The 71853-nt window shown below is 35.2% G+C and overlaps 5 protein-coding genes and 1 long non-coding RNA gene across 7 annotated transcripts; 3 read left to right on the forward strand and 3 right to left on the reverse strand.

Moving 5' to 3' along the window:
• Positions 1–21193: 21193 nt before the first annotated feature.
• On the reverse strand, positions 21194–23354 carry LOC140178870 (uncharacterized). Its single transcript, XR_011871846.1, has 3 exons — positions 23244–23354; positions 21767–23056; positions 21194–21575 (listed from the first exon to the last, which is right to left on the reverse strand). It is a non-coding gene; the product is annotated as an uncharacterized lncRNA (long non-coding RNA).
• A 928-nt stretch (positions 23355–24282) lies between these two features.
• LOC112743705 (uncharacterized) lies at positions 24283–29923 on the forward strand. Of its 2 annotated transcripts, none has more exons than XM_025793010.3 (3): positions 24283–24528; positions 27408–28078; positions 29463–29923. In XM_025793010.3, the coding sequence occupies exons 1-3, from the start codon at positions 24408–24410 to the stop codon at positions 29649–29651; spliced, it is 981 nt and encodes a 326-aa protein (XP_025648795.1). In that variant the 5' UTR covers positions 24283–24407; the 3' UTR covers positions 29652–29923. The 2 variants fall into 2 exon arrangements, with proteins under 2 accessions (XP_025648795.1, XP_025648796.1); XM_025793011.3 differs by having other exon boundaries at positions 24328–24528; positions 29483–29923.
• Positions 29924–50889: 20966 nt separating this feature from the next.
• Positions 50890–54550, forward strand: LOC112743706 (pectinesterase/pectinesterase inhibitor PPE8B). The gene is made up of 3 exons (XM_025793013.3): positions 50890–51480; positions 51890–52420; positions 53673–54550. The coding sequence occupies exons 1-3, from the start codon at positions 51147–51149 to the stop codon at positions 54368–54370; spliced, it is 1563 nt and encodes a 520-aa protein (XP_025648798.1). The 5' UTR covers positions 50890–51146; the 3' UTR covers positions 54371–54550.
• Positions 54551–58764: 4214 nt separating this feature from the next.
• On the reverse strand, positions 58765–61078 carry LOC140178671 (uncharacterized). The gene is made up of 4 exons (XM_072215886.1): positions 60275–61078; positions 59935–60002; positions 59565–59842; positions 58765–59156 (listed from the first exon to the last, which is right to left on the reverse strand). The coding sequence occupies exons 1-4, from the start codon at positions 61076–61078 to the stop codon at positions 58765–58767; spliced, it is 1542 nt and encodes a 513-aa protein (XP_072071987.1).
• A 563-nt stretch (positions 61079–61641) lies between these two features.
• LOC112742932 (uncharacterized) lies at positions 61642–63492 on the reverse strand. Its single transcript, XM_025792174.1, has one exon. It carries the CDS (start codon positions 63490–63492, stop codon positions 61642–61644), a length of 1851 nt encoding a protein of 616 aa, XP_025647959.1.
• Positions 63493–68271: 4779 nt separating this feature from the next.
• LOC112740518 (tetraketide alpha-pyrone reductase 1-like) lies at positions 68272–69643 on the forward strand. Its single transcript, XM_025789189.2, has 3 exons — positions 68272–68559; positions 68815–69359; positions 69437–69643. Exons 1-3 carry the CDS (start codon positions 68272–68274, stop codon positions 69591–69593), a joined length of 990 nt encoding a protein of 329 aa, XP_025644974.2. The 3' UTR covers positions 69594–69643.
• Positions 69644–71853: the final 2210 nt, after the last annotated feature.

Consider the following 71853-nt stretch of genomic DNA (forward strand, 5'->3'; position numbering starts at 1 on the left):
TTAATCCCATTTCTCTCTCCCCGTTCTCCTCTCTCTTTTTCTCCTTCTTGCAATCACCTCCAGCAACCCTGTAGGCCAACCTCCGTTGGCGCCAGGCACCACCAATAATATATATCTTCCAAAAACTACGTGGACGCGTGAAACATAGCTGCTTTTAATGTTGCTTTGTTTGTGTTTTGTTGGCGCCAGGAACCACTAATAATATATATCTTCCAAAAACTACGTGGACGCCTGAAATATAGCTGCTTCTAATGTTGCTTTGTTTAGGTTTTGTCGCCACTGCTGTCACTGTTATTCTTTATGTTGCTAGAGCTGTCTCCTCCTTTTTTTAAGTAAGTTACCTTTCTCTTTTTTCTTATTTTATTTTCTTTTTTTCTTTCTTTAAAAACAGAAATTTAAGCCTTCAGTCCTACTATTTAGTTACTGTCATTTTCATTGTGTCGTCTGTACTGCTATCATACTGAAAAAGTTCTCTGCGTACTGCTACTACTGTCTCTATATTTTGTGATATATTATTTCTCTTGATTTAATACTGATCGATTTATTATTTGTTTGTTTATTTATTTATTGTTGATTTTGGTTGTTATATTAAAGTGGAAAACACATGGGTTTAATTTAAATTTTTATTTTTATTATATCTTGTTTTGACTAACCAATAATATATATGTTGAAGAATGATGAAGAGAGAAAGAAATTTCTATTTGATTATGTTGTGAAATTGCGATATATGGTTAATTAGTTTTGTTCAGAGTAATTAGGATTTAAATTAGATTAGGTCAAGTTGGTTAAATAAGTTAGTTTATAACTATTTAGATTAGTTAGATAAATTAGTTTAGAATTTATTTTAAGGTTGAAGTTAGAGTAATTTGGATTTATTTCAAGAATGATTGTTAATTTTTTTATGTTATTTTTTTTAAGATATATATTTTTTATTGTATAAAAAGAACTCTACACCTAGAGTACATTATACTCTGCTGGAGTACATTATGTTAAGGTAAAGAAATTTTTTCAATTGAGATGTTAAAAAAACATTATCTAATGAGTAAAGAAGAGACGAGATGTTAAACAAATATTATCTAATGAGTAAAGGAAAGAAAAAAAAAAACAATTAAGAGAGAAAGAAGTTCTAAGGCACTAGTTACTGCTATTCACAGAGAATGTAGTTTAAAAAAATGATGTCGCCAATATTTCTTCTCCTACAATATCATGCTATTATCCGCTCCTATTGTAGTGTACCCATAATATCATAATATGCAGATAAATAATATTTTTATTTTAAAATAAATTCTCCAATAATATTTTTTCAATAATATTAGTACACAACTCCTTGATCTACACTCATTCAACACTAAATAAAATTTCTAAAATAATGACACTTATTTAAAACTAGAGGGAGTGTGACAAACGATGACTAATTTCCTCGTTTAATTTTATATACTCAGTAAAATTTTTCATTTGCACTTATAATATTGCAGAAAAAAAAAAAATTCTTGCCTATCACACTAGTTATTTGACTAATATGTTTCTTATGTTGGTCTATAAATTAAACTGCTTTTGCTGTAAATTCAATCATTTTATTACTTTAATAATATTATGATAAATAAGATGTAAAATATATATATTTCTATGAAAAAATATTAAGAATCAATAATTTTTATTAATATTAACCAATACTTTTATTTAATATTTTATTTTTACATCGTTAAGATTTAAGTTTTAAAATTTATAGTTTAAAATTATTTAATATTTATAATTTAGTATATATTAATCAAGTATTAACGGATAAAATTTATTGTCACGTAATGTTATTTTTTTATATATAAATATTATAATAAACAAGTATTTATTATAATCAAAACATAAAATATATACAATTTTTTTTAACACGATAGACTTAGCTTTTAAATATGTTTGTCTTATACTAAAGGTGGACTTTTGAATTAATATCAAGCTGTTGCCTCTGGAATGATGTTGAAATGATGCTTTTTGAATGAGGCCTATGGATACCTGTGCTCACGATCATCCAATGTTGGAGAAAAAGAAAAAAGCAGCGAAGAATCCTTGTTCAAGATAATACCTGATTATCGATACAAGGAAACAATAATTAATAAAATAAAAATAAGTAAAGAAATAAGATAATATATATATATGTCACACTAATTTTGTCAGGATAATTAGAGTCGGATATTGTTGTAGAATATATATTAAATATTGAATAAATTATCATTTGTACTCATAAAAAATTCGAATGTTAATAAATATATCTATCAATTAAAAAATTAAAATTCTACTCATAAAAAATAGGCTCGATAAAAATATTCAAATTCTAATTTTTTGTTAAATTTTTAATCAAATTTTTAATTTATCCTCTCTTCATTTTTTACCTCAAGTTTCAAAAACAAAAAATTTCTATCCACCCACATTGCGGCTCAATTTTTTTGATATAGAAGGTTTGTGCGTGTCTTCCCCGAATATGGAGTCATGGAGTTCCAGACCAATCTGTGGGTCAGCCTTTTTGATAGTGTCAGGTCCAAGAACTCGGACCATGCGACTTGTTTGAGTTTCAGATTTGGCTCAACAAATCGGTAGGTCCGATTTGGAGACGATGAAATTTTGGATTTTCGGAAGGTGGTAATCGTACCCTTCGAGTTGTTAGTAGTGGGTATTTTTTTTATTAATTGGATTATGAAATTGGAGGGTGCGATTTTAGTATTTTATAATTTTTTTGGATGAACTAAACCTAATCGCAGGGTCCGAGTTGTTTGTGACTTTAAATAAAAGTATGCGAATGCTGGATCAGAGCAAATCGCATCTTCTTCTCCTTCTTCTTTCTTCTGGTTTCTTGTTTCTCTATTTCTTACTTGCTTGGCATGATAGCTAAAAATCTGGTACTCAAGTTTATGATCTTGTTTATGTGATTGAGAGAAATGAGTGACAGAGTTTTATTGAAGGTGTATTATTTTGAGCAGATTTTGTTACAAACATCTGAAGGAGTAACATTTGTTTGTGAAAATTCGTTAGATGTTATGATTCCTTTCACAATCTCATTTGAAGAGTTCAAAGGTGTGATCTGTGAAAATATTCATTCCGACAGGGCAAGAAGAATATCCTGTATTCTATATAGATATCTTATACAAGTGTTTGGTGGATTCGTCCAGTTTCAAACTAAATATGTAACGGACGAAGCAAGCATGCAAGAGATGTTTTCAATGTATATTGAAAATCGAAGTCAACTCCCGTTCATCGAGTTGTATGTTGAGTTTGAGCAATCTGAGGCCGACCGGAATATTCTACGGGAAGATTACAATAGTGACAGTGAAGAAGAGTTTGAAAGCAACTACGAAGTTGTTGGTCCAGATGGAGATGAAGATCAAGGTGACGGACCTATGGCTCCGGATGTGTTAGATGTGGCAAATGCACTGGCAAACGAAGTGTCGTTTGAAGAGCCATCATTCATGCGAGTTTTGGATTTGGAAGCCATGCATGTTCCAGAGTTTCCGAATTATATCAGTGCAGGTACGTAATTCTCTGTATTTATAAAAAGGATTAGAATTTTTTAATAATTTATCTTGATAGTTGGACCAACTATCTAAGTGAAGTGTGAAAATGTACTCGATTAGTATTTATTTTTGTCTACCTGTTTGTGTATTTATGTTTAAGATAGTAAATTTTTTAGGGAGTTATTGAATTAGTTGAATATAAATTAGAATTTATTGGTAATATATAAATAGTTTGGATTTATATCATAATTGATGCAGTAAAAATTGATTTACCTTTATTTTCGACGATTAAATATTTGTGTATTAAATTTTTTGGTATGGCTGTCCTGGTGGCAGAAATTCCTTTTGTCGCAGATGGTGAATTTGCCGTTGGGATGGAATTCACTTTCAGAGAAGCTGTTATTAAGGCGATAAAAGAGTATACCATACGAAAAAGCGTAGACTACCGGGTGTATGAGTCTGAGCCGTTGACATTTTATGTGAAGTGTACACAGTATGGGTCAGGGTGTGATTGGCTTATCCGGGTTAGCATGATCAGCGAAAAGTATTGTTGGGTTATAAGGAGGTATAATGGCAGTCACACATGTACCAGAGCCACAATTTCTTAGGATCATTCGAAGCTGGATTCGACCACAATTGCAGAAGCAATAAAGCCGTTGGTTGAGGCTAACCTCGCCTTAAAGGTAAAATCGGTTATAGTAGAGGTGCAATCAAAGTTCAACTACACCGTTAGTTATCGAAAAGCATGGTTGGCTAAGCAAAAGGCAGTAGAAAAAATATTTAGAGGTTGGGAAGCATCGTACGAAGCCTTGCCTATATGGTTTGAGGCCATGTGTCATAAGAAGCCATCAGCTGTTGTTCATTTTGAGACTATGCCTGCATATCAAGGCGATGATTTGGTGACTGATATTCGGGTATTGCATCGTGTCTTTTGGAGTTATTACCCCTGCATTAGAGCATTCAGACATTGTAAGCCAGTTGTCCAGGTGGATGGGACTCACTTGTACGGAAAATACAAGGGTTGTCTACTAGTGGCAGTTTCACAGGATGGCAATAACAATATCGTCCCAATTGCGTTTGCTATTGTGGAGGGAGAGACTTTTGATGCGTGACACTTTTTCCTTAGTAACCTTCGTCAGCATGTTGTCACTCGAGATGGTGTGAGACTGATATCCGACCGTCATGAATCCATAAATGCAGCTGCGGAAAGGAGTAACGGGGCTTGGTCACCTCCTAGAGCTTTTCATATGTTTTGCATCAGGCATATAGAGTCTAATTTTCTGAGAAAATTCAAGGCGCCGTAATTGCAGAAACTGGTCGTCAATATAGATAACGCTCAGTAAAGCTAATTAATTTAGTAACAGAGTTACCTTCAGTAAGTGTGTAGACCTATTTTTTCATTTGTTTCTTTTTATCCTGCAGGATATTCGAGGACGGTGCGGGAGTACGAAGTGCGTTACCAGCGGTTACGAGAATGGGGCGAGGCCTACACTAACTGGTTAAACCGAATCTCTCGCGAACAGTACGCGTTGGCTTTCGATGGTGGATATCGATGGGGTCATATGACGACGAATCTAGTGGAATGCATCAATTCATCAGCAACATAATGTGGCACTTCACATACCTCTGTATACTTATTTCATCAGTCAACTGAAAATTTTCTTTTGGATTCCGCAGCCACCTCAGTTTTATGCAGAATCCTCTACAGTCTGACTTACGCGACGCAACTCCAAATTGATGCAAATACTCCGCCTCCAAGGCTTCGAAGTTACTCATTGTCATCCCTGTGACTGGAAGACCATCCGTCAGAAGACCAAGAATTAGAGCCACATCTTCAAGAGTCACGGCACATTCACCAATAGGAAGGTGAAACGTATGTGTATCTGGGTGCCATTCGATTAGAGCATTCAACAGTGCTTTCTAACATTGTACTACACCAATCTGAGATGCAGGATAAAATCCAGTAACTCGTAAATGCTCCTCCACCCTATCGTTGTACCAATCCGGAGGAACTGGATAGTCACATGTCAACATTCTTAATTTCTACAAAAAACATAACAAATTATTAGTCAACTCATTCATTAACTATTACTAACATACCATTAAAAGGCAAGAATTTTTTAACTACCGCAACTCATTAACAAAATTTGCACAACTAACTCAACAACACATATTACTTAAAACAACACAACTGTCATAAATTATTTGACTAAATCCAACTAAAACAAATAATTATAACTTCTAAAATGAAATGAATTATTAATCCTTAAAATTTTTCAAAACTAACTATTAATAACATTAACTAACACATACATTCCTAATCAATTCTCAAGAATGTTACAATATTAGAGATGCTGTTTATTTATTTGCGGTAGAAAATTTTTTTCTAATATATAACATTATAATTTGTAATATTAATTATCTATTAACTATTACTTAAGTAAAATTAAACACATATTTCTAAATTTTAAAAAATACTAATAATCATTCTCATTATCTTCCTAAATTCATTTTCTAATAACAATAATAATTAACTTCCTAACAATGATAATTATAATTAACAAAAATAAACTAACGTACTTTTAAAAATTAATACTAACCATTCAGTTTTTATTCCTAAATTCAATTACTCACAACCACAATCATATTTAATTTCCTAACAACTATAACTAAAAATTTTAAAAAGATTTCAAAAAAAATAAACGTTGTATAAAAAAATTAATAATAATTCGATTTACATTTTATAATTAATTTTTTAAATATTAATAATTCACTTCCTAACACTAATAATTATAATAAAAAATATTAAACAAATTTTAAAAAAAATATTGCGTTTGTTTTACATAAATATAACATCATCTTATTTACATTTTCAGATTCAATGTCTAACAACAATAATAATAATTAACCCCCTAACAATAATATTTTTTATAAAAAAAATAGTGAAAAAATTTCAGAAAAAAATTAAAAACGTTGAAGAATAGTCCTAACCATTCTATGTATATTTCTAAGTTTAGATCCTAACAACAATAAGAACAACTAAATTTCTAACAATAATAATTATAATTATAAAAATTAAAAAAATTTTAAACAAACTTACATAATTAGAATGACTGAGATAGTGTATAATATGAAGCTCAGGGCGATCAACATCTTTAATTTTATGTTTCTTTGACATTTTCTTTTTTTTTTTCCACCATGCACACCCACTAGCAGCAGAGGAATGAAGAAGAAGAATGGAGTTTTGAGGTTGAGAGTGAATGCTGAAAGTGATAACTCGGATGGTGAGAGTCCTTATTGCATGGTCAATGTTGGTATTCAGGGCACCGTTTGGGGAGTGAGCTTTGCGTAACGCATGTCCAGCTTGCCACAAAACGGACCGTCCGTTTTAGTAGCTACTTCTCAGACCGTCCGTGTTGCAACTTGGATGTCGCACGGTCCGATTTCCTTCAGCACCTGACACCACACTAATGTGCAGCCCCCTCCTTCCCATAACTGGGTGCAACACCAGCCAGGCTTCCATATACAAATTAAAAATTGCCCACATTGCACCTTAACCAATAAAACAATTTGCCCCAACAAATTCCATTACATCAAAACTGGGGCATGTTTGATTTCAGTTTGCAAAATTTAAGTTTGGAGGATTATATTAAACACTTCTAAAATAAATTAAAGCTTACATTGTACCCTCCACACACATTACTGTATCCATTTCTCAATCATTGCATTAACATCACAACAAAAATTAATTCCATAGTGATGGCGGGAAAATCAATTCGCTCAACTTTCGGTAAGTATACCGAGTCGCATCAAGTAGTAAAACTCACAAGAGTGAGGTCGATCCCATAGAGATTGATAGATCAAGCAACTTTAGTGAGATGATATGTCTAGTCAAGCGAATATTGAAGAGAGTTTGGTGAAATTTAATTTACCGAATGTAAATAGCAAGAAATTTAAAGTGCTGAAAGTGTAAATTGCTAAATGTAAATTGCTTGAAACATAAATGGCAAGAAACTTAAAGGATTGAAAATTAAAGAGCAAGAAAGTAAAGGCAAGAATATAAATAACAATGAATGTAAATTGCATGAAATGTAAAGGGGTTTTGGGAGCTGAGAATTAAAGGAAGCAATAAATTTAAAGAAATTAAAGTGAAGAACAATAATTAAAGAGTCTCATTAGGGATTGGAGATATCATAATCCATCATGAATCAATGGGTCTCAACTTCATTCTCAATCATATGAAGTAGATCTATGACGGATTGTAATTGATTGGGTCCCAATTTCTTGGCAACCCAATCTCTCTAATCACAATCAATCTTGCCAATTCCTTTATCTAATTGTCATAAGAAGAGTTTGAGCACATTCTCTTATCTATAAGCCACACAAATTCTCAAGATCTCAATTCCTCCCAAATGGTGTTGATCAAGAGAATTGTGAGGGATAGAGCTTCAATTCTAATCTCTATGATTCCCCTTCTGAAGCTCACATAGAGATTCAATTGATTCAAACCCCCTTCCGGAGTGAGTGAATCACAATAAACATAGAAGATACCACTTAGCTACAACAAGCAGATTAAGGAGAAGAAGAATTTTATTCAATCATGTGAATTACAATAGAGCTCCTCCCCCTAATGATTGGGGTTTAGTTCGTCATCGCTCTAAGAACAATTGAAGGGAATTGAAATTGCATGAAAGTAAATCAAACTCAATATAAATTCAAACATAAAATTGCAGAAAGGAAGAAGTGTAAGAAATTGAAATGGCATAAAAATAAACTAAATTCAATACAAACGAAAATGTAAAAGTGTAGAAAAGAAAAATGTATCTAAACTATGCTACGCTCTCTGGAATCTCTAATCCTCTAGAATACAAGAGAGCTCTGGAGTCTCTAATCCTCCAGCCTTCGAGAGCTTATTTTCAACTTCAAAACTCTTCATATATAAACTCTTCTTCTCATCTTCAAAATGGGTCTTGCAAGTACTTGGAAGTGGGATTTTTGGCCTTTGTTGAAGTAAGCTTGGAGTGACTTTTTGTGACGTTGACATTGGCGTTAGCTTACTAACGTTTATACACTTGCATGGGTGCCATTGAGATTGAGGTTAGCATTGGCATTGGCACCACTGTTAGTGTACTAACGGTGGCACTAACGTTGCCTTTAAATCTATTTTTGGGCGTTGGCACTGGCGTTGGGCACCAACGTTCTTCCAATCACGCGTACGCGTCGCCTATGCGTACGCGTTGCCGCCGATTTTTCCAATGCATTCCTCTTGAAATTATCGAAGATGTTGGTGTGCAACATTTGTGGCAACGTTGGCACACCAACGTTGGCACTCTTTTTGCTTGCAACGTTGGTGAGCCAACTTTGGGCCACCAACGTTGCTTGTTAAGCCTTGGCTCGTTGGTGAGCAAAGTTGGTGAGCCAACTTTGGCCACCAACGTTGCACCTCCCTTGTAGCAACGTTGTTAGCAACGTTGGTGAGCCAAGTTTGGGCCACCAACATTGCTTTTCATGCTTGGAACGTTAGTGAGCAATGTTGGTGAGCCAACTTTGGCCACCAACGTTGCCTCATCTGCTTCTTCTTTGTCCTTCTCTTGCTTCTTCTTACCTATCATCAACCAAACAAAATGCATCAAAGTATTTCCATAATCACAAGATAATGCATCATTCATTGCATCAAGTAAATCTTGCATAAATATCCTGAAAATGCACATAATTAACAATGTTTGATTGAGTCAAGACATGCCTACATTTCTCATCCAAATGCTTGTTTATTGCTTAAGAAATGCATGAAAACTAAGTAAAAACTAATGAAAAAGGCTTGTGAAACTAGCCTAAGATGCCTAGGCATCACATAGGCCAAAATAGTTAACCAAAAATAAATTTAAAAAAAATTTCTAACTTTGCTTAGATTACATGTTTCAAAATGGTAAGATTTAATTCCTCATCACTCAAAAAATCCTCAGCAGAATCCTTAGCCATTACCATCTTCATCTTCTTCTCCTCAAATTTCACCTTCATGTAAGAACATACAATCCTAACACCATCACGAACTTCACCCCCCTCATCTGCACCTTCTCCTTGTTCATCATCAGCACCATCTCTTCTCCAAGCGAGTCTTTCCCGATCTTCCTTATCACTGCGGCCCGCCCTCCTAGCCTCACATGCGCCACATACACATTTGACGGGGCCCACAGGGGCCCAAAAGAACTCCGACGGGTCCCACTGGAGCATCTTCCACTCGGAGTATATGTCAGGATGCATCTGAAACTCATGGACTCGAACTGTCGGAAGGAACTCCTATTGTAGAATGCCAAAGCAGCAAACCAATGGCGGATCCTTGTAGGGGAAGTCAATTTTGTCGTCATATTCATATTTCGAGTCTGAATCTGGTTCTACGTTTTAGGGTTCCATAGTGTCATTTTTGGACTTGGTTGCTGTTGGTTTAGTTTTGGATTTCTTCATCTTCCTGTCGCATCGTTTTAGTGTTTCAATTACGGCGCCGTGTGTGTTGTCGGTAGCGGTGGCAGAGGTTGAGAATTTAGAATGGGTTGGAGGTTTTTATTTTGATGAGTTTGGAGAATGCTGAGATCAGAGAAGGGTAATTTGGAAATTTTATTAAAGAAGTCAACAAAAAATTAGGGGTTGGATACTTTGTCACACGGAATCTATCTTTTATGGATATAACTTAAATTTTCTTAGTTGATAGATACATTTGTCAGCGTTCACATCTTTTATGGATACAAATGGTAATTTATTCATTAAATATTATGAGCGTGAGTGGAAGCGCACCAAAATTAATATAGAGTATTATCAGTAAAATTTTGGTTCCCTCACTAAATATTCTCATTTTATATATCACACATTCTCTATAATATTATACCGAAAATTTTACTTCACAAAAACTATAAATTACTTCTTCTTTTAGATGAGGAATTAATGCTCTATGAAGGTCCTTTTTATAAGGAAAACCTTCGACCCTGTACTCCTTGAACTGATATCATAAGCTTGCAGAATTGTAGCGGAAGAATAGAGGGAATGAAACTGTGAGAGATCGAGAAAAGAAGAGAGGAGTTGAAGTGTAAGAGATGATGAATAATTCTATTCAATTCTGGTAATAATTGCAATTACAGGTTATATAGGTGAGTTGAGTTGGTTAGGCACTAACCACTTATGCCAGTTCAGCATAACAGAAAAGGGAAAAGTAACTAACTCAGGGAGAGGGAAACAACTACCTCTAACAACCTACTTCACTAAACTCACACACACTAAACTCATACATGTATCTCTATATGACTCTCACATTTCAGTTTTCTATGTTCTCTATTATGCCCCTGCCAAGTTGAAGTTTCTAAGTTTGCCAAGTTCTGAACTTTTAGCTTGTCCCGAGGTTGAGTGAAGGATGTAGAAGGAAGAGCCTTGGTGAGGGTGTCTGCGATTTTGAACAGAACTGGGAATATGGCTTACCTGAACCATTTTGCTTGTGACATAGTCTCTTACAAAGTGCAAGTCTATTTTAAAATGTTTTATTTTTGAAGGCAGTATTGGATTAGCTGCTAGGAGGACAACACTTTGATTATCACAGTATGCCATAACTGCTTCTGGAATTGACCACTTCAGCTCACTTATTAGCCCTTTAATCCAAATTAATTCTGCTACAAGGTCTACTAGTTCCCTGTACTCTGCCTCTGTGCTTGATCTGGCCACCACTCTTTGTTTTTTCGACAGCCAGGACACAGATTCCTTCCCACAAAACACAAAACCCACCAGTTGACTTCCTGTCATTTGGATCACCAGCCTAGTCCGAATCACAGTAAGTTGTAATCTTTAGAGATGAGTCTTTGTGAACTTTCAGGCCATATGTAGCAGTGCCACTAACATATCTCAGTATTCTCTTAACCAGTTTTCAGTGTGCCTCTAAAGGTGTTTACATAAATTGTGCAACCTTGTTTACACTGTAAGCCAAGTCTGGTCTTGTCATAGTGAGGTATTAGAGACTTCCTACTACAGATTAATAAAGCTGAGGGTTGTCAAGTACATCACCTCCCGTAGCTTGAATTCTAAGAGTGGATGGCAGTGGTGTAGCACATGGCTTGCAGTCACTCATACCAGCTTTTGCAAGTAGGTCTTGCACATACTTGTCTTGGGACATCATCAAACCTCCATCTCCAGTCTTGGTCACTTGAATTCCCAGGAAGTAGTGCAGCTCTCCCATGTCCTTCAATGCAAATGCTAAGTTTAGCTATTGAGTGACTGCGGTAAGCATTGCAGGGCAGTTTCTAATCACAATAATGTCATCAACATAGATTAGAATATAGGTAAGGGAGGTCTCCAATTGTTGCACAAACACTGACACATCTGACTTAGTTGGTGAGAATCCAAATTTCTGAAGAGCTGAGGAAAGCTTATGATACCAAGTTCTAGGCGCTTGTTTCAGGCCATAGAGTGCTTTGGTAAGCTTGCAAAGCAAGCTACTGTCACCTGAGATGTATCCCTACGGCTGCTTCATGTAGACATCTTTAGTGAGCTCCCCATGTAAAAAGGCATTGTTCACATCAACTTGCCTAATTGACCATCCTCAAGCTAGTGTTATGGACAGTATTATTCTAATTGATGTCGGCTTCACCACTGGACTATGGTCTCAGTGAAACCGAATCCAAGTCTTTGAGAGAACCCTTGAGTAACAAGACGCGCTTTGTGCTTTTGTAGGCTCTCATCTGCATTGTACTTGAGGTAAAAAAATCCATTTGCTGCCTATGACTTCTCCGCCAGGAGGCAGGGGGACAAGCTTCCAGGTATTGTTTCACTACAAGGTTTCAAATTCAGCATACATGGCCTGCTTCTAAGCAGGATCAGATACCGCTTGCTGCACAGTACGGGGTTCGAATGAAGCTTGGAAAACCATTGGCCTTAAGGAGCCAGTCTTGCTCCTTGTTACTATGGGGGTGAACATTTGTTGCTGAGTCATTAGTCTCAGGTGGTAAGGTCCAGGGAGGAGCAATTTCCAAGTCTGAAATGGGGACAGGAGTTGGTATGTGTGAAGGTGCTATATGATGTGAGAGGTGAGGAGAAGATTGTGTGAGTAAGGGAGGGTTGGAGCCTAAGGGGGCTGGAATGGGGGAACAAGGGGTATGCTAAGGGACTTGTGTAGGGATAGGGGAAGAGTGTATTTGTTGGTGATGGATGGGGGCAGGGGAGGTTTGGGACTGTGGAGAGATAGATGACTTTGGTAGAATTTTGAAGTGATGGTAAAGGGTAGAAAGTTGGGGTTTGATCTTGTGATGTGTGTGTGTTGAACTCTAAGTGTGGATCTTTGAAAGGGAACTGCTCTTCATTAAAAACTACATTTCGGTTGATGACTATTTTTCTTGAACTTGTCAAGCACTTGTACCCCTTATGAGAGGTAGCATATCCAAGGAAAACACATGGTGAAGACCTGAACTACAGCTTGTTCTTATTGTAGGGTCTCAGGTGTGGAAATTATAGGCATCCAAATACCTTTAGATTCTCATAGTTTGGTGGTGCAGAAATTTATAACCACAAACTAACCGGCAAGTGCACCGGGTCGTATCAAGTAATACCTCAGGTGAGTGAGGGTCGATCCCATGAGGATTGATGGACTAAGCAACAATGGTTAAGTGATTTGCTTAGTTAGACAAACATAAAATAGTGTTTGAGAGTTCAAAAAGCATTAAACAGAAGACAGGCAAATAAATAAGTTGGGAATAAAATATGGAGAAGCAGTTAAGGCTTCAGAGTTATCTATTTTCCAGATTGACTTTTCTTACTAACTATTTTAATCATACAAGATTTAATTCATAGCAAACTATATGTGACTAGACCCTAATTCCTTAGACCTTCCTAGTCTCCTCTAACTTTCATCAACCACCAATTCCTTGGTCACTTAATTCCACTTAGAGGGTTAAGTTCAATTCTAGTTTATATGCCACAGAAATCCTAATTACCCAAATATAAGAGGATTATATGTCACGTATCCCGTTAAGTCCAGATAATTAGAATTTAGGAGAAATTATTTTCAAGCTGTTGTTCAAGTAAAGAACTTTTCCAAGTTATATAAGAACTCAATTAGAAAGAGGGTCATACTTCCGTTCCACCCAAATTCATAAGATAAAGAACGAAAACAATTATCGAAAATAAGGATTGTAAATTGGGCTGAGGTGGAATGAAAAGTTAACTAATTGGAATCCCCAAATAGAGAAGTTTCTTTTCTCTTTTATATCTAATCCTAATTAATTTAAAATCTATTTTCTAAAACTAAAATAATATCTTTCCTATTAAAAATTAAAGTTTAAATCAGAATTAATAGGAATCAGCGTTTTCTGTACGCGTCAGTCACGCATAAGCGTCGATGGTCTTCTTCGCGTGTCACGCGTACGCGTCAGGTATGCGCACGCGTCGCCATGGAAAGCTCCAAATCACGTGCACGCATCAAGTACGCGCACGCGTCGCTCTTCGTTGTCATCTCCTGTAATTATTGTGCTGATTCCATTTGTGCAAGCTTCCTCTCCATCCTTTAAGCCATTGCTGCTCTATATGTCCTTCTTCTCTTTTTCTGCGGAAGCTCCATCAAATCCAACCAGATGCTACCTAAAATAAACAGAATTGCACACAATGCAAAGTAGCATCCATAGTGGCTAAAAGATAATTAATTCTTAATTAAACTCAACAAATTAAATACAAATTCACTAGGAAAAGATAGGAAAGATGCTCACGCATCACAATACCAAACTTGAATTGTTGCCTGTCCTCAAGCAACCAAACTAACATAGGCTTAGAGTGTGAATTTGCATGAGAATGAGAGTTCGATTAAGCTCATGTCTCTTCTTACAGTGGGATTTACAACTGCAATCTTGAATAGTTTTGGCATCTCACTCTCCTTTGAATCAGAAGGATGTCACTGTCATTCGGAATTAGAATCCGGATAATATTATGAATTCTCTGGTCTTTTGTAACTCAATTTAATCCTTGAACACATCAATTTTTCTTTGATTCTCTTTTCTTTGGTGCTTTGCACCTTGAGCCTAGCCGTGACTTTAAATGTTTTGTCTCAAGCTTTACTTGACACAGAAACACCACAAGCACTTAACTGGGAAACTCTTTTGAAGTTCTGATTTTCCTTTCAGTTACTCCCAGACAGTGATGCTCAAAGCCTTTGGCATACTCTGTTAATTGCAATTGATCTCGACTCTAAATGTTTTATCTCAAGGATTACTTGACACAAGAACACCACAAGCATATAACTAGGGAAACAACTCTTTGAGCTTTTAATCATGTCTGACCTCCCTAGTCATTGATTCTCAGAGCCTTGGACCTTGCTTTTATATCCTATTTTTTTTCTGTTTCTTTTGCTTCAAGGATTAAATTTTTTTTCTCAGAGATGTCATAATAATTCTCTAAATCCCTGTTCCTTGTACATTAACTTTCTTTGATTCAAATTTAAATATGCACTGTTCATGTCATGCATTCAGAGTCACAGAAAATACCACCACATTTGAATCAATGAGACTACTCTAGAAAAAATTAACTCAATTTTTCATACATTACATCCCCTTTTTCTTCTTTCTTTTTGATTTCAAGCTTAGTGGGTAATACATGAGACACCTTTCAACATTAAAGTAATTAACAGAAAATTTCAAAATAACAGAACTAAACTCGAACCTAGGAATCTAAGCTAATAAAGGATCATGCAATAAACAAATCAAAATAGCAGAAAATTGGAACATAACATAGTAAGAGCGGGAAGGAATATAGAATGAAAAGAACTCAACTACCTCAGTTATGTTGGTGGCCATCTCATTCCTCCGGCTATGCTCCTCAGTGAAGATGATTTACCTCCCTTTGGTCCCATAGAAAAGACATAAGCGAAGCGACAACATCAAACTTAAAGGTTTGCTTGTCCTCAAGCAAAGAAGAACTGAAAACAGAGAGGGACATAAAAAAAGACATAAAAAAATAGTATGATGAAAGAAGAATAAAAGGATAAAAGAACAAGAGAGAATTAGGATGGGGGGTGGATGATTTGAAATCAGGCGCTAAGGTGGTTGAATTGGGCGTCGCATGCGACGCGTACGCGTACAGCACGTATACGCGTGGGTCGCGCAAATTTCAAGCGACGCGTACGCGTCTGGGACGCGTACGCGTGATGTTGGTTGTGCGAATGGTGCGAGGGCAGCCCCGTGCACGCACAACTCTCTGTTCGCATGGCCTGGGAACCAAAATTTTCATATGACGCGTACGCGTGGATGGTCATTGTGGGAAAACGACGCGCACGCGTCAGGGACACGTACGCGGGGTGGGGCTTCGGCTCCCAGAACAGTTCCAGCACCACACCATCATAACTCTCTGGCCATACACTCATTTACGCTGATTTACAGGGTCACGCATACGCGTGGGGACGCGTACGTGTAAACTGGTGAAAACGCAAGCGACACGTACGCGTGAGGGACGCGTATGCGTGGACTTGCTTGTGCGTCAGGCACACCACCAACACTACTCCTGCCCAACTCTCTGTTAAATTTTATTTTTCATGCACACACATATGACGCGTACGCGTCGTGCGCTCTTTTTTTTTGTGTTTGGTTCCTGTTCTAAAACAGCTGCATGATCAGAACATACTTAAAATGAAAGAAAAACAGTAAAAACTCAATAAAAATCAAATAAATAAGAAAATCACTACTACGAAAAATAACTAAGGATACAAAATTATCGGGTTGCCTCCCAACAAGCGCTTCTTTAATGTCACTAGCTTGACACTTGATTGTTGAATTTTCTTCCTCTTCTTCCAATTGGTTAAAAGAAATGTCTCAAAGGGGGGAGAGGTGAAAATTAGTGGCCCCTGATATAAATTCCTCCGAACAAACTTTCTTTTATTGTGATTAACTTGATTCACCTTGCTTGTTGGTGTAGAGGTTGGATTGTTTTTTTCTGACCTTCTCTTTTTCATGGATATTTTCTTCTGTTTCTTGGTCACAATTCCCTTTTCAGTGCTTTCCTTGGTTTCCTTCACTTCTTTGATTTCAAAATTTGGGTGTTGTGTGATGGTTAGAGTGTACCCTTCATAAAGAACTTCTTGAATTGGTGGTTCAATAAACTCACTATCTATGCCAGTCTCTACTTCATTGGAGTGTAGATTCCCATAATTGTTTTCGTCCCTTACAACCTCCTTTGTTTGTGCATCTTCCTCCTTTCTTTTTGTATCTTCCTCTTCTTCCATGTGTGAGGGTGGAAAGTTCTCTAATTTATTGGAGTATAAACTCCTTTGATTGATTTCCTCATTTTCTTCTATAGGATCTTGCATTATATCTCTTGGGAAGGAATTTGCTTGTTCCTCTTCCTGGGACTTGATAATTGACTGCACATATTTCTCTACATTTTTGACACTCGTCTTTATATCATGTATGAATTCTTTCATGAGAAGCTCAAGATCTGATGGTACTTGATATGAATAAGGAGATGTTGGCTCTTGATACGAATAAGAAAGAGATGATGATTCTTGATAAGAGTAAAAAGATGATGGTTCTTGGTATGAATAGGGAGATAGTGGTTCTTGATATGGGCAGAAAGATGATGGTTCTTGACATGAATATGGAGATGGTGGTTCTTGATAGTTGGAACATGGAGCACTGAAGTTTCTTTGGTTTTGACTTTGCCAACCAAAATTTGGGTAGTTCTCCCATTCATAATAATATGAATCACTCCTTGGGTGTGAGTAGTAACACATGTGATCTCTCTCTATTATTTTTTCTTAGCACAAAACACCAAAAAGAATTAAACGCACCATGTGGTAAACAGGAAAGTAAAGAACAAAGAACAGAATTTTTTTTGAAAAGAAATAAAATAAAGAATAATAAAAATAAAATAAGAATTCAAAAATAAATAAAAAGAGGTCAACTAAAAATTCAAAAATTAAACAAAGAAAAATACTAGTATTTTTAAAAAAAATATTTTTAAAAGAAAGCTTACTATGGGACACCAAACTTAATTTCAGAAATTAAAAAAAAATATTAGTTCTAATTTATTTTTTTAAATTTTTTATTTAAAACTAACTAATAAAAGAAAAGAAACAGAAAACGAAACAGGGAGGGGGTATTAACGAAAAAGGAAATAAATAAAGAAAGAAAAAAAAGAAAAATAAAAATTAATAATACTAAAAAAATAATTAATGAAAATTTTTTTATCTAATCTAAGCAATCAAACAACGAGTAGTTGTCAATCACAATCAATCATCGACAACGGCACCAAAAACTTGGTGCGGAAATTTATAATCACAAACTAACCGGCAAGTGCATCGTGTCGTACCAAGTAATACCTCAGGTGAGTGAATGTCGATCCCACAAGGATTGATGGACTAAGCAACAATGGTTAAGTGATTTGCTTAGTTAGAAAAACAGAAAATAGTATTTTTCAAAAAGCATTAAACAGAAGACAGGCAAATAAATAAGTTGGGAATAAAACATGGAGAAGCAGTTAAGGCTTCAGAGTTATCTATTTTTCGGATTGACTTTTTCTTACTAACTATTTTAATAATGCAAGATTTAATTCATGGCAAACTATATGTGACTAGACCCTAATTTCTTATACATTCCTAGTCTCCTCTAACTTTCATCAACCGCCAAATCCTTGGTCATTTAATTCCACTTAGAGGGTTAAGTTCAATTCTAGTTTATATGCCACAGAAATCCTAATTACCCAAATATAAGAGGATTATATGTCACGTATCCCATTAAGTCCAGATAATTAAAATTTAGGAGAAATTACTTTCAAGCTGTTGTTCAAGTAAAGAGCTTTTTTCAAGTTATACAAGAACTCAATTAGAAAGAGGGTCATACTTCCGTTCCCCCCAAATTCATAAGATAAAGAACGAAAATAATTCTTGAAATATAAATCAGTACATGAATTAAAATAGAAAAATAATAGTATCAATCCATACAATAGACAGAGCTCCTAACCTGGCACATGATTCGGTGGTCCAGGAACCTTTGGACCACTTAGTGGTCCAAGTAAAAAACATGTTTTTGGAGTTTTTTTATCAATTACTACGTAGTCCTTGAATTAATTTTAATTACAAATTAACCCCATATATTTTATTTAATTATAAAAATAATTTTTTATTTTATAAATTATTATTTTATCAATTATCTATTATATTTATTAACAATCAAATACAAAAATAACAACCAATTATATCCTCCATTCATCCTAATAATTCCAATTGATTAAAAAATTAACTTTGATCTCGTTACGTTCGTCCATGGCTTTCAAATCGTGTTTCCTTGAAATTCAATCGATTGGTTTTTCAAAACAATCGATTGAAAGTTGTAAGGTAGAATGGTAAAAAGCTTAAACCAATCGATTGTTTATACTTTCCAATCGAATGAATGCCTCAAAACAATCGATTGTTGTTGTTACTCAATCGATTGAATTCACGAAAACAACATGGATTTGCCAAATACAATCGATTGGAAAGTGATGACATTGAAGTTTTAGCCAAATTCAATCGATTGGTAATGTAATCCAATCGATTGGAAGGTGATGAAGTTGAATGTTTTGCCAATTTCAATCGATTGGTAATAGTACCCATCTACTCAATCAGTTGTTTTTTATTATACCAATAAGCTATTGAACCAACTTGGTTAAACTTGGTTACCAAAATAATTTCGTCATGTAGTATCACGGATTTAATTAATACTAGTAAAAATACATTTCCTTCGTCCAAACTAGACCAAACTACAGGATCAATGATTTAAGTTAAGTGATAAAAATTGTTCTTATGTTAATACATTGATATTGGTGCAAGAAGATAATAAGATCCTGATCATGGTGATTGAAAAAAAATTAGATTAATGAGGATTTGTACAACCTATTTGTGATTTATGAAAGTAGAATAGAATAAATTGTGCAAAATCCTACAGAATTCTGAAAAATGAGAACATTACCAATTGATTGAGTAGATGGATATTCCATTACCAATCGATTGAAATTGGCAAAACATTCAACTTCATCACCTTCCAATCGATTGGATTACATTACCAATCGATTGAATTTGGCTAAAACTTCAATGTCATCACTTTCCAATCGATTGTATTTGGCAAATCCATGTTGTTTTCGTGAATTCAATCAATTGAGTAACAACAACAATTGATTGTTTTGAGGTATTCATTCGATTGGAAAGTATAAACAATCGATTGGTTTAAGCTTTTTATCATTCTACCTTACAACTTTCAATCGATTGTTTTGTGATATAGTGTAAACCAATCGATTGAGTTATCATTCAATCGATTGTTTTGAAAAACCAATCGATTGAATTTCAAGGAAACACGATTTGGAAGCCATGGACGAACGTAACGAGATCAAAGTTAATTTTTTAATCAATTAGAATTATTAGGATGAATGGAGGATATAATTGGTTGTTATTTTTGTATTTGATTGTTAATAAATATAATAGATAATTGATAAAATAATAATTTATAAAATAAAAAACTATTTTTATAATTAAATAAAATATATGGGGTTGATTTGTAATTAAAATTAGTTCAAAGACTACGTAGCAATTGATAAAAAAACTCCAAAAATATGTTTTTTACTTGGACCACTAAGTGGTCCAAAGGTTCCTGGACCACCGAATCCTGAGCCTCCTAACCTTAACAATGGAGGTTTAGTTGTTCATGGTTCAGAGAGAAAATAAGAATTGTAAATTGGGCTGAGGTGGAATGAAAAGTTAACTAATTGGAATCCGCAAATAGAGAAGTTTCTTTTCTCTTTTATATCTAATCCTAATTAATTTAAATTATATTTTCTAAAACTAAAATAATATCTTTTCCTATTAAAAATTAAAGTTTAAATCAGAATTAAAGTTTTCTGCATGTGATGCACGTCACGCGTATGCGTCGATGGTCTTCTTCGCGTGTCATGCGTTCGCGTCAGCTACGCGCACGTGTCGCTGTGCAACTTCGCTTTTCACGCGTACGCGTCAGGTACGCACACGCATCGCCATGGAAAGCTCCAAATCACGCGCACACGTCAGGTACGCGCACACGTCGCTCTTCGCTGTCATCTCCTTTAATTCTTGTGCTGATTCCATTTGTGCAAGATTCCTCTCCATCCTTTAAGCCATTCCTGCTCTATATGGCCTTCTTCTCTTTTTCTGCAGAAGCTCCATCAAATCCAACCAAATACTACCTAAAATAAACAGACTTGCACACAACTCAAAGTAGCATTCATAGTGGCTAAAAGATAATTAATTCTTGATTAAACTCAACAAATTAAATGCAAATTCATTAGGAAAAGATAGGAAAGATGCTCACGCATCATTTGGTTGCTTAGTAAACAGCTTCTCAGTTGGTGAGTCTCCATTTAACACTGGTGTGGGAAGAACATTGATGATTTGAACTGCTGTTACGAAGGCTTCACCTCAAAATTTGATAGGTACAACAAGCATTATTAGACCCATCTCTACAATATGCCTATATTTTTGTTCAGCTGTGCCATTCTACTGATGCATATGAAGACAGAAAAATCTGTGATTAATTCCTTGTTCTTGTAGTGACTTGGATAGGCTTACATATAAAAGCATTTAAGTTTGGCATTTAATTGTAACTCAGCCATATGTTGAAAATGTAAGAAAACTAATTTTAGTTGAGCTCTACTCCTTATTAGATATAGCCATGTAAATCTGGAAAAAGCATCAATAAAGTTGATAAAATAATAGTTTCCATTTGAATCATGAAGGGGAGCTGGCTCCCAAATATCAGAATATACAAGTTCTAATGGAGCATTGTAAACCGTTTTGGACTCAGAAAAAGGTAAAGTATGGGATTTGCTAATATAGCATAAACTACATATTGAATTATTTGGTAAGGAGGGGAGATTACACAGCTTTAGGACTCTAGAAACTACTGCTGCTGAAGCATGCCCAAGTCTGGCATGCCAAAGAGTGTATTTATTTGTTGTTGCCTCCAAGGAATTGGTGAAGGCAGAACGTGTGTGAACTGGGTAGAAATTGAGCAGCCTATACATCCCTTTGACAACATCTCCTTGAAGAATGACTTCATTGGTGGCCTGAGATTTAACAAAACAACCATGAGAGTGGAATTCAAAAAATACCTTATTGTCACAACAAAATTGGTAGACACTGAGTATGTTTTTGGTTATATCTGGAACCAATAACAATTTCTGTATTATTAGACTTTTAGAGCTCAAATCAGTTTTGAAGTATGCTTTTCCAACACAATTAATAGCCAAACCTGTACCATTTTCAACTACTACTTGGTCTGTGCCTACATAGTTTTCTTTTTCAACCATAACCTCTGGGTTTGAAGTCATGTGATGTGTGATTCCAGAGTCCGGATACCAAACTGAATCCTGAATGGATGCAGGATTGGCCAACACATTACTGAAGTTTGCCTTTGGTTGTTCAGTTTGCTGCTGTCTTCCTACATAGTCTTCTGTGCTTGCATAGCCTCTTGTGTATTAAGTTTGTGTGTATTGCTCATTGCCATCATCATACCTGTACCAACAAAATATTGCTGTGTGTCCATATTTGTTGCATAGTTGGCATTGGGACCTTTCTTGCAATCTCTCATAGCTTTAGTATTGTGTTCTGCCAAAGCCTTCAGTGGTTGATGGTCGTTCACTGTTCTGGCTTCCTGACCTGTTTGGATGAAATTGCTGTCCACTTTCATGTTCTGTATATAAAGATTGACTTCTGCCATAACCTTGTGAGTGTCTAGCATTTCTGAAGTGTTGTTAAAACCTGCCTCTACTGCAAGAACCCCTTTTGAAGCCTTCTCTTTGTGCAAAATTGGCTTGATACATTTCTTGATCAAATTGACTTATGTGATTGGACTGAGCAACATTTGCCTTTAACAGATGGCCTAATTCTGGCTTTCTATATCTTTTTAGCATGTTTTCATGTGCAAAGAGTACTGCTTCTAATTCACTAACTGTAATTCCTTGAGATCTTGTTAAAGTTGAAGTTAAGACAAGTGCATAGTCTTCAGTTAAGCCATGAAGAATTGCATTTACATGTTCACTTTCACTTACTACTTCTTCTACTGAGGTCAATGCATCAATTGTGTTTTTTATCTTCAAGACATATTCATTCACTGATACGCCTATTTTTGTACCACTAAGCTGATTTCACAATTGAATTACTCTAGCTTTGATTTGTGATGCAAAATGACTTTCTAACCTGTTCCAAATCTGAAAAGTATACACACACCCAACCATTTGAATGGTGTATGGTTTGGTCATTGAAGCTAGCAACTAAGATTTCAATAACGCATCTTGTTTCTTCCACCTCTGGTATTTTGAATTGACTTTTCCATTGTCAAGCAACTGCTGTGGGATCCTTGCTCATGTAATATGATCAAAGAGATCGTTGCCTTCAATCATAGCCTCAACCTGATCTTTCCACTGCAGAAAGTTGTCATTGTCAAGCTTCATGTAGATTGGAGTTGCCGTGAATCTTGGAGTACTTGCCGTTTGAGCTTAGTGTGTAACAAGAGTAAAATTGTTGTTTGCAGCCATTGAATCAAGCTCTGATACAATAAACTAATATCATAAGTTTGTAGAATTGTAGTAGAAAAATAGAAAGAATGAAATTGTGAGAGATCAAGAAAAAAAGAAAGGAGTTAAAGTATAGGAAAAAATGAATAATTCTGTTCAGTTTTGATAGCAATTGCAATTACAGATTATATAGGTAAGCTGAGTTCGTTAGGCACTAACCACTTATACCAACTCAGCATAACAAAAAAGGAGAAAGTAACTAACTCAGGGAGAGAGAACAACTACCTCTAACAACCTACTTCACTAAACTCACACGCTGAACTCATACATGTATCTCTGCACCCCTTTAGCATAGCTAAACTATAGCGTCTTGTCCTATTTTCTTTTGCATATTCCATACAGTGCCAACTTTGCATCTTTTCTTTTATTTTCAAAGTCAACATTGTTGACTCATGCCACAAAATGACAAGCCAATACACACGGTATTAAACAAATTTAATATAATCACTGAATTAGAGATAACAGAAACTAACTAACCGTCCTAACCAACCTAAAAGAAATAACCAATCTTAACACAATCTGCTTTTAACCTTTATCTACTAAAGACTTCATTTTCCATAACACAAGTATCTTATATTAGACTTGCTGATTTTAGATTTTTTGGTAACCATATATAAAATAGGATGATGCAGTAACTCATTACTATTGGATCTTGATACTTGAGTAATAGTAATAATGAAATACAAATTTCTTTAAAAAAAAATAATTAACTAGATATAATAATTAACTTTTTTGTATTTTATTATTTTAAAATATATATATATATATATTGACCGTAACATTTTGATAGTATTTAAAACGTGCAACCAAAGTTAAAATTTCTCTGTTTTATTATTTAATAACATTTTTTTAATTTGAAAAAAAAAGAATCTGTAATTAAATTAAAAAGCATTTCGAAGTGTGTGTTTGTGTGTGAAGATTTAATTAAGTTTATGTCGCATCAAGAATTAGAAATTTAGAAGTAATCAAGTCTTGCAGGATATATAACACTAGATATTATTTCTTCACCTCTCTTTTTGTGATTCTCTTATCCTTTGTTATAATTTTATCTATATATGTGACACTTGTTGCCCTCTTTATTCGATCTCTCGCTTCCCACTACAAATTATCTGAATAATTGACAAGAAGATAGATTAAGGAATTTTTTTTTAAAAAAAAAAAACGGGATAAAAGAAAGATTATTCGTGCATGGCAAAAAGGCATTTAATTCGAATCCGAAAGCGATTTCCATTTTGCAGAAGCTCAATCATTCAAAAGCAACCCACTCTATACATATAACACCTCCATTCACTTGCACTAGTCTTGTGCTAAACCTTAACAACAATGGCCACAGACACTTCTCCGAACTTTCAGGCGGTCATTCCCACTACTGAGTTCCACACAGAACTTTCACTACCAACACCAGATCACGATGGCTTGGAGTTCTGGCAGTACATGGTTGCAGGTGAAAATAATGTTTCTATTTGCATTATTTTTATTAATTACTTCCTCCATTTTATTTGCTTTCTCCACTTAATTCAAATTTAACTTTTCAGTGAACGTTTTCCGTGGTTCAATAAATTTAAATTAAAAATAAATAATCTGACGGAACTAAATTTGTATGGTCAATCCGTGCACTATCAAAATTAAAGGAAAGTACTATGGGTTAGTAATTTATGTGATTTGTAATCATTAATTAATTATTATTAATATTTTTAATATTGTGAAGTTATATCTAATGGTGTGAGATTATTCACTTTTTTTGTTGGTTAAATGCTGGCTAAATTTTAATAAAAATGTTGGTTCTTAGATTTTTTCAAAATGATGAAATTTAATTTATTCTAAAAAAAATATAATATCACTCGTATTTCTAGTAGTGTCACTCTTCATACAATTTTTTTACATTGTATTTTCGTATGAATTTGTAAAAGAAAATTATATTATTAAAATAAAAGTGACATTATTATTTTTATATATTTCACAATTAAATATTAATTTTAATTTTTTAATTTTTGCTGATAAACCTACTTATTAATTTATACGGTTGACTTTTCTATAACCATTTATTAGTGATAATTGATAGATATATAATTTTAAATTTTTTTAATTTTAATTTTACAAAACACAATATTACTTTTATTTTATATAACCCAATTACCAAAAACAATAAAACAAATTATTTATATTACTAAATATTTGATAGTTATGACTCATATATAATAAACACAGTTCATTATTAATGCAGATATACATTGTGGAAAAAAAAAAGACAACAAGAAAGAATAATATTTAACATTTGGCTTTTCCTTTTTGAGAAAACAAATTACAAAAAGCTTAACTAGTTAAATTCCCGAAATTCGATTACAATATAACATTCTAACCATTTAACGAAACTTTATCAAACAAGTGATTAATATTCCAAAGAAACTTAAATTTTGTTGAGAGAAATGTCCTCTTTAGCTATTTCTTAATGAACAACATTGTTTGAACATTAAAAAAAAAACATAGGTCCTATATATTTAATTTTAAGACTAGAAAAAAAAAGTAAAAATAAAAGATAAATTGTTTGGTCCTTAAAATTTGATCTGAAAATAAAAAATAATTCCTAAACTTTTTTTTTGTTCAATATTATCCTTCTTCCAAAATTACAATTCTCTAATTAGGTGTTATTTGGGTAAAATTATAAAAAGATTTTTTAGTGTGATATTTTTTGAAAAATCATTTAAAGAAGTAAAAATAATTTGATATTTGGATATTTCATGTAAAATTATTAAGAATAATTAGCCAAATCAATTCTTGAAGTTTTAAAATTGGATACTATTTTACTTTCACAAATTTTAAAATACACAAATCAGTCCCAACATTTATAATATAATCCTCCTCTAATTTGACGTCATGACTTGTTTGGGCTCACCAATCTTGGCGAGGTTAACAACCCCACTATGGTGACATAGTTTAGATTTACCAATTTTAGTAAGGTTAACAACCCCACTATGGTGAAAATAGCCATGAACCCATCTTGGTTGGCCAAGCCAATAATGCACCTCTTACTCTCAAAGACCCTAGAGAAAAAATAAAAAATAAGCACACAGCTTATTTCATATCCAACTATAAACTTCAACTCTATTTCATAAATAAAATGTACATAAGTTATTTATACTAGTAGGGAAAGAAAAAGTCTTTATGACTCGGACGATGTGAGATTAAAACATAACACAAAGTTCACTATTTTAAACAATATGAGACTTATATTCCCTTATTACAATTAACTAATATAGTTAACCTACTAACTCTACTTGCTCCTGCATCAAATTTGGTCTGAAAAGTAAAATAAAAAACAATCTCTATAAAATTTTAAAATTATAAAACAATCATTTGGATTAAACGGATTAAATTGGAGAAAGAATTTATTATTAACAAAGATAAATATTACGAACTTTTTTGTGTATTTTAAAACATATAAAGAATTAAAGTATCCGATATTATTAACTGATTTTGTATCTATTAATTATATTGGGTATAATAACAGAAAATATTATTTATTTATTATATTAAAATAATTTTTTTAAAACAAAAAAATTAAAAAAAAATAAATTTTTATTTTATTAATATTTTAATTTTTACTTGAAAAAATAACTAAAAACACTAACATTTTATAAAGAATTTTTTTTTATTAAAAAGAGCTTTTTCTCACTTAATTGTATCCAAACAAACATTTAATAATCTTATTATCAGTTTATCACCACCTAACTAGCCAATATATTGCCGCGGACACTACGACCATGGCCATGACACGGCCACCACAGTCACAAAGCCGCCACAACCGCCAAGCCCATAAGACAACCACCAGCTGTACCCATAAGTCCATAACCACCACCACCACCGAGAGTCCAAAACCACCAGAATGCAGGAGAATACCAAAGCCAGCAATAAAATAAAAAAACTATCTAGAGCCAAAAGTAAGAAATAGAAGATTACAACTAACAGGACATTGTCTCTAACTAAATCTAAATAATAGTATCTGATAAAAGAGAAACTATATCCATATCAAATATTCGACTATGCTACGTGTACATTAAAATCAGCCACCAAAATCAGCCACCAGTATAAAATATATGTTAAAATACAAATACACATTGAAAATAAATTAAACCACACATGTATTTATAATACATTGGTGGCTGATTTTAGTGTACAAATAATATTTTTGTCAAACATTTTATACAAACTATTTTTCTTTAAATGATTTTTCTTTCTTCCCCTTACCTTTTGCACATTTACTACTTTACTAGCAGAAACAATTCGCTGGCGTAATATATAATGTAATGGCGGCATATTGGACAGGTTCAATAGCAGGATCAGTGGAGCACATGGCTATGTTCCCAGTTGACACTCTCAAGACCCGCATGCAAGCTCTTACAACAACCACCACCACCACTTCATGCCTCCTCCATCCCTTCCGCCTCCGCCAATCCCTCTCTTCCATCCTCAAACTCGAAGGTCCTTCCTCCCTCTACCGCGGCATCTCCGCCATGGCCCTCGGTGCAGGCCCCGCCCACGCCGTTTACTTCTCCGTCTACGAGTTCTGCAAACAAGCCTTCTCCTCCTCTTTCACCACCAACAATTACTCCTCACTGCTGCATGCCGCTTCTGGTGTCTGCGCTACAGTCACCAGCGACGCCGTTTTCACTCCCATGGACGTCGTGAAGCAGAGGCTTCAGCTGAAGAGCAGTCCGTACAAGGGTGTGGTGGATTGCGTGAGGAGAGTGGCCCTCGAAGAAGGGGTTGCCGCGTTTTTTAAGTCGTATCGGACTACGGTTGTGATGAACGCTCCGTTTACGGCGGTGCATTTTGCGGCGTATGAGGCGACAAAGAAGGGGTTGGTGGAGGTGTCGCCGGAGAGCGCGGATGACAGGAGGTGGGTGGTTCATGCTACCGCTGGTGGTGCTGCCGGAGCCCTGGCTGCTGTTGTCACAACCCCGCTTGATGTTGTCAAAACTCAACTTCAGTGCCAGGTACATTCGAATTTCAATATTGAGTTGATCAGAAAATCATTGATAGTATAGAATTTTTCATACTAATTTAGTAACTTCATAGGAGCCAAGGTTTATTTTAGAGTAATTCTAGGCTGGTTTTTCAAAAAGTGTTATTAAAATTAAAAATAATATTTTTTTGGAAAAATTTAATTTTTTTTAGAGATATTAAAATAATATTTTTTTTATTTATAAAATGTACATTCTCTTTTTTATAATTTTTAAAAAATCTCTTTTTTAATTTATTTTAAATTTTTTTGTTAATTAATATTAATTTTATCTATTTTTAAAAAAAATAATTTTTTATTTTACAAAAATACCTTTATTTTTTTGTAATTAAATTTTGTTTACCAAAATATCCTTTAATAAATTATTCTTATTGATTAAATTAGATTTTTAATAAAAAAATTTTTAAAAAATTAATAATTAAATCTTTTTTAAGATATCCTTCAATAATTTTTTATTTATTAAATTGTTTAACAACTATAGTTATATTTTATTATTAATTTTTTGATATCAATAATTATTATTTTAATATTAAATAAAAAATCTTGATAAAATTATTTTCTGATATCAATATATATTAATTGTTATGCATAGTAACAGTAGTAAGATTTTTTTATTTAATATTAAAATAATATATATTGGTATCAAAATATTATAGTAAAATATAAAAATAATTGTAAATAAAATTTTTAGTAAAATTACAATTTAATAATTAAAAAGTTATTGAAGGATATCTTAAAAAAATTTAATTATTAATTTTAAAAAAAAATATTTTTTGTAAAAATATAATTTAATCAATAAAAAAATAATTTATTAAAAATTATTTTAGTAATCAAAATTTAATGACAAAAAAAATTTATTAAAGGGTATTTTTGTAAAAAAAATTATTTTTTTTGAAAAATAGATAAAATTAACATTAGTTAATACAAAAAATATAAAATGAATTAAAATTTTTTGTTTAAAAATTATAAGGAAGAAAAATATATATTTTACAAATAAAGGAGAAGAGAGTGTCAATTTAACATCTTTTACGAAAAAAAAGTAAAATATTCTCTTTTTTTATTATTATTTAGCAACGATTTTTTTTAACAATATTTATATAACTACCATAGTCACCATAAATATACGCGTACTAAAATTCATTATTATTTTAATAGGAAAAATATTTGACCTTTTCTGTACAACAATTAAATTTTTTTTCATTAAATAAAATTTGGACAGATGTGATTTGGACTCCATAATCCTACCTAATAGAAAAAAATAGTCAATTTTGGATATATTGTGTTAATACATTTTTTTAATTAAGATAAGAAATTTTGTTATATTTTACAACGTAATTTGTTATATTTTCTTGGCTCAGGGTGTTTGTGGATGTGACAGATTCTCTAGTAATTCAATTGGGCATGTTATTCAAACAGTGATAAGAAAAGATGGATATAGAGGTCTCATGAGAGGTTATGTCCCTAGGATGCTGTTTCATGCCCCTGCAGCTGCAATTTGTTGGTCCACTTACGAGGCATCCAAATCTTTCTTTCACAAACTTAATTAATAATGGTACCTCATCAGGTGTACAAAGCATGGCTTAAAATTACAATGTAATTGTGGTGTAATATCGGAGCGAAACGGCAACAAATCATCATAGTATACAAATTCTAAACAATAAAATGCAATCCTAGATATGTGTATACGAACAACCAGCTAATAAGGGGAACAACTAATACATAAATGTCACAGCTACAATGAGTGACTAAAGAGATATACAACTTCGAGCTTGTATATTCTGTTGAATAATGATGATATTACAGAGATTATTCTTATGTATGTGATGCAGAGCTTTCTACTTTCTACTGTAGTTGAATACATATTTATCTCAACTCAGTTAATTCAACGATATCTCTTGAGGAGTACGTATTTCACTGACACACATGAACCATGCAATGCATCGAATTAATGTTAGAGGAGTTTAACCAATTTGGGTTAGTGAACAATGTAAAGGGGAAAAGAGTGGGAACTAAAAATTGGGGAGAAGTTACAAATGACGTTCATATGAATGTTAAATGGGAATATGGGATGGGAGTGAATTATATATGCAGCAAAAACATGAATTACGATGAAGGAAAATGAGGGGCACTGTATAACGGTTTTAAAAGGATGCAATTTGAAGGCATTGATGAAGAGGAAGATGATACTGGTAATGCCGGCATCATCATGAAGGAAGAGGTTAGATGGGAGGGGATGATCTGAGCAAAGATATTATTTGGAGTAAATGGTAAAACTGTCTTTTAAATTATTTCTTTAAATTATTTTTTAAAAGATTTTTTTAATTAAACTTATCGTTCAAAATTTTAAATTAATTATATTAGTCATTCTGTCATTTTTTTGTTGCTGGTGCCAAAATTTATTAATGCGTAATGTTAGAAAGACAAAAAGAGCAGTCCGAACTTGTCTTATTTAGCATTCATTACTTGTTGCAAGTTGCAATAATTAATAAATGCTAAATAAGGTAAATTATAAATATTTTCCCCTAATTTTCTTTGGTTACCAAATATTTTCGTTTATTAATATAGCATATTAAGTGATACTAAAATACAAATAAGAGTCTTAATTAATTATTAGCATAATAAATTTATGAAATTAGATCAAATCAAAATCTAATTAAGAAGATCAGAACTTGAGGCATTGGAATCCCTCAATTTGGGAGTTGATTTGATCTAATTTCATAAACTTATTATATTAGCCGCCTATTAAGACTACTAGGTGTGTGTTGTAGTGTTACTTAACGTGTCACATCAACGAATTTTGATGTCGAAAGTGATGAAAGGACTAAAATGACCAACTTAAAATCTATGCAAGACGAATTTGACTAAAAAAATTCTTTTGGAGACTAAATTAAAAATTGAGTGATTTTTCAGAGATTAATTTAACTATTTATTTATATTATTTGAATTAACATGTGTACATTATTTGATTTTTTTTTTATGTTGTAAAATAGAATGTTTTGCCATTGTGTTCTTGGATTTTTTTTATTTAAATAAATTAAATATATTATTTATCAAATTCGTAAAACGCAAAATATTTATTGATATACGTAATTTTAAGTATCTCAAATACAATGACCCAATGTACATTAAACACTTATCTCAAGTACTTAGTCATCGTGCTCTAATTTAACAAAAATTGAATATATTTTGGGTGTACTTGAGATATGGCACAACTGCAAAATTGTACATATCCGAAATATAGCTACAATGCGTTTAATGCTACTATATTCGGAATACATATATTATTTAACGATTTAACTACAATATTACGCATTTATATTATTCTACTTGTATGATTAATTAAATATTTGACTTAAAAATATAATTTGTAAGTATAAAAATATAATTTTTTTAAAAATAATAATTTTATTTGGATCGAGTTAAAAAATAAAAAAATGATATATTTTGTTATTATTATTAACAAGTATGTGATTATAAATCACTAGTTTTAAATTTGTGGAGGGACACAATTTCACGTAAATTTTAAATTAGACAAAATTTAAAAATAAATTTAAATTAATATTTTTGAATAAAATTTAATGAGTAATTACTCAAATCAGTCTCCGAAGATTTTAAAAGCGGACATTTTAGTTTCCAAGAAAAATTAATACACATTAATCTCAACGTTTGTTTTCGTTAGCCAAATCAGTCCTTAGTCCAGTTTCCGGCATAATTCATCAATGGAAACTGCTGAGTTAGCATATTTAGTATCCAACGTGGCCAGTAACGTGCACAGATGTCCGTCATGGACAAATTGGTCCCCATCCTAATAAGCAAAACGACGCTGTTTTAAGTATGTAGAAATGTAGCATTGCAAGTAGAGAGTAAAAGTCACGTTTTTTCTCCTCCCTTTCAATCCTTTTCACTGTAAAAAGACCCCAAACCCCAAATATTCTTCAGTTTTTACAGAGGGACCTACCTCGTTATTCCCTCATCACCACCCACCTCATCTCCAACATCACGATCGTGACGGATGTTGTCAATTTTATCCATCGACATTAGCATTCCGTTACCCAGGCGTCTCTCTTGGATGTGTCAACACCAATTTGAAAAGGAAGAGGCACTGAGGTGGATTTGATCACCATTGAAGACGCACATAAGCGAGACCGTGTTCGAATATGTTTATAGTTATTAGAATCGATAAATTGTTTTGCGGTGTATGTTGCATTACAGAGCACAATGCTATGTCTTCAGAGTATCTTTGATTTTGTATGCATGTTCCTTGACAGTTACTAAATGTGCTGAATGAACATTTTTTGGTTTGTTTCTTTTAGGAAAATTGTCACAGTAGAGCTAGGTTTACATGACTGTGTTTGTTAATTATAAGTATTTCTTTATACAGGTAGATGGAGCAATTTGGGATTCCTGTTTTCTACCATGGTGGACATTTTGTGAGGGATAACAATGGAGTTATTCTATATATTAATGGAAGAGTTAAAAAATTTCCTAAGATGGATATTGACCTGATATGATTCTTTGACCTACAAACTCTGTTCAAAGGTTTGGATAATTTGGATTACAAGGCTATGTACTAGTTTGATCCTACGGCACCTGAATTAGAGACGGGGCTGCATCCTATAAAAGGAGACATGGAGATTAATCAGCTGCGTGAGAATAAACTAAAGAACAAGGACTTGAAGGAGTTTTATTTATATTTTGATTACCTAATAATGATTACTCCTCTTGAAGATCTCGACATGGACTTTGACATTGATACAGATGTTGAGGAAGAGTCCAATGATAATGAGGTGGGAAAGAAGAGTTCAAAGATGGTTAATTTGAAGAAGAAGACTTCAACAGTTGATAATAAATGTACTGCTAGGCCAAGTTCTAGGCCAATTGATGGTGCCAAAAAATCTACCAAGGCAAAATCTTATGGAGTAATTGGTGCTTGAGGCCCAAAATCTTCTAGGCCTATTGGTGCTAGAGAGCCAAAATCTGCTGAGCCTACTAGTGCTGGAGTCACAAAATTTTGTGGGCCTATTGGTGCTAAGGCCAATTCCAAGAACCCAAAAAATACTACACAAATGGGGTGCTAGCTCAACTTCATTTGGGACAAATTTTGGTGGAAGAGAAGCTGCTGTTCCAAGACTGGAAGATGTAAATTCTGGTGAAGATGATGAACAAAATACAGAAAATGTGGAGGAAGAAGATTCAATCTTTGAGTACAAATCAAAGTCATTGTTAACACCGAAAAATTCTGAAGATGAAAGAGAAAGATATGAATTTTCACAATTTAATGATGCTGCTGAATTGAGAGAGGTGCATTTTGAATTGAGAATAGAATTTGCCACAATTAAATCTTTCAAGACTGCTCTGAAAGATCATGTTATTTATGAGGGAAGAAAATTAAGTATATAAAAAATGATCAAAGGAAATTTATACGTGATTATGAACTTGGGGTGGAGAGGATAAAATAGGCTAGAAAGCTAAAGGGGGCCAAGGAGGAATCTACTAATGAGAATGCAGAGGCTGTGAATAAAAAGGCTGCAAATGTGACTTTTGAAACTGATTCTGTTGAAACTGTTACTACTGAGGCCGCATAAGTGGATGTTGGTACTACTGATGTGGTTACTGTGGGTGGTGGTGTTATCAAACTTAATCCTTGTCCATGACTAATTTATTGTCCATGGAATAATCAGCTGAAGAGTTACCAAATCAAGACTTATATACCTCAACATACTTGTGGCAGAGAATTTGGCAGCAATATGGCCGATCAGAAATGGGTAGCCAATAAGTTGGAGAAGAGGCTCTGAACTCAGCCTCATATTACTCTAAGTTAGGCTTATGATCACATCAAAATCGACTACAATGTTGTCATTAAAGGAAAGATGGTGTATAGGGCCTTTAAAGAAGCAAGAGAGCGTGTGATCATAAATGAGAGAGCACATTATAGTATGTTGAGGAATTATTTGAGTAAGATCCTTAGGAGTAACCCAAGAAGATCCACCATACTAGATGTGACACTGATGCCTCAGTCCCCTCCATTGTTCAATAAGTTATACAGTTCTCTAGACGCTTGTAAAAGGGGGTTCAAAGCTGGGTGTAGAAAACTAATAAGACTTGATGGTTGCTTCTTGAAGGACTACTTTGGGGACAACTCCTATCGACTGTAGGTTAGGATGCGAACAATCACTTCTATGTGATTGCGTTTGCTATTGTTGATAGTGAAACTAAAGAAAGCTGGAAATGGTTCCTCACGTTGTAGCAAGAAGATCTTGGTGATCAATATATCCATGGATGGAATTTTATTTCGGATCAACAAAGTAAAATTATATTTAGCTTAATATTACCAATGCCAAATGTGTTTTAGTATGTTAGTATTAATAATCAAATTATATAAGCTGTTAGTTTTTTTGGTTAGTTTTAATATTCTAATAAGTATTTGACATGTCAGTTAAACTGCTAATTTCTTGGTTAGCTGATGGTTAGTATTTCGAGGGTTACCTGAAACGTTGATTTGGACCCGAACATGAGGTCCAGGTCCCTTTGAGTGACAGTGTCCAACTTGTGATGCCGAGGTGCCGCCTGTCCGAGTTCCTCGTGAGAAGGTGGGTGGTGGTACCTACAAGAGACTTCAATGCTTAAGTTAGCAAGGACTTTAAGTAGGTTTTTAGTATATTGAAGAGTGAGTTATACCTGGGGGTGCCAGTGTATTTATAGTAGGGTTTGATGACCTCCTTTGGGGGTTCCATCTTATCTTATCTTATATCTTGGGAGTTTGTTGGAGTCTATCTTTTAGGGAAAGATAGAATTTGGGACTTCTAAAAGCAGTGACCTCCCGTGTTAGGTAAGTGGAAGTGGGCTCTTTGGTCAGTGTCCGACCTCTTAAGAGAGATCGGGTAGGGGATGAGAGGCCACCTTCCAAGGTTGGTCCTTTTCATCCTTACCGGGCCTGACTTCATGTTTGGACCAGGGTATGAACAGTACCCCTGCTTGATTCCCGATTTTTTCTATAAGTCGGGCTCAAGCATTCTGTGGCTTCTATCTAGACGTCGGGCGCTTTTCTTTGTGCAAGTCCGGTCTCTGGTTTACAGGTTTTAAAAATTTGAACGTTGCCCCGCTTTAAATGAGGGGCTGAATTGGCGCGATAGTTTCCTTGATCTTCGCACACATTTTTAAGGCGAAGTTATTGGGCTGTTACTTTTTGTTCCCTTATAAAAGCTTCGTGGATCCTCTCTTTCTTCTTTTTCTCCATTTCTGCAACTCTTTCCGTCTTCCCTTCCTTGTGAAAAGAATTTCTTTCTTTCTCTGTTGTGTGAAAAGAACTTCTTTCTTTCTTTGTTGTTTCTCGCTCGCTCCAGTTTTCAAGATTTCCTCTATCTTGGGTTTTTCGGGGCTTCTTTCTTGAAAGGGATTGTTCGTGTCGTTGTCGTGCCCTTCTTTTTCGTCTTTCACCCAAGTTGATGTTTTAATGGCTTCGTGTTTTTGCTTTGCTTATTGTCCTTTGAATGATTTTGGTGAATGTTGGTAGAGGTTTTGTTGTCTGATCCTGTTTTTTTATGATGATTCACTGCATCTTTTTTGAAAAGTTTCTTGCTTGACTTGCTGTTTCTTGGAAATTTTATTTTCGCTTGATTACCACTTTGCAAAAAGGTTCCTTTTACTTTGCTTTGGCTTTCTTTGAACTTGAGAGATTGTGGTTTGTTTGCTTTGGCTGTTTGCGTCTGTGTTGCCCCTCAAAAGTGTCACTATGATGCGATGATGTTGCGTGGGAGGGGGCACCTTTTGGTTAAAAATATTCTGAAAAAGGCTGTCTTTGGTTTTTCGGGGTTTACCCGATTTCTTTGCCCCTGTCCGGGTTGTTTGTAGTAATGATCTCTTTTGTTGTTGTATTTGTAGGTGTAGCTATATGTCTCGTTCTGTTCTAACAAAAATGTCCACTAAGGTCCCTCCTGACCTCCGTAACTGGGTAGATATTATAGTCCTTTCTTGTGTAACTATAGTAGATAGGGAGTACTGTGACGAGTTTCGTAGAAACCATAGGATATGTGTCAATAGGAAAGATGAGAAGAATTATGAGTTAGTCATTCCTGATCCTAAAGAGAAGGTTTGCTTGCCTCCTTTGGACAGCTCTGAGCGTCCTTTTTTCTATGCTTATGATTGTTTTTTCACCAAACTGGGTATTGCTCTTCCCTTTATTGACTTTGAGATAGAGATCCTCTGGTCTTGTAACGTAGCTCCTGATGGGTTGGAAACGGATTTTCAACACCAAAACTCACCGGCAAGTGTACCGGGTCGCATCAAGTAATAATAACTCACGTGAGTGAGGTCGATCCCGTAGGGATTGATGGATCAAGCAACTTTAGTGGGTGATTAGTTTAGTCAAGCTATTATTGAAGTGAAATTGGATGAAATGTAGCCAACAGTAAGTAAATTGCAAGGAATTTAAAAGATGCAGAAAGTAAAATTGCAAGTAACTTAAAGAACAAGAAAGTAAAATAGCTGAAACTTAAATTGTAAGAAAAGTAAATTGCATGAAAAGTAGAGGGGGTTAGGTGCAGGGAAATTAGAGGAAGCAGTAATTCAAGAATTAAAACAATTGAAGGAATTGTAAATTGTAGGAAAATAAATCAAGATCACAATAACTCAAATGTAAAATGCAGAGGAGCAAAAGTACAGGAAATTAAATTGGGGACAATGAGAACAGAGAGCAATCAATCTGAGAACCAGAATGTGAAATCAAATGCAGCAGATTTTAATCAGAATTGCTTGAAGAAGCAAACAGAAATTAAATTCAACTCAATTGCAAAATCAAAATGAGAGGTAGAAGATCTCAGGAGCTCAATGAGACTAGAAAACAAGTCTAGATCTCACTCCCTTCCTTGATCCAACAGAGAACAAGATACAGAAAAATTAAAGATGAAAGCAATAAATGAAAACTCATATTCAATTCTCAATTCTCTGAAATTATGCAGAAGAACAACCAAGAGAAATCTTAGACCAACAGGGAATTCTCAAGGTGAGATTGAAACAGAATTTCTTCAATTCTCAACCCAAGATTCAAAACAAAGATGAAAACTAAGAGGGAGAGCTCTCTAATCCTAATGCTCCCTAGTGGAGCCCACCCCTAGTGCTCTCTAATGGAGCTCGCCTCTCAACAAAGATGAAAATGATGCCTTATATAAGCTTTTCAAAATAAAAATAAAAAATAAAAGTAAAATTAAAAATAAATTACAATTAAATGAAATTCATATTTTAGCTATCTCTTGTGCCTTTGAGTGATGGTAATGGGCTTAGCTTGCTTTGGATTTGAGTTGAAGATGGCCCTAATTGATCGCTCTTGGTCTTGAGAAGAAATCTGCTTGCAGTTTGGACTTTGGAGCATTCACGTTTGAGTCAACGTTTGGGGTCAAACGTTGACTCAAACGTCTTCGTGTAAGGACGTTCTGCAGACCAGCCAACCATCTGTCACTGGCGTTTGACCTCAAGTTTGAGGTCAAACGTGAACGCAAACGTTGGGCATCCAACTTCAATCCTGGCTGAACTTTGCTGGCGTTGGAGGTGGCGTTTGAGGCCAACTTGAACGCAAACGTTGGGCATCCAAATTCAATCCTGGCTGAACTTTGCTGGCGTTGGAGGTAGCGTTTGAGGCCAACTTGAATGCAAACGTTGTCACCCTTGTTGCACATCAAGTCTTAGGATGCTACTTTGTTCTCTTGTCATCGATGTCAATTTCATGCCCACTATAGACTATTATATATGGTTGGAAAGCTCTGAATGTCAACTTTCTAACCCAACTAGAATCACCTCTATTGGACATCTACCACTCAAGTTATGCTCTATTGAAGGGGATAGGGTTGCTGGCTTTGGAGTGCAACGTTGGAGGTAACGTTGGACCTCCAACGTTTGCGCCAACGTTGAGATCATTGCCAGATTCGGGAGTTCAAACGTGCTGTCCACCCCATACTATTATATATTGTTGGAAATCCCTGAATGTCTACTTTCCAATGCCGTTGGAAGCGCATCATTTGGAGCTCCACAGCTCGAGTTATACTCCGTCGAAGGTGCAGAGGTCAGCTGGCCTTACTACAGGTTGGTGCCATATTCGTTTATGCACTTTTTGGGATAGTTTTCTCCCTCAATTTTAGTGTCCACCATGTAGTGCCATATATTCTTAGAAAGCTCTCGATCCCTACTTTCCATTGCTTTTTGAATTACCTCATTTGGAGCTCTGTAGCTCAAGTTATTCTTGTTGGAAGTATACCCCTTCAGGCTGTGGGGAGCAACGTTTCCAGCAACGTTGGAGCACCAACTTTGGCTCCAACGTTGCTTCTCTTTGCTTTCTTTCATGGCCTTCTTGTTGCCTATTTGCCTTTCCTTTTCTTAGCTTACTTTTCACCTATCATCAACCAAACAAAATGCATGAAAGCTTTGCTAATCTCACAAGAAATTGCATCATTCATAATCAACAAGTAATCATAGCAAAATTCTTATGAAAATGCATCAGAATAACAAGGTTTGATTAAATAAAGGCATGCATAAATTTCTCATCCAAATATTTACTTATTTCCTGAGAATGCATGAAAATCAAGTAAAAACTAATGAAAAGGGCTTGTGAAACTAGCCTAAGATGACTTGTCATCACAACACCAAACTTAAACCTTGCTTGTCCCCAAGTAAGAAAAGAATCATGCAATAAAGATTGACAAACCAAGGTGAGAAGAATAGCAACTCAATGTTCATGGTAAGCTAGTTTTCTAAGCAAGCTACAATCACAAAAGAAATGTAAATGATTGATGCTTCTATCTAGCTCAATTTATGAAATCTTTTCCTTATAATTCTTCCTTGAATTAAGCTTTTGATTTTCTTATTAGCTTCTCCTTTTGGGTGCTTTGCCCCATGAGTAAATAACAAAGCTACGACTTCTAACTGCTTTGTTTTCAAGTATTACCACTTGATACATAAGCACCACAAGCATTTAATTAGAGGACTTCTTTAAGCTCATTTGTTTCTTTTCTTGATTCTCTAATCATTGATGCTCAGAGCCTTGAGCTTTGAGGGAGTGCTTTTGCACTTGAGCCTAACCTTGACTTCTAAGTATTTTGTTTTCAAGCATTTTGCTTGATACATAAACACCACAAGTACTTAACAATTGAAATTGTCATTGGTACTCAGAGCCTTCAGCTTTCTCATTCTTTCCCTTTTTCTTTCTTGCTTTATTTTGTAATTGCTTCTTCAAGGTTTTTATGATTTCAAAAGATTTCACAAAATGTCCTAGATGAAAACTTCAATTAAATAAAATCTAATGCAATTGAGCAACAATTAACCATACTAGCCTTCCAATACTTGTATGCACATGCTAAGTTCTTCTTTAATGCCTTGTTTGTTTATGATCATGATACTTTACTACTTTGAACTTTACAAAACTCAAGTTGGTAGTCATAATGGCATGGCAACATGTTACAGATCATAATTCAGGCTATGCTCATTCATACCACACATGCATACAGAGAATATAAAGACAATCATGCAATTTAAAGTGCTGGAAACAAAGGAGAGGAAAAGGTACTTTACAACCTTGTAATTCATCTTCTCTATTGTTGTCATTTTCCTCCCATTCTTCCCTTTCCCTTGCCAAACTCAGAATGCTTGTTCATCCTCAAGCAACAATTAGAACATTGACTATGGGGCTAAGATGGATCATGAATGTCTTATACAATGAAATGTTAGTAGCACATGTGTTTTAAGCAAGCAAAATTAAAGATAATAATCAAAGCACAAGAGACAGAGACATTGTGATTGCAAACTTAAGAAGGTGAGCACAATACATTACATAAAAGATAAGTGGTACACCAAACTTAGTGTGACACTTTCACTTGAAATTAATGCAAGTATCTAGTAAGAATTGGAACCAAATTTTGTTGCATAACAACACCAAACTTAGAATGCAATCACCAAGCCAAGAATCTGTCATGAATAAGGATCTCTTGGTGATGTACTAACAAAGACAGTTAATAAGCAAACCAGAGGAACGTATTTAAAAAAACAAAAAAAATAACTAAAGCAAGTAGAATGAAAAAGTGTTAAATCAAAAGAGAAAAATAAAATTGCAGAGGCATTGTGATTATACAAACAAGTGGTGCTGCTGGGTGATTTGCATAGAAAATTAAGTGGCACACCAAACTTAGAATCTTAGTGTGATACTTTCATGTAAAATTGATACAATCATCCATGAAGATGGAAAACAGTTTGTTGCAGGGCAACACCAAACTTAGAATGTAACCATATGCTAATTTATTAAATTTAAACAAAGCACAGAAAGAAAACAAAGCAGAGAAAAAATTTTACCTACGGTTGGGTTACCTCCCAACAAGTGCTCTTTTAGTGTCATTAGCTTGACATGTTGTTCTTCACTTTCTTTCTCTTCTTCCAGTTTGTTAAGAGGAATGACCTCAAGGGGGGAGAAGATTCAGCTATTGTCCCTTGTCTTGGCCTTTCCTTAGCAAGTTTCCTTTTGTAAATAGCTTGATTGAGCTTACTTGTTGGATTAGGGACAAAATTGGTACTCTTGCTAGTTGCCTTCACTTCTTTGGATTTAAGATTTGGTTGCTGTGTGATTATTGGAGTTTTGTATTTATCCAGAGCCTTTTGAATTGGTGGTTCCATGAGCTTTTCCTCTATGTACTTCTCTGCTTCACTTGAGTTTGGAATTCTTTGGTTGTCTTTCTCACTTTCTTGCTCTTCCACTTTGTCCCTTGCACTCAACATTTGACTTAATAGCTTTTTTATTGAGGAGGTTTGTTGATATTCCCAACATTTCTTCATCTCCTCTTCATATCTTTTAATCTCAGAGTCAATTGTTGAGACTTTTTGGTCCAGGGGAGTTTGAGGAGGTTGTGAGTGTTCAGGTTCTCTTGCCATCTCAAGTGCAGTTTCAGGTTCAAATATTTCCACCACCTCCTTTTCCATTGAAATTTCACTTGACACAGAGGCTTCCTCCTCTTGCTTTCCCTCTTTCTTCTTTGCACTCAACAATTGAGCTAACATCACTTCCATATTTTTGAGGGAGTTCTCTTGTTCTTTCCAAACTTTTGTTGTCTTCTCCTTATATCTTTTGAGCATGGACTCAAGCTTTGAGAACCTTGAGTGGTTCATGGAAGTTTGTATGGGTGGTGAGTTTTGAAAGGGGCTTTCTGTTGAAGCATGGTCAAGTGATGATATATTTGGATGAATATCATATGGAGCATTAGAATTCCCTTCCCAGCCACCATTAGAATCATGACTTTCATCATTTTGTGGTGGAGGAAAATATCCCATATGGTTTTCTTGCTCATCTTGTGTCTCTGAAGCAAATCTCCATGGATTGGAGTGCTTAGAATTTGTATTTTCTTGATGATATTTCCAGCCACCATTAGAGATTGATGATGGTGGGTGATATCCTATAAAATTTTGTTTGACCATAAGATAAGTTGAACTCCATTTGTATTTTGTAAAATGCAATATCAATGAAAATTGAAATTCATGTCACAGAGAAAGAATTTCTTAGTGAGGCAATAGCTCAAACACCTTGGTTTCAATCTAAAACAGAAAACAAAAATAAAGGAAATGCTTGATCTAGACTTCTCACCCACTTAATCATTATTGATCTAAATCAATCCCCGGCAACGGCGCCAAAAACTTGATGGGTTGGAAACGGATTTTCAACACCAAAACTCATCGGCAAGTGTACCGGGTCGCATCAAGTAATAATAACTCACATGAGTGAGGTCGATCTCACAGGGATTGATGGATCAAGCAACTTTAGTGGGTGATTAGTTGAGTCAAGCTATCATTGAAGTGAAATTGGATGAAATATAGCCAACAGTAAGTAAATTGTAAGGAATTTAAAAGATGCAGAAAGTAAAATTGCAAGTAACTTAAAGAACAAGAAAGTAAAATAGCTGAAACTTAAATTGCAGGAAAAGTAAATTGCATGAAAAGTAAAGGGGGTTAGGTGCAGGGAAATTAGAGGAAGCAGTAATTCAAGAATTAAAACAATTGCAGGAATTATAAATTACAGGAAAATAAATCAAGATCACAACAACTCAAATGTAAAATGCAGAGGAACAAAAGTGCAGGAAATTAAATTGGGGACAATGAGAACAAAGAGCAATCAATCCGAGAACCAGAATGTGAAATCAAATGCAGCAGATTTTAAACAGAATTGCTTGAAGAAGCAAACAGAAATTAAATTCAACTCAATTGCAAAATCAAAATGAGAGGTTGAAGATCTCAGGAGCTCAATGAGACTAGAAAACAAGTCTAGATCTCACTCCCTTCCTTGATCTAACAGAGAACAAGATACAGGAAAATTAAAGATGAAAGCAATAAATGAAAACTCAGATTCAATTCTCAATTCTCTGAAATTATGTAGAAGAACAACCAAGAGAAATCTTAGACCAACAGGGAATTCTCAAGGTGAGATTGAAACAGAATTTCTTCAATTCTCAACCCAAGATTCAAAACAAAAATGAAAACTAAGAGAGAGAGCTCTCTAAAACTAATGCTCCCTAGTGGAGCCCGCCCCTAGTGCTCTCTAATGGAGCTCGCCTCTCAACAAAGATGAAAATGATGCCTTATATAGGCTTTTCAAAATGAAAATAAAAAATAAAAGTGAAATTAAAAATAAATTACAATTAAATAAAATTCCTATTTTAACTATCTCTTGTGCCTTTGAGTGATGGTAATAGGCTTAGCTTGCTTTGGATTTGAGTTGAAGATGGCCCTAATTGATCGCTCTTGGTCTTGAGAAGAAATCTGCTTGTAGTTTGGACTTTGGAGCATTCACGTTTGAGTCAACGTTTGGGGTCAAACGTTGACTCAAACGTCTTCGTGTAAGGACGTTCTGTAGACCAGCCAACCATCTGTCACTGGCGTTTGACCTCAAGTTTGAGGTCAAACGTGAACGCAAATATTGGGCATCCAACTTCAATCCTGGCTAAACTTTGCTGGCGTTGGAGGTGGCGTTTGAGGCCAACTTGAACGCAAACGTTGGGCATCCAACTTCAATCCTGGCTGAACTTTGTTGGCGTTGGAGGTGGCGTTTGAGGCCAACTTGAACGCAAACATTGTCACCCTTGTTGCACATCAAGTCTTGGGACGCTACTTTGTTCTCTTGTCATCGATGCCAATTTCATGCCCACTATAGACTATTATATATGGTTGAAAAGCTCTGAATGTCAAATTTCTAACCCAACTAAAATCACCTCAATTGGACATCTACAACTCAAGTTATGCTCCATTGAAGGGGACAGGGTCGCTGGCTTCGGAGTGCAACGTTGGAGGTAACGTTGGACCTCCAACGTTTGCACCAACGTTGAGATCATTGCCAGATTCAGGAGCTCAAACGTGCTGTCCACCCCATATTATTATATAATATTAGAAATTCCTGAATGTCTACTTTCCAATGCCGTTGGAAGCGCATCATTTGGAGCTTCACAGCTCGAGTTATACTCCGTCGAAGGTGCAGAGGTCAGCTGGCCTTACTACAGGTTGGTGCCATGTTCGTTTATGCACCTTTCAGGACAGTTTTCTCCCTCAATTTTAGTGTCCACCATGTAGTGCTATATATGCTTGGAAAGCTCTCGATCCTTACTTTCCATTTCTTTTTGAATCACCTCATTTGGAGCTCTGTAGCTCAAGTTATTTTTATTGGAAGTATACCCCTTCAAGCTGTGGGAAGCAACGTTGCTTCCCTTTGCTTCCTTTCATGGCCTTCTTGTTGCCTCTTTGCCTTTCCTTTTTTTAGCTTACTTTCTACCTATCATCAACCAAACAAAATGCATGAAAGCTTTGCTAATCTCACAAGAAATTGCATCATTCATAATCAACAAATAATCATAGCAAAATTCTTATGAAAATGCATCAGAATAACAATGTTTGATTAAATAAAAGCATGCATGAATTTCTCATCCAAATATTTACGTATTGCCTGAGAATGCATGAAAATCAAGTAAAAACTAATGAAAAAGGCTTGTGAAACTAGCGTAAGGTGACTTGTCATCAGCTCCCACTCAACTTCACCCTAATTCATGGGCATTTTTGAAGATTTTCCAGCTTCTTTGTCGGGAGTTGGACGTCCGACCTTTTGTTAGCCTTTTTCTTTATTTGTTTGTCTTGACCAAGCCTGGGTCGCAGAAGGGGAAGGCTTCTTGGATCTCTTTTCGTGTTTTTCAGGGTAAGAAGGTCTTTTCCAATTTTGACGAGTCCTTTCATGACTTTAAGAACCATTACTTCAAAATCTGGGCAGTGGAGGATGTCCGACCTTTCTTCCTTGATGAGTGATGAACCTTCCTTCCCTCTCTTTTGGCAAGAAAATGTGGTCGTAACAAAGTATACCATAGATAGTTTAGATGAGATCGAGCGAGCCTTTGTCGGTGTGTTGGAAGAGTGCTGGGGTCGAGCTCCTCACTTGGACACGAAGAGATTCTTAGGGGACCCCAGTCTTCTCCAGTCCGAGTTAGGTAGTTCTCTGACCTCTAGCTTTTCTCGTTATCCTGGTACTTATATATTTGTTATTTATGGTAATCTTGCGTCTCCATGCTCTTTTTGCATATATGGCTTTCAAATCTTCCTCAATGAGATTTCTCCGTAACACGAAGAAGTCGGTTGCTGCTCGTAATCTCCGTAGTACTCTTCTTCCTGACTTCCACCAAAGAAGTCGAGTTCCGGTTCGACCGATCAGAGGAAGGTCATTCCTACTCCTGCTGTACGCTTAGTCTCTCCCGACCCACCATTAGTGAGTTTGGGTGCCCCGTCATCCCCATCTCCTTCCGAGCCATCCCCCAAGAGGCAGAGGACCACTGGGGAGTTAGGTATTAATGACAAAAATTTTGACGACTTTGCTTGGAGCGAGAAGCATATCCTTCCTAATATCCATATATCGAGGGATGACGTGTCCATTCTGAACCATCTGAAACACATGACTCGCAACTACATTCGGATGGCCAGGGTGAACACTGCTTTGGCTAAGGAGCTGAGAAAAGCTCCTGTTCATGCTTCCCAGGCACTTCTGAACTTTGCTCGGGCTGATGTAGAGAGGCTGAGTGGTTTGAAGGAGGAGTTGGAGGAGAAAATGCTAAGTTAGAGTTGGACTTGAAGAAAGCCCGCGCCCGAGCAATTAAAGCTGAGGCATCACTATTGGCGAAGGAGATGAAGAAAAGGGTCAAGGAGAGTTATTCTCGGACTTATGGGGAGTTGATTAATATGCGCGAGGATCTGACAACTACCCAGAAAGACTTTGCCAAGCTTCAGGGGCATGTGGTCGGGTGTATGAATGAGATGTATGAGAACCTAAAGGCCCAAGTCCGGGTTCTGTCTCCCAACCTGGATCTTTCCTTGTTTAGTGCCGATAATATTGTTATTGATGGAAAGATTGTCTCTGCCTCGAAAAATGAGGAGGAAGTGCTCGTGTCCGACCCTAAGATTGGTTCCAAGGTTCAAGCTGAGACTCAGCCCGAGGTTGTCAATGTGGAGGCTTCTCCTTCATCCCCCGAGAACCTCAACCCATCTCCCCCTGCCAAGGATGTTGTGATGGGGGAGAACCTCAACCCCCTTTGATTTTCCTTCAGCTTATCTTTTTGAGATGGCTTGACTTGTGGGTCTTTGACACTTTAATTTTGTAATAGTTGGTATTTGCTTTGAACTTTTTGTTATTGGTTATCTTTTGCAACCTTTATAAATAGTGCTTGATTCAAACCCTTTTTCCTTTTGAGATGAAGCTAGGTTTTTCTTTTGTTTGTTAAGTCGCCGAATTTCCTTTCATAGGTCCGACTTTGAGCATTCGGCCTTTAGTAAGTTACTTTTACTGCTTGTTTTTTGTCTGATCTTATCGAGACCACTTTTAAAAAGAAAGAGAATTCATAATATTATCTGGATTCTAGTTCTGAATGATATTGGCATTCCTAAACTTCCAAAGGATAGTGAGATGCCAAAACTATTCATGATCACGGTGTCATTAATCCCACTCAGGAGATAGATATGAGCTTAATTGAAAATTCAACTCTTAGGTAAACCCACATCTGAGGTTCATATTGTTTTCAGTTGCTTAAGGACAAGAAACAATTTAAGTTTGGTGTTGTGATGCGTGAGCATCTTTTCTATCTTTTCGTAATAATTTATATGTGGATTTGTTGAGTTTTTATGAGATTTTGGTGTTCTAGACCATCATGGATGCTACTTTTAGTTGCATTATTGTTTTGTTAATTTCAGGTAAAATTCGGGTGAGTTTGATAGAGTTCATGCAGAAGAAAAAAGAGAAAATTTATTACTATAAAGCTAGCGCTAAACGCCACTATCCGGCGTTTAGCGTCACAAGTCTCGTACTTCGTGCAAGCTCTCTGTGAAGCTGGTGCTAAACACTACGACTCGGGGTTTAGCGCCATATGCCTCGTAACTCATGCCAAGATTTTGCGAAGGTGGCGCTAAACACCACTCCTTGGTGTTTAGCGCCATGTGTCCAGAAACGTTGGATATACACTCTGTTTGGTGGCGCTAAACGCCACTGCTCGGCGTTTAGCACCAGACCCGTGTCAACAAGTCCTTCAGAAGACTTCATTGGTTTTTGTTAGTTTAATTTTGAAATTTATAAAATATAATTTTTAGGGTTTAGAATTTTAATTTTAGATCAATTAGGATTACAACTAAAAGGAGAAAAGATTCAGCCCTTCAGACTCTTATCTTCTTCTTCTTCCTCATTTTGCAATTTATACTTTTGAGAACTCAAGGTTTTTCTATGAGCCATGAGAAACAAAACCTCTATTGTTAAAGTTATGATCTCTGTTTATTTTAATGGATTAACACTATTGTCATTCTACTCTTAATCGATGCACTGTTTTTAAATTCAAGGATTGACTTCGTTCTTCATTCTAGGAATTAGAGTATATTTGAAGATAACTCTTTTTTTTATTTGAATTCTTATTGAATCTTGAAAAAGTTATATCACTAGAATTAAAGCTTGAAATCAATTCCTCACAACTGTCTAATTATCTGGATTTAATGGGATACGTGACATATAATCTCCTTATTTTTTGGTACTTAGATTTGTGTGGCTCATAAACTAGAATTTGACTTAATCTTCTAATTTAAATTAAGTGACCAAGGAATTGGCAGGTGATTGAGTTAGATGAGATTAAATTACTAAGAAATTAGGGTTTAATCACTTAAGATTTGCCATGAATTGAGTCTTTGCTTGATTAAAGTAGTTGATAAGAATTGTTAATCCGGAAATTTAAACACCTCCAAAGCCTTAACTGTTCTCTCATATTATTTTTACTAACCTTTCACTGTTTGCTTTCTTGCATGTTCTGAATTACTGTTTTATGCTACTTGAACTTAGAACCATTCATTTTAGCTTGTTTAACTAGTCTAATCACTCAACTATTGTTGCTTAGTCTATTAATCCTCGTGGAATCAACACTCACTCACCTGAGTTATTACTTGGTGACCCGGTGCACTTGCTGGTTAGTTATACTGGCGGCTTAGCAAATTTCATGAAGACGACGGCCAGGCTGGTATGTAAAGTGGCTTTAAATTTGTTAACAACTTACTTATATTCTTCTGCATATCACAACTAGGCATCCTAATCATATTGTTTCAATACAACATATATAGTCAAAGTCGTTGGATCGCGAGGTGACGTTGACAAAAACATTCAAGTACACCCACACGCTGAAGGAGAACAAAGATATATTTACTGATCAGCGGTCTCAGGACCATTATGTAAGTAAACATACATCTGATATTCTTTTGCTATAAAATTATTAGAAATTAACTATATATCTATCAACAGTCTCAGCAAGGTGGGGAAGACGCCGCCGATGGATCTACAGCTACAGTCGTCAATCCCGATGCAGTTTGGCGCAAGACCGTCTCAAGGCCGTACAAGAACCGCGTATACGGGATTGGGTCGTGCTTCGCCAGTAGCCTCTGCACATCCACGTTGAGGCCGTCGTCAGGCTCTACCACCAGTCGAGTTGTCGACCTGAGGATGGCGTGGATTTGAGGCTTCAGGTGCAAGAGCTCCAACGCAGCGTTCAGCAGCAGTAGCTCAGGAGCTTAACGATTATCGAGAGAGGTATTAGGAGATCCTCAACCGCATGATGTCTACTAATGAGCTCAGGCTGGAGTTCCGGGAGTTGGTGGAGCAAATGCAGCGTATGGAGGCTCAGATGGAGGTGTACTAGGCCCAGATGCGCGCCGCTGGCATCAACCTTGCTGGTGGCAGCGGTCCTGCTGATGGCATACGGACATCACCACCTTCTGCGCCGTCGACTCAGGGCCACGGGACCAACGATGACAACGTCTACCTAGATCTGTAGTTATTTATTTTCTGTTTTATTGTTTCATTGTACGTATTTGATGTAGTTGACTTTTAATATATTTGAATAGTGTATTATTTATTTTAATTAAATAACAGTTTTTTATTATTTATGAATGTTCCACTAATTGTGTGAAAAATTTAAATTTAAAATTAAAATTGACCATTTATTTCAAATTAAAATAAAAATAAAAATTGAGATTGCCGTAGGAATAATCCGATGATAACAGTGAGCGATACAATATTTTTTGACGCCAACATTACCATCGGAAGAATCCATCGGTAACCAATTAGTTTTTCGCAGCCTATAATTCGTTGCAACTTCCGACGGTAATTACCGTCGGATAAAAAAATCCGACGGTAAATTCAACAGTATTTAAATTATCGTCAGATTTTATTCTTTTTTTCGACGGTAAATCCAACGATATTCAATATTTTTTTGTAGTGATGGTAGAACAAAGAATAGGGGTTCGTGTGCTTCCACTCTCCTTTCGCGAGTTTCTGTTTTCCTTGATTTTGGGTTCTTTGATACGATGTTATTAACACAACCACCAATTATGATAAAGTGTTTGGGTTAGCAGAGGTTCTTCATGAAATCGCCGCTAATCCATCCAATTTTGCGTCACATTGAAGAACTCAGATGTCTATTGCAGCTATTTTGGCAATATGCAGCGGTTAGAGAAACGGCAGGCAATTTTCCGTCACTATTTTCTGCGTGTCTTTCAGTGTCTAATGGTCGAGTCCAGGGATGGATATACTTTTGCGGGTGTGGGGGCAAGCGCCCCCACTACAATTTGGAATTTTATTGAGTAGTATATAATAATAATATTTATTTGCCCCCACTAAATTATTAAATTTGACCCCACAATAATTTTTTATTCAACTTTCGACACTTAATAGTCAATTTGAGTATTTTATACTAGATGTCCATTATAATAATCAATTTTTAAATTTAAATAAGAATGATGTTCTTTCTTAGAAATCGACTCGAAAGAATATTATTTATCTATTTGTGTTTCTTTTTTTGAAATTAGTTTTAGTTTTTTATAATTATACTAATTGAATGAACTTTTTCAACTATGAATATCATCAAGAGCTAATCGTATAAAAGTTGAGTTTTAAATGATTGTTCAACGACATATACAAAAAAAAGAAACATTTTGATTATATTGTCAAGATTTTTAAATATGAAATATAAAAAATTAAATTTAAATTATATGTTATTATTTAAATTATTATTTTAGTATTTTAATTTGTAATTAGATATTTTAAAACCTAATCATATTTTATAATAACAAAATATAATTATAACAACAATTATGCTATGTATACATAAAATAATCACTTGTACAAAATAAATTTTAAAATACAAATAAAATACACATTAAAAATAAGTTAAATAATATATGTATTTATATACAAATTTATAATAGATAATTTAATATCTAATTTTTTATGTAAACTGAATATTATTAGTATAAAAATTATTATCATGTTATATATATTTCGCCCTCACTATTAAAATTTTTTGGATCCATGGTCGAGTCCTACTCCGTTGAAATCTTGCCCACACATAATCAACTAGTTTCATCCCAAATCTTTTCTACTCAATTCATATATATGAATCAGTTCGACACCATAGTCAAATTTCGCAACAGGTCAAAATTTGTGGCAACAAACAGAAATCAATTTATCACAATTTTCTTCACCTGATAAATCGTTTAGCATAAACTGGATTATATACATTGTACAGTCCTAGTAAATCGTTTTTGTTTAAAATGATTTATTGTGCACTTATACTAAATTATTTTAAGTCAGATAAATTTGTATAAAGACATTTTGGAATGAAAATTAAAATAGGACAAATCAGTAATATGGAAACTATATTAATTATTCAGATGGGTGATTTACCCTAAAAATTGTGATGATTGTTAAAAATAATTTGATAATTTAATATATTTAATTAAGAATTTAGTTAACCTGTGCCCTTAATGAAATTTAAATTTCAAAATATTTATTGTACATTTATTGAAATAAAAAGTTCAAAATTTTTTTTAATAGTAATTTTATCAAGTGCTTTTTGAGTATATATTAATTAAATTTTTTAATTAATTATTTAATTAATATAATACATGTTAATATTTTCATATGAAAATAACTTCATGTGAATAACTATTTATACAAAAAGATAAATTTTTTGTTGTTAAATTTAAACTTGCACAACAAAAATTACTTTTTGGAAAAAAAATCTAAAACATTGTAACTAAAAAAGTTTTAAAAAAGTATAAATAAACTTTGCAACACATGGAAAAAATCCGTGAGTTACAAGATATCTTGTCTTGTTTCAAGTGTTATTGAAACAAAAGGTTTAACGAATTGGATTAAACCTTTCATCAACGCTTAATTAATAAGAAGATAACAACAATTCATCATTAATTTAATTTCACTTAACCATTCACAATAGACAATATTATTTATTACTTTTACACTTGAGAGTTGAATAACTCTCAGTTTCATAAAACACTTGTGATTATCGGTTGAAGAGTTATTTAAGCAATTACCACATTCTTTCATTACACATTCTATATCCGTTATATAACTATAATCCTATAAAAGATTACTTCTTCACCAATGCAAAACATCAATAGAACATTCAACATCACCTCACTAATATTGTACCAAAAGCACATAGCGGCAAATTAATATGGCTTCTTCTTCAGCAAGAAGAGAGAAAGTGCCACTAACCGTGACACTACTCACCTTCTTGTTGATTCTTCTCCTTGGAAACTTTACTTCTATGGTCTCTGCTTCTGGCAATTGCGGTTCGGAAGGCTCAACATGCCTCGTGCCTTCTGAGTTCGTCGGTGTTGTTAAGGAAGTTATTGGGCTCTTGGGGAATGTTGGTTCCATCCTGTCCAAGTTTACTGGTGGTTTTGGTAATTTCCATCTCACAAACGCCATTCTTGACGGTCTTGATTTGTTGGACATGTCCTCCGATGAACTTAATTTGTTTCTCTCCGTCATTCAAAATCCCAAAGGTACCTTTACATAACCACTTTGTGCATCACATAACAATCTAGTTATTTGTATTCTCTAGGTGGATTCAAGCACGATAAGGAAAAGTTTTAAAACAAAAGTTAATTACAATGTGATATATATGCCATTAGATGAGTTATTGTTGTTAATGTAGATAACGATTAAATTGTTTCTTCAATTTTTATTCCATGATCAAACTTTTCATCTGTCATGTCAGCTTGTCCAATGGTGCAGAAAAACTAATTTAATTCATGATTTAAAAATTAACAATACTAATCACTAACCTAATTTAACAATACTAAAAACTAAAATTGCATACATATTTTTTCACTCATGATAAAATTAGAACATGATACCATGATACTTAACAAACCTAAGTAAAATGTGACATTATTATAATTAATGTTGCAGGGAGAAACAACTTAGAATTCGATTTGGCGACATGGCTAAGTGCTGTCCTAGCAAATTTAGACACATGCCTGAATGGATTCGAAGGCACAAATAGTATCATCAAAGGGTTAATCTCCCCTGGCCTTAGACTAGTGACATCGCCAGTAACGAATCTTCTCGCAAAGGTTGATGTGTCCCAGAATGATTTCTTCGAAGATGCGGCCGCCGGCGCTGGCGAGGGCCGATTTCCTTCGTGGGTGAAACCGAGGGAGAGAAAGCTTCTGCAAGCAAATAGGGTGGTTGCGAACGCCGTGGTAGCTGCAGATGGGAGTGGAAACTTTAGAAGAGTGATGGATGCGGTTATGGCAGCGCCGAATAATAGTAATACGAGGTTTGTGATTTACGTGAAGAAAGGTGTTTACAATGAGTACGTAGAGATTAACAAGAATAAACGGAATATCATGATGATCGGAGATGGTATCGGTGCCACTGTTATCACCGGCAACCGAAATTATGTCGACGGCTGGACAACTTTTCGATCGGCCACCTTTGGTAAGAATTTTAACTTCGTAACAACATACACTCGCATTAATCTTTTACATTCTTTCATATAAACTTTTCTTAAATTTTACTTTTCATCAATTGTTATATATATATTTATTAATTTATCATATTTGCTCATTTATATATTAGAAATATATAACCAAATCGATTGATTGATATAAGTAATGAGAAAAGTTCAAGGCCAACGTAATTCATTGTTGTTTGTTGGTATTTTTTGTAGTCTAAAAATTTAACAATATATTTTTAATTTATATTTTTAAATATTAATTTTTAATAATTAATAAAAAATAATAAATTCTGTTACTCTTTAACATCTTTATCATAATGAGTTGTGTAAATGAAAACAAAAACTAATGCTAGGAGAAGTAATCATTAATGACGTAATAAGAAAAGACCACAAGTATGTGATTGCATAAATTTATAAAAGAAGAGTAATATTATTAAAATAAAAATAATAATATGTCTTTTATATGTATATATTTATAAAATAAAATCTATAACATCGTCTAACTTTTTAATGGCCATTGATTTCAATTTTTTCAATTTATAAATTTAAAATAATTATATGAAACAAAAATTACAAACGGATCACCAATGAGTAATAGTTTAAATGGCATAGTTTTCTCATACTCAATTAAGAAGTTGTGGGTTCGAGTCTTATATCTTTGATAAAAAAAAATTACAAACGGATCATTATTTTTCAAATAATAATTAACTAACATTTTTTTCTTTGCATTTCTCTTTTGAACTCTTCTAACAATAACAACTCAAATAGTAAAACATATAATCAAATTTAAAAATACTTTCAAATAATAAAAATATAACTTTAATTTAAATTATACTTTTTAAATGTTATCATACTTTTGCTATCATATTTATCATAATAACCGTCACAATAGAATTCACCTATATATATGGCCATATATGATTTATGTTTTATTTTTTTATAATTTTTTTAAAATTTATATCAAAATCAATTATTAATATAAAAATATTAAAAAATAAAATATATACTAAAATAAATTAAATTATATATATTTATACAAAAATATATAATACAAATGATATTCTTAATTTTTTATAATTATTTGTATTATTTTTTCTAGAATTCAATGAGTAATTAAATGCGCATGTTGTGCTATTATACCATTTTCATGAAAAAAAAAAAAAAGAAAAAGATGCACTTTTTCTAACATATAATTTCATTTTTTTTTCTTATGTACGCATTTGGCATATGCAGTTGTAGTTGGAGGAGGGTTTATAGCACGAGACATTACTTTTCAAAACACAGCAGGGCCAGCGAAGAAGCAAGCCGTGGCACTAAGAACCGATTCTGACTTCTCCGTCTTTTTCCGTTGTGGAATCTTCGGCTACCAAGACACCCTTTACGTTCACTCAATGCGTCAATTCTTCAGAGAGTGCACGATTTCCGGCACCATCGATTTCATCTTCGGCTATGGAACCGCCGTCTTCCAAAAATGCAACATACTTATCAAAAAAGGGTCAGCGGACCAAAAGAACGCAATCACTGCACACGGCAGAGAAGATCCTAACGAACCAACAGGGTTCTCGTTGCAATTCTGCAACATAATCGCTGACTCTGACCTCGTTCCGTTTGTTAAGACGACGGAATCTTTCTTGGGGAGGCCATGGAAAAAGTATTCAAGAACAGTTTTTATGCAAAATTATATAAGCGACGTTATAAGCCCACTAGGTTGGGCACCATGGAATGGGAGCATTGGGTTGGACACACTGTATTATGCTGAGTATATGAACACTGGTCCCGGTGCGGGTGTAGCTAACAGAGTGAAATGGCCTGGATACCGTGTTTTGAAAACCGCCCGTGAAGCTAGTAATTTTACTGTGGCAAACTTCATTCAAGGGAACTCATGGTTGCCTTCAACTGGTGTCGCATTTTCAGCTGGATTATCTGTTTAATTAAGAACAAGTTATTTAAACTTGCCAATCTTGTATACCATAAAGATGAAGTATTAATTATTATTGCTCTTGTAGTTGTTCTTTACAATAATGGAAAAATATATGGTGCTTACTCTGATGCATATTGAGAATGTGCCGAGATATAGAGAGAAAGAATAAATGTTATGTTTTGCGGGTTCATTCTTTTTTTTTCTTTTTTTTTTTTTTTTGTGCCGAATGCTATGTATGATTTCAATCTATATTTGAGTATAAGTCACCGAAAAAATCTATATTTGAGTATGAACCAAAATTACCTGAAAGGTGGGTCAGAAAATATATTGAAAAAGTGAACTGTTTTGATCACTCTAGGAAATTAGTACTTGGTTATTATTAAACGTGTATGCCACTATTACAAGGTCCATTACCGATGGCCATTTAGATACGTATGTAATATAAATGATTCAAACTTAAATTAAAGAAAGTGGAGTAATAGCCATCAAGTTTTGTGATTTGTAGTTATTAATTAGTTATTATTGATATTTTAATTTTTGAATTGTATAAGATTTCATTTAATGGTATGTGGGATTATTGCTTTTCTTTTACTGGTAAAATACTGGCCAAATTTTAATAAAAGTGCTGAGTCCTTAAATTTTTTTTTAAAAAAAATACATTGAAATTGAAATAGAAACAAAAAGATAAATTGAAATTGAATAGAAAGAGAATCATTCTACTTCTTACTCAATTTCTTGACGTAATAAGAAATGACTCATCAATCTAATTTGTCAATGCCATAATTTAAAAATTGAATCGAAGGGACTTCTCAACTTTCTATCCAATTTCTCGATGCAATAGGAGAGATTTCTCAACCTCAATTGTCCACTCCATAATTTCATCACGAAATTAAAAAGGGATTTTTAAACCTCTAAATCATTCTATATCACTACTACCTTAATTTATGAGGTATTTATAACTTCTTATTAGGTTAAAATATAAAATATCATAAGCCTACAAACATAAGGTCAAATCTAGTAATTAAATAAACAAAATTAAAATAAATCAAAATAAATTAAAACATTTTAAAAATATAAACTAATATCTTTTAAATAACAGATGAACTATTCATATCACAAATATTTGAAACACGTATCATACACACATGATATGTTCTAATAAGATCTAAATTATTTTATTATTCTAATATACTTCTTATACTAATTTGAGATTTAGAATGCCTTTTGTAGATACTTACTCTCCATGTGTTTTTTCTTGCCAAAATATATATCTTTTAAAAATAAAGAGACAAATTTAATTTCATCTAAGACGAGATAAACCTTAAAGCAATTACCATATAAGAACATTTATTATTCAAAAAATCTCACAATTATAATATCATTCCATTATATATAATCCCTATATTTTATGTTCGTGCAAGGATGCGCGGCTCCGTGCTATACGTCGGCTTCCGTTGGTCGATGAAAGAGATTTTGTTCTGCAGCGGAGAAATGCCAAGCTTAAGCATGAATCGGGCGGAGAACCTGCAAAAAGGACTCCAACGATCAAGTTAGTGGAGAGTAGTTACAAAATAAAGTATAAGCGTAGGAAGTGTGTACGAGTGTATTCAAGTGTTGCCCCGATGATCCCATTTGATTTGGTAGCAGCCGTTTTTATAGAGTTGTAGGTTGATTCTATTTGATGGTTTGTTAGAGTGAATTTCGGTTTTAACCGAGATCCTTGGAGTTGTTATCACGTCGTGATGATCTGCTGCTTATGTGACTAACGTGGCCGAGATATAGGGTGGCAGTTCCGAGTTGTAAGGTACGGTACATAGCCCCCAAGCTTGACTTGCTTGGGTATTTGGTTTTTAGCAAGTTGAGCTTTTAGGATGACCTATATCTCGGCTAGTCATGCCAGCCCCCAAGCTCAACGTTGCGTGCGTTTTGGGCGTGAAGCACGAACCGTTGTTTTTGAAAGATGATTAAACGAAACGACTGGCATTAGGAGGGCATTTTCCCATTATTTTAGGAAAACGTGCTGCCATTACTTTACTTAATGCTTGTAACTGAACCGGTTTTGACCCTTGGTTTCTCTGCGGTTTTTGGTTTTGCGTTCCCACTTTGTTAGTGGTTTGTAATAAGCTGTTTGTGTTATTGGTCTTTGGTGATTCTTCGAAAAGTCACTCTTTTCCCTCTGATTTTGAAAGAAAATGTCTTCAAAAGGTTAGATTTTTCGTTTCCTTTATCTTCTATTCTTTCTCCATCTTTTCGTAATTGTGGTTTGTAATGGATAAAGAAAAGTTGAAGGAGAAGCAGAAAGTTGTAGAGGTAAAAAGGGATGACCTTTATCATTGGGTCCATGACGACGTTAAAACTCGTGCTTCCTCGTATTGTAGTTTTGATTCTCTCCAGGAGTTTCGTGCGATGAAGTTGGTGAAGGATGGCTCTAATGTTGCTGTCGAGCTTCTCCCTTGTTCTAGTGATGATAGGGTTTGTGAGCATAGGGGTGATTGGGGGTATTTTTATATGTATACTCCGTGTTTCTCTGAACTATATGTTAGGTTTCCTTTTTCTTCCTTTGAATGCGACGTATTGACTCAACTGAATTGTGCTCCTTCCCAATTACATCCCAACTCCTGGGCATTTCTAAAAGCTTACCAGTGTTTGATGTCCTTTCTAGAATATCCTCCTTCCCTTGGCGTTTTCTTTTCTCTGTTTCAGTCGAAAGGGGTTCGGAGGGGTTTATGGGTTTGTTTAAGCAGTTTTCCTGGTCGTTCTATATTTCTTCTGTACAAGTCGTCTTTTAAAAATTTCAAGTCTCTGTTTGTGAAAGTCCGATCTATAGAAACAGAATACCTTTTTTATCTTGATGACGAGCTGATAGAAAGATATCCCTTGTATTGGTGTTCTGAGCCTATGCAAGTACTTGAGGCGTATAGAAGTGACGAAGAAGACTTGATTATTGACTTTTTGGTGAAAAACTTTGCTTCCGGCGAGTGTCTCTCAATCCCTGAGATGTTAAATTTTGAAAAAGATAATGATAGGGAAGGGTTGCGTACTTATATAGGTAATGTACATGTTTGTCCCTGGTATTAGTTTTCTGTTTCGACACTGATGTCTTTCGCTTGGTTTTGCAGGTGGACGAGTACTGCATCTGAATTCCTCCAGGCTTCAATCTTTTCTTGACAGAAAAAGGGAAAAAGGTGTAACTACTTCTGCTGCTCAGAATGTTGATGAAGGGGGTGCTGCTTTTTCGATTGCGCAACCTGTCTCTTCAAAAAGAAAAAGAGGGGTGGCTGATGATTCATTGGAGGTGCTATCCGAGGATGATAGGGAGGTGGCCGAGGTTTCTACTACTGTTTTTGATCGCCAGCGCAAGTTTCATGGGTTTATTCCTGGGGCAAACGCCCATTCTTTGTGGAGCGACCAATTTCCCTTGGCCGAGCTCTCTGATAGAGCTTCCCAGTTTCCTGGGGATATGATACTTACTCGACGTGTGGGTCTGGAAGCTTTAGGCAAATATGTTCAGGTAAACTTTTGCGTCTGTCCTGTTCCTGTCTGTTTTGCTGGTTTTCTTTGTTTGTTTTAATTGTGGGTTTGATCAGGTTGTCGCTTCTCGTTTGCTGTGCGTCGAGCGTACTACTGAATTGCTTGGAGCTGAAAGGCAGGCTGAGGTTGATAAATTTGCTACTTTGGAATGCTTGGTAAAAGAAAAAGAGAGAGCCATTACTGATATGACAGCGAAAATGAAGGAGAAGGAAAGGTCGGCCTCTGATGTGGCTGCTAAGCTGGAGGAGAAGGGACAAGAAGTTGCTCGCCTTCAGGATCAGATTCGATCTTTTCAACCCGAGATTAGGGACAATGATAAGGCGAAAGGTGAGATGACTACTCGAATTCATGAGCTGGAGGACCAAGGTATTGAGATGTTCACCTCGGGCTTCGATCGGGCTGTCGCTCAAGTGTCATTATTTGATCCTGGATTCGATGTTCGTCAGCTCGATGTGACGAAGATAGTCGTTAATGGGGAGTTGGTTCAGGACGAGGCTAGTGAAGATCATGATGAGAACGTGCCTCCTCCTGTTTGAAAGAAATTTTTATTATTTGCCTTTAGTAAGTAGTTTGGACTTGTATGTTTTTTGAAAGACTTGTTGGTTTTTATTCCGACTTTATCGACTGTTTCTCCGATGTATAGTGTCGGAGTTTGCTTTTGCGAATATTTTATGATTACAGCGTTTTATTGCTGCTTTGTATATCCATGTATGGGGAAATGTATGATTTTATTTAGATAGAATTGTCCCTCATGTTCGAGGTGTGCAGGATGGTCGGCCTCGTTAAAACCTACCCGAGTAAACCCTCCTTAGGGAAAAACCTCGTGGTTAGGAAAAAGAGTACCTAGCCATCCTGTATGTTACAATATCATGATCAACTATAGTAGTATTTGAGTGATGAGATGTTCCATGTGTTCGGCAATGCTGTCCCATTCAATGTTTCTAGACGATAAGCTCCTCTTCCGACCACCTTAGTGATTCGAAAAGGTCCTTCCCATGTCGCTGCTAATTTTCCATGGCCTGGTGGTTTCCGAACATCTTCTATCTGTCTGAGCACTAGGTCTCCCTCCTGGAGGGTCCTTGGTCTCACTCTCTTGTCGTACTGACGTTTCATAGCTAGTTGCATTGATTTTTGCCTTAACTGCGTGAGATTGCGTTCTTCATCGATGATGTCAAGCTCGGCAAGCTGAGCTTGTTCGTTAGAACTGTCGTTGAAGTGCTCGGTCCTCGTTGACCCTTGACTGATTTCCAAAGGGATCACGCATTCTGATTCGTACACTAAGCGGAAAGGACTTTCTTTAGTTGTTGATTGCGGAGTTGTGTTATAACTCCATAGTATCTCTGGTATTAGCTCGGTCCAGCGACCTTTTACCTCGGTCAGTTTTTTCTTTAGGGCCTACAAAATTACTTTGTTAGCCGCCTCTGCGAACCCGTTGGTCTGTGGGTGCTCAACAGAGGAGAATAATGTCTAATATTCATGTTAGTTAAAAATGATGTAATCTTTTTGTCAGTAAATTGCCTACCATTATCAGAGATAATTTCACGTGGCATGCCATATCTACAAATGATAAATTTCCAAATAAACTTTTGTACCTTATCCGAGGTTATTTTTGCAAGTGGTTGCGCTTCTATCCACTTTGTAAAGTAGTCGATGGCTACCAAAAGGAACTTTACCTGGCCTGGCGCTATAGGAAATGGTCCGAGGATGTCCATGCCCCACTTGTGGAATGGCCAAGTTGCATCCGATGTATGTAACGCCTCGGCTGGGTTGTGTATCAGTGGCGAGCATTTTTGACATGATTCGCACTTTTTGACCTTGTCTGTGCAGTCCGACCTTAAGGTCGGCCAATAATATCCCGCACGTAAGATCTTTGTTGTCAAGCTTCTTCTTCCGATATGATGTCCGCAAATGCCCTCGTGGACTTCGTCTATTGTTAATCTGGTGTCTTCCCCTGCAAGACATTTAAGCAGTGGTCGGGAAAAACCACGTTTGTATAGATTATCTCCGATTAGGGTGAATTGGGTTGCTTTCCTTTTAAAAGACCTCGGATCACCATCTGGTACGATTCCCGTCCTCAGGTAGTGTATTATTGGTGTTCGCCAGTCTTCATCCTGTGACAAATTTAAGACATATTGCAAATCTAGGCTAGGTTTTGTTAGTGTGAGATGTACCAAACTTCCTGATTGCTGATCTTCTCTGTGTGTTGCTAATTTAGATAATATGTCTGCTCTAGAGTTTTGTTCCGTGGTATATGTGTTATTTCAAATTTTTGAAAACCCTGTATCATGCCCTTAGCAATATGTAGGTACTTTTCCAAGAGTGTATCTTTGGTTTGAAAATTACCGGTTACCTGCTGAACTATGAGTAAGGAATCGCAATATACCTGCAAGCTCGACACGTGTACCTCTTTCGCGAGTCTTAGTTCTGCCAATAACGCCTCATACTCGGCTTGATTATTTGTTGCTTGAAATTGGAATTTGATTGACTGTTCGGCATATACACCTTGGTTGTCTTTTAGCAGAATTCCTGCTCCGCATCCGTTGTCATTGGATGCTCCGTCCACATACAGTTCCCATGGTTTTGTTTCTTCTACTTCATTTGTGAATTCTGAGATGAAATCGGCTAGAGCTTGGGCCTTGGGGGATCCTCTGGACTGATATGTGATGTCAAATTCGGAGAGTTCTACCAACCATTTGGTTAGCCTTCCTGCTAGGTCGGGCTTGGCTAGGATCTGCCGGAGTGGTTGATTGGTCCGAACTATAATTCGGTACCCCTGAAAGTAATGCCGAAGTCTTCGAGCTGTGACGATTAGTCCATATGCTAATTTTTCTATCGTCGGGTACCTTGTTTCAGCACCCTGTAGGACTTTACTTATGAAATATACTGGGTGTTGTTCTTTGCTGTCATCTGTTACAAGTACCGAACTGATTATGTTAGTGGAAATTGAAAGAAATAGGTGCAAGGGCTTTCCTTGTTCTGGCTTTCTCAATATGGGCGGTGATCCCAAGGTGTTTTTGAATTTGGTGAAAGCTTCTTCGCATTCTTTCGTCCAGACAAATTCGTTCGACTTCTTTAAGGTGTTAAAGAAGTGGTATGACTTTTCCGCTGCTGCTGGCAAGAACCGAGAAAGAGCTGCCAGCCGACCTGTGAGTTGTTGGACTTCCTTTTTGTTTCTGGGGGATTGCATGTTAATTACGGCTGAACATTTGTCGGGGTTCGCTTCTATCCCTCTGTTTGTCAGCAAGAAGCCGAGGAATTTGCCCCCTTGACTCCGAACGCACATTTTTCTGGATTCAGTCTCATATTGTGTTTTCTGAGCTGTGCAAATACTTCGTCCAGGTCGTGTTTGTGCTGTTCCTCCGAAGTTGATTTCACCACCATGTCATCCACATATATTTCAATGTTTCGGCCAATCTGATCTTTGAAGACTTTGTCCATAAGCCGCTGATATGTTGCTCCCGCGTTCTTTAGCCCAAAGGGCATGACCTTGTAGCAAAAATTTCCTTGGTCTGTGATAAATGCTGTTTTTTCTTCGTCTCTCGGGTGCATGAGAATTTGGTTATAGCCGGAATAGGCATCCATGAAACTGAGCACTGGAAATCCCGAGGTGTCGTCTACCAATCTGTCTATGTTGGGGAGGGGGTAACCATCCTTAGGGCATGCTTTGTTTAAATCGGTGAAGTCCACGCACATACGCCACTTTCCCGAGCTTTTTCGTACCATTACGACGCTGGCTAGCCATGCTGAGAATCAAAGTTCCCGGATAAACCTTGCCTCTAAGAGCTTTTTGGTTTCTGCTTCTGCTGCTTTTCTCCTTTCGTCTCCCAAGTTTCTTTTCTTTTGTCGTATAGGTCGGACATTGGGATTGACAGCCAGCTTGTGGCAAATGAAGTTAGGGTTGATACCAGGCATGTCTGCTGGCGTCAATGCAAACAGGTCGGTGTTGTTTCGTAATATCGTGATAAGGTCGGCCTTCTGTCCTGCAATGAATGCCGATCCTATGTTAGTAAATTTCTCATCATGACCTATTTTTACCTGTTCAAGGTCGTCTGTTGGTGTCGGACGACTATTGTCATTTCTGGGATCTAGCTCGGCCAGCGTTGGTATGTGCTCCGAGTTATAGACAGTGTGAATCCGAGGTGTTTCCTCCTTCTTTACTGTTTTGAGGCTTGCGTTGTAGCATTGTTTTGCCTCCTTGTGGTCGGCATAAACCGTCCCCACCGTGTTATCCTGCAAGGGAAATTTCACACAAAGATGAACAGTTGAAACAATGGCACCAAAAGTATTTAATGATGGACGTCCTAGAATGATGTTATAGGGGCTAGGGTAATCGACCACTAGAAATTGGATATCTAGTGTTTTGGTATGTGGAGGTTCTCCAATTGTTGTTCTCAGCCAAATGTACCCGGATACCGATACCTTTTCCCCAAAGAACCCTACCAATTCTCCGGGCGACAGTTGTAGTGCGTTGTCGCTGAAATGCATCTTTTTGAAGGTGGAGTAGAATAAGATGTCGGCGCTACTTCCTGGGTCAAGCAAGACCTTTTTTACTGTTAGTTCTCCCATGTGAATCGAGATGACAACTGGGTCATCAAGGTTCGGATAGGTTGTCTTAAGGTCGGCCGTGCTGAAGTCGATGCGTGAGGTCGGACTTGATGCTTGTCGTTCCAGGCGAGATCCTTCCATTGTCATCATTGCTTGGTAACTTCTTTTCCTTGCCGAGGTGGTGGTCCCACCTCCGGCGAAGCCTCCTGAGATGTAGTTAATGATCCCCTTGGATGGGGGTGTTTCGACATGTTTATGTCTGCTATCCCTTTCTGCTTCTCTTTCTGTATCTCGCTGCTTTCTTGATGAGATATATTTGTCTAAGAGCCCTTGCCTGGCTAATCTCTCCAGTAGGTCTTTTGCCACGATGCAGTCGTCTGTGGTATGGCCGAACTTTTGGTGAAAAGCACAGTGTTTGCTTTTATCCACGTACTTCTGATCTTGGTATGATTCTGCTCGGACTGGTGGTTTGATCAATTTGTTATGCAGGATCTCTTTGATTATATCCTCCCTTTTTGTGTTGAATTTTGTGTACGTGTCAAATTTCGGCGCTAGTTTGAATGGTTTTCTAGAGTCTTTGCTTATAGGCCGATGAGGCCTCTCTTCTTCCTTCTTCATCGGCTTTTCGCTCCTCCGTGCCTCCCTAAGTTCTTCGATTTCGATCTGGCCCTGGGCTTTTTCTCGGAATTCCTCTAGTGTCTTTGGTTTTGCCACTGCGATTGCTTCCTGGAATTTCCCGGGGCGAAGGCCGCTCTTGATGGCATGTAATTGCACTTCAGGGTTAAGGTCGGGGATCTGCATTGCTGCTTCTGTGAACCGCATCATGTATTCCTTCAAACTTTCGTGTTGTCCTTGTTTGATCGTGCTGAGGTAGTCTGAGTCCCGCACATAAATTTTAGAAGCTGCAAAATGATTAATAAATAATTTGGCAAATTCATCGAAGCTTGTTATTGAACCTGCAGGGAGGTTAGAAAACCATAATAGGGCGGCCCCGTCTAAGAAAGTAGGAAAAGACCGGCACAAGATGGGATCGGAGTCGCTATTAAGAAACATCATTGATTCAAATTTCGTGACATGGATTTTAGGATCTCCGATCCCCTTGTACGGCGTTAGGGTCATTGGAAGTGTAAAGCTTTTGGGCATTTTAAAACTCATTATTTCTTCTGAAAAAGGATTCGTTCGTCATCGTGCCGTTTTGGGGATAGTTTCCCCTGTCTTCACGTTGGATTCTGACTGACGTTCTTCATGTTGATCTGTGTGTATTTTCTTATTGGCCTTCTGTTCGTCGTTTTTCTGCATCTCCGCCAATTGCTCGGCCATCCGCTGGTTTTCCGCAAGCAGGGCGGCGTTCGCAGCTAGGAGGTCGGCATTGCTCGGATTGGTAGTAGGCGTCATTGAGTGGTCCGTCATGGCTTGGTCCCTGAAGAAAAAGTAGAAAGCAGGGTATTACGTCGTTAGCCTCAGAAACTTAAAGAGCGAGGTGGGGTAGGGGCCCCACGGTGGGCGCCAAAATGTTCGTGCAAGGATGCGCGGCTCCATGCTATACGTCGGCTTCCGTTGGTCGATGAAAGAGATTTTGTTCTGCAGCGGAGAAACGCCAAGCTTGAGCACGAACCGGGCGGAGAACCTGCAAAAAGGACTCCAACGATCAAGTTAGTGGAGAGTAGTTACAAAATAGAGTATAAGCGTAGGAAGTGTGTACGAGTGTATTCAAGTGTTGCCCCGATGATCCCATTTGATTTGGTAGCAGCCGTTTTTATAGAGTTGTAGGTTGATTCTATTTGATGGTTTGTTAGAGTGAATTTCGGTTTTAACCGAGATCCTTGGAGTTGTTATCACGTCGTGATGATCTGCTGCTTATGTGACTGACGTGGCCGAGATATAGGGTGGCAATTCCGAGTTGTAAGGTACGGTACATTTTATATTCACAAAATTACAAAATTTTTTTATTAAATATTTTTTGACAACCACTAATCACTCCTTTTTCTCTCTTAATTAAGAAAAAAAATAATAAAAAAGATCTGTTTAAACTATATTTAAAAAAGTTGCAAGTTTTTTTATAATAAAACTTAAAAGCATTTTAAATAAAATGTTATCCATACTATAAATTAATTTTTTAACGTTAAAAAATAATAAAGAAAATTAAGGATTTTAACATAAAGCTATTTTTAAAATATATTAAAAATATAAACACACTAAAATGCGCAGTAATGATAATAATGAGTTTGACAATTGACGCAAGTTTCCCGAATAAGTGAAAGCCGTGAGATTTAAATTGAAAGCTGTATGGATAAAACTCTACTATCTTCTTGAAAATAAAAGCCGAAGGTAAAACAATGGCCAAGCTAAGCTAAACAACAATATAACATAATTAAGTTAATTTGGTGGGACAAGATGTGTGTCCCTTAACGCTTGCTACACTGAAATAAGTGCCAAATATTTCAACGCAACGTGACTTGCCAACTTGGATTCATGTATGTCCTTTTTCATTAAGAGTTTGATCACGGAATATTTATGTTGACAAGAATTTTTGGATATAATATGATTAAATATGTATCAAAAATACAAGGATTATAGCTCAATTTGGTAGAATATTTTGTTTATACGCGCGACAATGTTTTCTTTTAAAGAAATTTATCATGTAATTAAAAGAGTTGATTTTTTTGAAAAATCGATGTCTTATTCCATTTTAGAGAACAAAACAAAAAAATAATAGTCTGAAAAAAGGTTAAGACGGCCAATAAAATTCATCATTGATTTAAAATATTGATAAGGTGAATACAAGAAAAACGTGAACCAAATTATGGATTTTACTAATGATTATATGCATACACTCGTTTTTTTTTCTCTAATGAACGTCATATATATAAGTCATAATTTTGTTTCATTCTTTATATATATATGACCCGCATCTTTGTTCCTGTTAGATAATTCACATGCATACACATTTCAATCTCAATTACTAAATACTAATACATAGTTAAGAAAATTTGAATACAGTTGTCAAAGCATAACTAGTAATTAATAAGCAAGGTAAGGGAAGTTGGATGCCTCACGAAAACAAAAATTTGGATCATAGTAATTAATTAATATACCCTTCTGATTATGATTATATTTTTGCAGCAGAAATATCACGCTAGCTATGGCTAATTTAGTATAGTATTATACTGTTGGCCGTGTCTGAATATGAATGAATTGGAGTTAGAAGTCACTTCACTTCAATTGCATGAAAATTGCATGGTGCTAATAAAGGAAATATTCTCCAGGAATTGTGACCTTGAAAGTAATGGTGGTTTTGTCAACGGTGGGTTCTTATAATATGATGGCAATGCTAGAATTTGATAAGGGAGTTGAATTAAGTTAGTTTCAAAAATTAAATCCTTTAAGTAATTTTTGTAGAAGTTGAGGTTATAAAAATATTTGGTAACCAAAGAAAATCAGCCAAAAACAGCCTGAACTTGTTTTATTTAGCATTCATTAATTGTCGTGACAATTAATGAATGCTAAATAAGGCAAGTTTTGGCTATTTTTTTTTGTCTCCCTAGCATTACCCAGGTTATATATTTGTGTTTTGTCTCTAAAACTAGAATAGAATAGAATAAAGAAAAAGAGAATTACATAAGTATATATTTTGGTTCGATTTTTATGTGTAAAGAAACTTACATTCAATTTCCACTACAATTATGGTGGACTTTAAACTATAATCAAATTCATTACATGCATCAATATAATTGAATTACAACCTAATTCATCTAGTATCAACTACTAAATTTTTAAAAGAAATTTAGTAACTACCAAGTATTATCCATACTTAATAAAAGAAAATCCAACTTGATTCAACAACTACCAAGTCATATCCCAATTTGCATTGACAATCGAACTAATCCTAGTTCAATCAAACTAAATACACAGAAAATTAATATGATTTTTTCAAATTTTTTTTTTGTCATTTTCACTCATGACTTTTTTTCTTTTTCATCTCATCATAATTTGTCTTTCTTTTTATTTACACAAAGATAATCACCAGAAAAATTATAACAATAAAATCTTAAATGAAACTAAAAAAAAAAATAAATAAATAATTCTGCAACATATATGAGATGATGCTCTCAATTTTCACTCTCTTTCTCTCACCTCAATTTTTAGTTGATTACATCCTTATGTATGGGATAATGCTTCCAAAACTTAAGCTAGTGGAGAGAATCAACTCTTGAACATTAAGCCAGCTGGGTTCTTCTTCTTCTTCTTCTGAAAAATCAAAGCAAAAAATTAGAGTAGAACGTTACAATGATGCTGAAGAAAAGGGTAGCAACAGTAGAGTCAAAGTCATGATGCATTCAAAGTGTTTTTGCGAAATCAACACTCTTAATATTAAGTTTTGGCTCCAAATTTAATTTCTAGTCTTTGATTTGCAGTACAAAAAAGTAACCTCTATTTTTTTCGTTTTTTTCTGAATGATAGTGGTTGAAATAGTGTAGCTTCAACAAGTCATTCTACTTGCACAAAAATAATAACATGGCTGTTGCTCTTTGTTTTTAAGTCACTTCAGATTTTGATTTGATTTTAACTTTACCATTTTTGGGTAAAGTTTTAGCAGCACCACCAAAAAGTTTTTCAAAGCTTTGTCCCTATGCTAAACCAATGTACTGGACTTAGATGTTGATATTTGTTTGCATTGATAGTCATATGCCAACCTCAATCCTTTTTTCCAACTGAAATCACTTTAGGCAAAGTGCAGCATATGTGATTCTTTGCTAGTGACTTTGTTGGATCAAGTTTGAAGCTTCGTATTCCAATTTCATGTCCAAAGATCAGCCCAATATAGCTTAGCCTATTTTTGTTGATTTCAACTCTCATGTGGACCTACAAAAAAAAAATGCACATCAAACCAATTTTTAAACTTTTAACCCAACAAAATACATATATGTCATTACTAAAAATTAAGTTATTGTTTCCTAAACTCAACATAATCATTGTCAAGTCATTGTACTACTACTTTTTTGTTTTGCCTATAATATTTAATTTTATTGCTCTTTATTCCGTTTTCATGTTCTCCAAACTCTGTTTTAATAGGATAGTAGTTAACTAATTAAGTATATGATTGAGTTAATTAATATACAAGAGACGGATATACGTGCAGACCAAAAAAGGAAAATTTAGAAGGGAGAAATAATTAAATTAATAGAGTTTGTATGTGAAGAAAAATTTAGGCAAGCCTAGTGAATGTTGTAACAAACATTTGATACTCAGAACATGTATACATTATTGTCACATATCAACCATCATCTTGGAAAAGCATTTGTCATATAGCTAGAAAACAAAAATATTTGCATGTGTTTTATTGAAATTAAAGCCATTAGCTCTGTGGATGGCAACTGTGAATTTTTTTGTAGTTTGAATATCTGCATTCACTTTTTAATGTCAATCAAACAAACACAATGTTTGGAGTGATCTTATACTGATAGGCCATTATTTAAAGAGGCATTGGTAATTACAAGAAAAAACGTGGTGATTAAAACGAAAATATTTGGTAATCAAATAAAATTAGTCAAAAATAGTTATAACTTGTCTTATTTAATATTTATTAATTGTTGCAACAATTAATGAATGTTAAATAAGATAAATTCTGACTATTTTTTTTTTGTCTTTCTACTATTTTTGCAGTAAAAATTACGTTGGAGGTTAATAGCATAGTTAGAGCGAAGGTAGGAAGGTCATGCATTGTTGGTGCAAGGAGTTGAATATAATAAATTGCCAATTAGCTTTGTCATTCTCTCCTTGTGTAACGAGTTGCAGTATATATATGCATGTTATAAGAATGAGAGAGATATGAAGATGGAAAAAGAGAAAGAGAGAGTGTGTGTGACTGGAGCTTCAGGCTTTCTAGCTTCTTGGCTTATCAAGCGGCTTCTTTTGTGTGGTTATCATGTCATTGGAACTGTGAGAGATTTACGTAAGCGGAAGAAATATGAACACTTATGGAGTCTAGAAGGTGCAAGAGAGAGACTACACCTTGTCCAAGCTGATCTAATGGAAGAAGGAAGCTTCGACAATGCCATCTTCGGATGCAAAGGTGTCTTCCACATAGCCTCTCCTGTCCTCAAGCCTTCGTCAAATGTCAAGGTTTATCGTTGTATTCATAGACACTAAAGCTCATGTGAATAGGAATTTTAAATTAAAACATTCTAAAGTTAGACAAAGTCTAGAAGATCATCATTTTTATTAAAATTTGGTCAATATTTAATCAGTACAAGAAAAATGAATAATTCTATACCATTAAATAAAATTTTAAACTATTAAAAATATCAATAATAATTAATTAATGATTATAAATCACAAAACTTCTCTAATACTCCTCTTAAAGTTATATTGTAACAGGCGGAGATGTTGGAGCCGGCTCTCCAAGGTACTCTAAACGTGCTGCGTTCGTGTAAGAAGAATCCGGAGCTGCGTCGAGTGGTATTAACCTCATCTTCTTCAACTCTTAGGGTCCGAGACGATCTTGATCCAAAAGTACCTCTAGACGAGTCTTCATGGAGCTCCTTGGAGCTCTGCAAAAAACTGCAGGCATGGTACGTGATGTCCAAGACAATGGCGGAGAGAGCGGCATGGGACTACTGCAGAGAGAATGGGATCGATTTAGTGACCATTCTACCCTCGTTCGTCATTGGACCAAGCTTGCCGCCAGATCTGTGTTCTACGGCATCTGATGTGCTAGGGTTGCTCAAAGGTGAAACCGAGAGATTTCAATGGCATGGAAGGATGGGATACGTTCACATTGATGACGTGGCGCTCTGCCATATCCTTGTGTATGAGAATGAAGACTCCCATGGCAGATACCTTTGCAGCTCTGTTGTGATGGATAATGATGATTTGGTTGCTTTGCTTGCAACTCGTTATCCTACTCTCCCTATTCCTAAATGGTTCGTAGCTAATTATGTTTATTAAGTTTAATTTGGGTTTAAAGTGAATTATTAAACAGCATTAGTTGGATTTTCAGGTTCCAGAAACTAGATCGGCCGCATTACGATCTGAACACATCAAGGCTGAGGAGTCTGGGATTCAAGTTTAAGTCAATAGAAGAAATGTTTGATGACTGCATTGCATCGTTTGTTCAGCAAGGCCATCTCACACTTCAACCTGCAGCTCCAATTTAATCATCAACCTTGGATCTATACATTGTTGCTTCAGAATGATTATTGTTGTAATCTAACACCAAGTTATCCATCACTTAATAAAGTAGTTGTCAAGTTCATGGGACTGATTTTCATGGATGAATTATATAACATCAATCATCAGTGTAATTGCATATGAATTATTTTTTTATTTATAACCACCTTTCTGGCCAAGAAATCAAAGTTGTTGTACTTGTTACTTGTTAGGTTAGGCCTTATAAACAGTGGATAGAAATAATCCAAAAGAAGAAAAAGAGGAAGGTTGCGTGGTAAAATAAGATGAGTCACATGTCTAGAAAACTAGTAGAATAGAGGCTGCTTCTTGTTGACTCAAAACAAAAAGAAAGAATTTATATATACACGTTCCGAAGTCTGAATTCTTAAAGCCAGGGGTTACATATACATATACTAGTAACTAGCTTGCTACTTCAGAAACGAATATGAATCAAAGGCTTCTCAGATTGTGCCCTGACATGGTTCTTGATGAGAATAAGAAATTCGAGACACCGGTTCACGAAGCTTGCAGGGAAGAGAATATCAAGATCTTGAAAAGTGTCCTACTATTCATGTGCCAGAAAAGTGTAAATAACTGTGTAAATTAATGAAAAGATCTTGAATAGTGTTTAAATTAATTTTTTTAATTTTTATTTTAAAATTTAAAAATTTAAGATAATAAAATTTTTTTTCAATAATAGACTTATTTTTCAATTAGTTGACTAAAATTGACTTTATCCCTAGTTAGTTTTTAGGAGAACCATTTATTTAATTAAGAAATATTAGGAGGCCAGTAATTTTTTTGTTTTGTAACTATCAATTGATCATTAATAATATTTTTGATAGTGTGAAATTACATCCAATAGTATAAAATCACTCGCACCAAATTTTTTAAAAAATGTTGGCCCTGTACTTTTTCTATTTAATTTCCTACTGCTAATAAGTTGCTGTTGCCTTTTATTTCATTTGATAGTTCATAGTAGCATTATTCATGCCATCATGTCTTCCTTTATCTTCTTTATGACTTGAATACTTTTACATGTCCTTCCAACATCACTTTACTGGCTGATGAAAGTTTAAATTTATATACTTTAAACACTTTAGAAAGTTGTATGTATTCCACTAGCACTTTGATTTTTTTTTTTTTTAAATAATTTTGGACCTGCGTATGTCTTATTTCGCTCCGTTCAAATAATGCAAATGTTTAACCAAAAAAAAAAATAATGCAAATGGTGAGACTGACATAGTGATTAGTGAGATATATATTCCATATTAATCAAGATTTTCTTTTCTCTGGCTATCTGATGATAATTTATCAGGGACTAAAAGTAACACATCCACCAAAAAACAAGAACACTGATATAGTAGTGATGTGATATTAATAACTGAATTATTGAAGTAATCCAATGAACCTTCTAATAACGTGCTTATTATCTCTTGTTGGACCTTTAATCAACAGGAGAAGACGGTAGACACAAAGTCATGACATACAACACTTTCATTAATGAATATGCTAAAAATAACTATTAAAAAAAAACTAAATGAAACTTTTTGCTGAAAACAAGTAATCTTTAAATAGAGATTAAAATAACTTAACTTTTCAAGTTTTTTATACATTGAATACGTTAAAGAATTTATTTTTTTTAGCATATTTGCTTTTTTTTTTTAACAAATATATATAGTATTCATTAGTAAATATATAGAATAACTTTTTATTTAAGGTAATTGAAAGTCTGTAACAAACATACCGTCCAAAAAAAGTCGCTAATCAATAAACACGTATGATTGAATCCTCAGGTGGGGCATGCATGCATGGGTCAATGTATGCCCTAACAATTGAAACGGTCTTTAGAAAAGCACAATAAAATAAAGCAATAATCCACACTACCTTTGGGGTAACTTGAATGATCAATGTCCAGTTTTGAAGAGTAAGTGTTCAGTAGGAAACTTATTACTACAACAAATTTGAAGTTAAAATATATGTTATTTTGCTGCTATTTTGGTCGCAGAAATCGAATGGCTCCCAGAATAATATCAAAACCTGAAGTTGGTTTTACTTTTCCTACAGTCATGTTCTTCTTGTGTGTCCACTCCAGTTTCCCTCCAACTGGTCCAATTGGCGTGGCGTAGAGTGCACTCAGACTCTCTTCAATGTCCCTCACTGGCACAATCCCTTCGAATCTCAACAACTCCCTCACCCAACTCATCCATCTTTTTCTAGGCAACAACTCTCTCTCGCCGGCCTCTC

Source organism: Arachis hypogaea, chromosome 14 (genome assembly GCF_003086295.3).
Source record: "Arachis hypogaea cultivar Tifrunner chromosome 14, arahy.Tifrunner.gnm2.J5K5, whole genome shotgun sequence".
NCBI classification, from domain to species: Eukaryota; Viridiplantae; Streptophyta; class Magnoliopsida; order Fabales; family Fabaceae; genus Arachis; species Arachis hypogaea.

Excerpts from the sequence above, each read along its gene's own strand:
- LOC112742932 (XM_025792174.1), bottom strand. The coding sequence starts at position 63,492 with ATGATGTTTCTTAATAGCGACTCCGATCCCATCTTGTGCCGGTCTTTT.
- LOC112740518 (XM_025789189.2), top strand. The coding sequence starts at position 68,272 with ATGGAAAAAGAGAAAGAGAGAGTGTGTGTGACTGGAGCTTCAGGCTTT. Across the intron at positions 68,560-68,814 it reads AGCCTTCGTCAAATGTCAAG|GCGGAGATGTTGGAGCCGGC; the intron begins GTTTATCGTTGT and ends ATATTGTAACAG. Across the intron at positions 69,360-69,436 it reads ACTCTCCCTATTCCTAAATG|GTTCCAGAAACTAGATCGGC; the intron begins GTTCGTAGCTAA and ends TTGGATTTTCAG.
- LOC140178671 (XM_072215886.1), bottom strand. The coding sequence starts at position 61,078 with ATGCAATCCCCCAGAAACAAAAAGGAAGTCCAACAACTCACAGGTCGG. Across the intron at positions 60,003-60,274 it reads TACACGTGTCGAGCTTGCAG|GATGAAGACTGGCGAACACC; the intron begins GTATATTGCGAT and ends AATTTGTCACAG. Across the intron at positions 59,843-59,934 it reads GTACCAGATGGTGATCCGAG|GGGAAGACACCAGATTAACA; the intron begins GTCTTTTAAAAG and ends AATGTCTTGCAG.
- LOC112743706 (XM_025793013.3), top strand. The coding sequence starts at position 51,147 with ATGGCTTCTTCTTCAGCAAGAAGAGAGAAAGTGCCACTAACCGTGACA. Across the intron at positions 51,481-51,889 it reads CGTCATTCAAAATCCCAAAG|GGAGAAACAACTTAGAATTC; the intron begins GTACCTTTACAT and ends TTAATGTTGCAG. Across the intron at positions 52,421-53,672 it reads TTTTCGATCGGCCACCTTTG|TTGTAGTTGGAGGAGGGTTT; the intron begins GTAAGAATTTTA and ends TGGCATATGCAG.
- LOC112743705 (XM_025793010.3), top strand. The coding sequence starts at position 24,408 with ATGGCCACAGACACTTCTCCGAACTTTCAGGCGGTCATTCCCACTACT. Across the intron at positions 24,529-27,407 it reads CTGGCAGTACATGGTTGCAG|GTTCAATAGCAGGATCAGTG; the intron begins GTGAAAATAATG and ends CATATTGGACAG. Across the intron at positions 28,079-29,462 it reads AAACTCAACTTCAGTGCCAG|GGTGTTTGTGGATGTGACAG; the intron begins GTACATTCGAAT and ends TTCTTGGCTCAG.